Source organism: Rutilus rutilus (assembly GCF_951802725.1).
Source record: "Rutilus rutilus genome assembly, chromosome: 23".
Classification (NCBI taxonomy): Eukaryota; Metazoa; Chordata; class Actinopteri; order Cypriniformes; family Leuciscidae; genus Rutilus; species Rutilus rutilus.
This window is the reverse complement of record NC_140233.1, coordinates 1,598,374-1,670,462: the sequence shown is the minus strand read 5'-3', so window position 1 is coordinate 1,670,462 and position 72,089 is coordinate 1,598,374. Positions and strand designations below refer to the sequence as shown.

General features: G+C 39.7%; 2 protein-coding genes across 3 annotated transcripts in view; one reads left to right on the top strand and one right to left on the bottom strand.

The window, feature by feature from the left end:
- Window positions 1-17,005: 17,005 nt before the first annotated feature.
- On the top strand, window positions 17,006-34,881 carry gxylt1a (glucoside xylosyltransferase 1a). 2 transcript variants are annotated; one of them, XM_084397979.1, is made up of 8 exons: window positions 17,007-17,671; window positions 18,437-18,523; window positions 18,833-18,989; window positions 20,814-20,945; window positions 22,786-23,037; window positions 23,810-23,933; window positions 27,476-27,648; window positions 33,682-34,881. In XM_084397979.1, the coding sequence occupies exons 1-8, from the start codon at window positions 17,502-17,504 to the stop codon at window positions 33,826-33,828; spliced, it is 1,242 nt and encodes a 413-aa protein (XP_084254105.1). In that variant the 5' UTR covers window positions 17,007-17,501; the 3' UTR covers window positions 33,829-34,881. The 2 variants fall into 2 exon arrangements, with proteins under 2 accessions (XP_084254106.1, XP_084254105.1); XM_084397980.1 differs by lacking the exon at window positions 18,437-18,523 and having other exon boundaries at window positions 17,006-17,671.
- Window positions 34,882-62,294: 27,413 nt separating this feature from the next.
- LOC311283020 (PDZ domain-containing RING finger protein 4) overlaps window positions 62,295-72,089 on the bottom strand; it is a 47,636-nt gene continuing 37,841 nt past the window's right edge. Inside the window, exons 5-8 of the mRNA XM_084397175.1 lie at window positions 71,470-71,532; window positions 68,934-69,035; window positions 67,373-67,468; window positions 62,295-64,055 (exon numbers count right to left, since the gene is read on the bottom strand). Coding sequence (XP_084253301.1) covers window positions 62,886-64,055; window positions 67,373-67,468; window positions 68,934-69,035; window positions 71,470-71,532 — 1,431 coding nt within the window. The 3' untranslated portion in view covers window positions 62,295-62,885. The remainder of the gene's footprint in view (window positions 64,056-67,372; window positions 67,469-68,933; window positions 69,036-71,469; window positions 71,533-72,089) is intronic.

Genomic DNA, 72,089 nt, shown 5'->3' with positions numbered 1-72,089 from the left:
GTACGATGACAGTTTTGAGATAAGACGGCTATGGTTTACTGTATCGAATGCCCTCTTTAAGTCCAGGAATACCACACCCACGATGTTTCCTCTATCAAGCGGCTGCACAACATTTTCCAATAATGCGCAGATGGCTGATTCAGTAGAATGGTTCTGTCTGAAACCATACTGTTGAGGGTGTATATATTGATGTATTTCTAAATATTGTGTTAGCTGTTCTGATACAATTTTTTCTAGTATTTTTGACATTACCGGAACTAGACTTATTGGTCGATAGTTACTAACGTCTGTGGTATTCCCGGACTTAAAAATGGGTTTAACCAATGCCTTTTTCCACACATCTGGAAATATTCCAGTTTTAATAGAAACATTTATAATGTGGGTCAAAGGTTGAATGATAATTTGAGAATATTTTTTGAGGAAAGTTGCATCTATGTTGTAGTTGTCTTTGGATAAATTAGTATTCAGGTCTGAAATAGCTTTCAATACCACTGCCTGATCCACTTCTCTAATTTTAAAGGAATTCTCATTTGCTGATGACAATATGTTTAAGTTGCCACTATTGAGCTTATCATCTAAAAAATTAGAAGCAAGATCTTGTACTGATTTAATAAAAAATTGATTAAAAGCATTAGCAACTTGGACAGGATCCGATATGTTTTTTTCTTCACATTTTAGTTCATATGAATTATTTATATTTGCATTAGGTTTAATTAAACTGTTAATTTGTTTCCACATTGCTTTACAATTTCCTTTAGCTTCAGTTAGAATTTTCAAATAATAGTTTGCTTTTAAGTTGCGCAATTCTTTTACTACTCGATTTCGTAAACCTTTAAATAACATCAGATCTGTGTCATATCTGGTTTTAAGATAGGTTTTTAAAACAAAATCTCTTTTTTTTATTAACTGTCGTACTGCATCACTTACCCATGGAAGCTGTACTTTTCTTTGTGGCCTTTTACATTGTTTTAAGAACTTATTCAATATGTTACTCATTGTAGAAGTAAATATATCACAACACTCGTTCACTTGACTATGTTGTGAGACTTCATCCCAATTAGTGTTTGCTAACTCATTCTCAAATTTAATAACATCTTTGCGGGGGATTATAAACTTGGTTGCCTTTCTGTCATATTTATATTCATTTAGACGTTTCTTTGAGAGTTTTCTTGAAATTAATATCATGTTATGATCTGATAAGCCACACACCAGATTGTATGTTTTTAAGACTCTTTCCGGCTTATTTGAGAAAGCTAAATCTATTGCTGTCTGTGATGTTTTTGTCAAGCGAGTGGGTCCATTTACAAATTGATGAAAATCATATTTTGATGTTAGTTCTTTGAGTTGTTTCCTACTAGATTTATTTAACCAATTAACATTAGTATCTCCATAAAGAAGCACCTCGCTGTTCGATTTAAAAGATTTAAGAATTTTTTCCAAATTTTGATAAAAAGTTTGTAGGCAGCTAGATGGTGGATTATACACTACAAGGATATTAAACATCATGCGTGGGGATAGAACCACATTTACACATAGACTTTCAATTGATAGAGATTCATCTAATTGAACTTCCTTGGTCTTAAAGGAGTCTTTAATGTAAACCAGAACTCCTCCTCCTCTACCAGTAACCCTGTCCTTTCTATAGCACTTATATCCAGGCACATCTATCATTGAGGTGGGAATTTTATCATGCATCCATGTTTCACCTATGCACAAATAATCAAGATTGGAACCAATTAGCAAAATTCTAATTTCATCACATTTTGGATACAGACTTCTAATATTTAAATGCCCTCCCAAAATACCCTTAGGCTTTACTGTAGGATCCCAGATTATTTTCGCATGATTTACTGTCTGAAAAAATAAATATTGTCTCTGCTTTATTATTGCTTGTGACTGCAAAGTTTTTATATTATCAATAGTGTCTCTGTTTGTGCGTTTATACTTAACTTTATGGGTTGTATTGACGTTACTCTTCTTAGTAAAATCAGTCTTACGGTTAGAAGCGTCTGTGGATCCTTGCACACATAATGATTTTAAATCAGTGTCCAGTATGGCCTCCTCCGCCTCGTTGACAGAAGAATCCGCAGAAAGAAGGGTGCAACTCTGGGCCAGGTCGCTCCAGCAGTCTGCCGGGCCATCCGCGGGCGCAACCCCCGCCACAGTCTGGTCGACGTGGGCACACGGCTCCGCCACTGCCTCCGGGTCCTCCAGTGCCGGCACCCGAACAGTCGTCCGCACAGAGCACCCACAGCTGTCTCCCGCTGGAAATCCGCCAACCACCTCCAGGTCCGCCGGCCGCCGCAGATGACGCACTAACTCCGTCGCGGAGGCTCCCGCCCGCACGCCAATCCAGCCTACCGCTCCCCGCTCTGCTTCCGCACCGGGGCCCGGCCCCACGCCGGCAGCATGGACCCGCGGCGCACACTCAGCATGTGGGCCGGGATTAAGCTGGATGTCTCCCGCCAGCAGGACCAGAAAGGAGAGATACATTATAGCACGCCCACTATCTTTCTTCCTGCCACCGAGCTCCACTTTGGTGCGCAAGCCTATTACGCGTGCGTTTCCAAACTTCAAGAGGGAATAGTAGATGGTGAAACGGCCATATCCAACGTTGTTCAGGTATGGCGTGTGGCACAGTAGACTGTCAGGCTCGTTTTGCGGAATCCTTAGGACAAGTGATCCAAGTATTAGCAGCAGAAGAAGCCACACCAAACAGGTGAACGGAAGGTCTGAACGCTGACACTGTTTGTTTGCTCCACGGCAACATTTAATTTGTTGATGTTGTTTATCCTTCTTACTTATGGCTTCAGGTTTATTGGTATATTCACGTATTTGCTGCTTATTAATCTTGGTGTCAGTAGAAAGTCTATCAGAGTGCATGAAATTGCAAATTTTAAAAGGCAAAAGCAAGAGGAGCACGGAGCTCAACCAACCGTGCGCCATCTTGCTGATGTTTATGTTTGTTGCTGTTTTTAAACGACTCGCTACCGTGTGCCTGTTCACACCACAAGGACTATATGAATCGGCATCAAACGCACAATATCTGGAATTTAAAACTGTGAAGAAACAAATGATCAATAAACTGTTGGACAGATATACACTAGGATTTGTGCGCTCGACTTTTCTTCGCTTTGTGCCGTGAACTTTTAAATGCACACTTGTGCAGCACACTGTGACTCCACGTTGCTTTGAGCACATCATGCTGCACCCGCGATGCGCTTTGTGCGCTCTGTTTTGAAGCGTTTCATATTATCATGTTTTTTCCTATATTTTTTATACCTAGCCTGCACAATACATTTAAAATAAGCATAATTTAATTGTATATTATATTGTATGCACTAAAGCTGGTGAAAACTTATCTCAGGTCCACAATGTCAGATGACAGATTAACCAATTTAGGTGTTCTAAGTATTGAGTCAAGGAGGGCAAAGGCCTTAAATCTAGATGAATTTGCTGATCTTTTTGCAAAAAAAAACACAAAAATCGTAGAATACAGTTAATGTGACTGATTCTGAATATGTAATGCAAATGTAAAAAATATAATGGAAATGCAAATACATTGTTGAATGATTGTAAACATGGTATTTTGCCTGTTAATGCCTACAGTGCAGTGCAGAAAATGATATGACAACAATAAGGTCTAAATGTAACTGACCCCTCTAACAGTACAACTGGCCCCAGTTTGGCCCCCCCCAGTTGAAATGGTCTAGAACCGCCACTGCATCAAACACTGCGGGATTATGGCATAACACATGATTCTACACTGCATAAGGTTTTAACCCATTCAGACCCTGCGTCCATTACAATGGACATCACATGTCAACCCCCCTTTTTTTTACTTCTGGAGCATTTCACCTAGTTTAAAGCCTGCAGTCCATTAGATTGGACGCTTGTCATCCAATCAAATGGTAGTAAAGCTTTGCATGTAGTAATTATAGAAAAAAACACTACTTTGAAGAGAAGCATGTCAGCACTTCACTCCAAACACAGAAGCAAGCAACATTTTCTGTGGTTTTATTTACATTTTTTGATATGTTTGCCAGTATTTCATAGTTTGTATGTAAAATAGAAAGATTGAACTTATTAATTAAAGTTAAAAATCGATTGTAGAATTTCACATTTTAAATCAGGATTTTTTCAAATGTGTCTGTCCATTAGAATGGACAGTGGGTTCAAAAGCCTGTTACTGAAATCACATTCCAGTAACTGAAGTCCAGTAATGCTGATTGAAATTTCTTATATAAAAATCTATATCACAGTACCGATACATTTTTTTTTTTACTTTTTCATATGCAGAATATATAGTTCTTGAAGTGCTTGAACATATAGCTGATGGAAGTATCTCAGATGTTGACTTTATGTGGAGTGATGATGAGGAAGATGGAAATGTAAGAAAAATATCCGTATTTAAAACTTTATAAAGTAAAATGACTAGCTTCCGGCCAAACGAAACATAGGATTTGACATAAATCGAAAGCGTAACTTGAAAATGAATTATTTTTTCTTACACGAACGCATCGCTTCGCTTCAATAGGCCTTTATTAACCCCAAGAGCCATGGAGCACTTTTATCATGGATGGATGCACTTTTATGGACTTTCAAAACAGAAACAACCATTCACTGCCATTATAAAGCTTGGAAGCCAGGACATTTTTTAATATAACTACAATTGTATTCGTCTGAAAGAAGAACGATGTCATATACACCTAGGATGACTTGAGGGTGAGTAAATCATGGGCCAATTTAAATTTTTGGGTGAACTATCCCTTTATGGGTATAGTACACCCAAAAATGATATTTGTCATCACTTACTCATCCTCATGTTGTTCCAAATCTGTATGTACTGAATGCTGGTCAAAACTTAGATTTGTTTGCACTTTTACTGTTGTTTTATTCTTCATAATTGTGTTATTGGTGAGTTTCTCTGACTGATTAACACATATAGTGTAATAACATGCTCTCTATGATGCTGTATGATTGACATTTCTCTTCTTATGAACATTAACAGTGGAAAAGTGCACAAGTTTAGTTTGTGATGAAAACTTCACAGTTTGTGTCTATACAACAATGCACAGAAATGAACAATTATCCCACATATCCTCTACATAATATACATGTGAACTTTATTATGATGAGTGTAAAACATGTTGAATTATTGATCCTTCATACAATTAAAGTTAAAGGTACAGATTGACAGATTCATGACATGATATTATTCAGTTTCTGACGGATGTTTTGTTGTTCTGCTCCACAGCAGCTCTCACAGGTTCAATTCCACCAAGAGGATTTATGGAAATACAACCTCTTCCTGAAGATGAAAATAAAGTACTTCCCAGGACTGAATCTATGGAAGTACTGTATTCTCCTCCAATGCAGCAGCCAGAATCCAGTGGAGGAGCATACAGTAAATAAATATGAATACATATACGTATCTGATCAGGTAAAGTGTGATATGATTCAAATGTACCACCATATATATTATCTTCTGATGTCGGCCTCTGGAAGTGAAATATTTCAGTGAAGTGAATTTATAATGGAGCTCATATGATCAACTAGCCTGGTTAAAACTAGACCATTCTCAGTAGTAACTGAGTTATGGTCTGGCAAAGCTCCTTTAATAACTCATTTCCAAAGGGGCGTCACCAACGGACGTCGCTCAAATGCCTCTGGGCGTAATTGGATAGACCTAAAACTCCTAAAACCAATCAGAGCGATCGTCATCGTGTAAAGCCATATGCTGCGTCCCAAATCGCCTGTGTTACACTACGCCATATCTGTACTCTTTTTGTGAAGAAAATGTATTTACTTTTGAATGTGTAGCAAAAAAGTAGGCAACTTTGGGACATACTACTATGGAAGTAGAATAATGTCAAATGTTTTTGAAATAAAAAGCCTGTTGAATTGCACTACTTGAAAAAAATAGGCATTGCATTAACCATGCTTGCATTTTAACGCATTGTATTTTTAGGGCTTGCATTTTTATAGGCTGAAATTCAACATGTTTGAATATTTAAGCTGTGAATATGTCAATTAGAAACATTTCAAACACATTTTCATTATTAAAAAATCACTAATCCATTTTCACCTTTCATATTTCACTTCCAAAATATTCAAACTGTTTAAAAATACAACCTATAATATTCAACAGGCAATTTTCGGTCACTTTTATTTCGCTTTGCAAATTCTCTTCCACAAATTCAGTGGTTCAAATTCGACAGTAAATTCAACGTAACTGCAGGAAAAGCAGTAGATTACCGAGATACTCTCCATCTGCTGTTAGTCGACCTCACCAGCAGGTGGTGCAAAAGCGCATGTTGTTGATGAAGACCAGCAACAGTTAGAGCAAGCCATTCATTCATAAAACTCATTTACAGCAATGTAAGTGTATTTGTGATTATTATGACGGCGGTTTATGTTAAATTCAGTGTCTTCACGGTTACTTTCCCTGTGTAGCCTACATGCATCTTTCTCTACCGTGAACAAGATTATAATGTTATTCCCCGATGCGGATGTACAGATCCAATGTTACATTTTTGAGGTTTACATATATTTCTCTTGGTTGTTTAGTTGCCTTAACATTATATTGTGGTGATGTGCTGCATGCAAGCTATTAGGGTTTCCCTAAATACAGGATTCCCCTGCTGGACATATAAAACGCTTAACGTGGCTTAATGGACTACAGTGATGTAAAAGACCAAACTCGCAGGCCAGCAGATGGACTCAGAATAACGCGCAAAGCTCAATGCTGAGCGTTTCCCAGTGATAGACTGGCATAAAGATGGCTTGATGTTGGACATTCGCACATTTAGGGACCGTCTCTAAAGTGTATACGACTTTGGTATACACGTTTCTAACTTCAATAGCATTTGAATAGAACGACTTACAGTCATAAAACCAACTGTAAAGTGTTTATGTAGTGTCAGGCATAATGCGCACCCTTTGGATTTTTGATATTTATTCAAATAAATTAAAGTTTGCTATTGAAGTTAGAAACGTGTATGCCAATGTTGTATACAACTTTTGAGACGGTCCCTAAATGTGCGAATGTCCAATGTCAAGCCAATTTTACATTTATCAGGCTACATTTAGTCATTTATTTAGCAGACGCTTTTATCCAAAGCGATTTACAGTTAAACTAACAATAGGAGGACAACAATATTCAAGTGCTATGACTCTTCCCAGTTTAAGCTAATGCAATACACGTAGGCATAGCCTACTATACTATACTATATATAAAGAGAGAGAGAAAAGAGAAGAGAAAGTGTTAGTATTAATTGATCAAGTGTTGATTTTATGCCAGTATATCACGAAATGCTCTGCATGAAACTTTGCGCGTTACGTTCATATTCTGAGTCCACCTGCTTGCCTGTAGCCTATATAGTAGCCTACAGCCTACATCCCCAATAAGGTGTGAGTTTGGTCTTTTATATCACTGTATTAGTCCATTAAGCTACATTAAGCGTTTTGTCCCGACGGAAGGGGAATCCTCGAGTGTGAGGTATTGAGGGAAACCAATTATAATCCTGTTCATAGAGAAAGCTGATGACATGTAGGCTACACAGGGAAAGTAACAATGAAGTTATTGAATGAAACATAAACACAGCTTTTGTGTGTTTATCATCTTTTCCACATATATACTGACACAGGTAATCATTTTCATTTTATGAATGATGGCTTGCTCTAACTGTTGCTGGTCTTCATCAACAACACGCGCTTTTGCACCCCCTGCTGGTGAGGTTGACTAACAGCAGATGGAGAGTGTGCTCGGCAATCTACTGCTTTTCCTGCAGTTCCTGGATGTCAATGTTGAATCAGAGCCCGTCTACGGAGAGCCTGTCCACTCCCTATTAAGCCCTATTGTACCGAATTTTGGTTGTAGTACCACCAGAGTTCCACTGGGGGCGCTCGCCATGAGTGCAAAATGAATGGGAGTCAATGGGGCTATACGGCTAAATGTGTCTCTTTCACCCGATTGCCATTGAGAAATCTCAGATGTGATTGTAGATTTTGCAAGTTCAACATGGGTTTTAGGTCGAAAGTTGAATGAACGAGTACTTATGTCGTTTTGATTTCTTACAGGTTGAGTTGTTGTTGCCCATAACACGCTAGCATTCTGCTAATGACGTCAGCATTCTGACGTCATTGACATTTTGAAAGACTTTTTTAAAGCAAATAAGTGACTCTAAAAAATCTAACACCCAGCAATATGTAATTTCTTTGCATCTCCTTTCGAATACAACATTCAAATTACTAGACAAAAAATTATATCCTGAGAAAAGTGGATTTTGAGGGGTATTCACCTTATTCCGCCCCGCCCACTTTTACTTCTGTCCAGTACTTCCGTTGTAAACCAACTTCCGGTTTAGCGGACCCTCATTCAATTTCGATGAGAACTGCAGAGAAGTCTCACTGATAAAATGTCACATAAGATAAGCTAATTTGTGCCAAATGTGCTATGTACGTGTGTACCAACAGCACAGCAATGCACTGTTTCTCGGGGTAATTTTTAAACGACTTTTAGGTGTTTATATGACCCGTCTGCCTGTCTGATCGCAGCCCGGCCGATGTGTAGTGTTTAGCCTACATTAGCCACACACATCTAATGTTGTAATAGTCTCACTACAGGACACATACACATGCTATACCTTGTTTGAAAGCTATGGTCCTCTAGAATTCAGTCGCTGGATTTATTTTACAGCCATTACTTGTGTTAGAGATCAAACAATAAGAAATTGCAGCTAGCAGTTAGCTAAGCTAACGTTACCCTCTTGTTCATCTAGTTGAGGCTCTACTTTCTTTCTACACCAGTTCGTGGCTATTTTTTTCTCATCTGTTGGCTATACACTGCAAATGTATCTGGTGATTAAGCAAACAAACTGTGGTGTAATAATGTTTCAAACTTTACATGTAGTAGTGTTTGTGCACATCTTCATAACTAAGTAATAGCTATTAGAAAGACACAGCTTACAACAGCATACAAAACGCTTTTCTCACTTTTATTAAATACGCAACGTCCACAATGAATAGGCCTAATTACATGATGAATTTTGAATTTAAACTGCATATTTCAAAAAGGCTGCATGTATAGCTGGTTTAAATAATTTGATTGTGGCATTGTTTCAAAAGCTTCAAGTGAAATGTACTTTAGTACGTTGCAGCAGTTGTTAATAACCATAGGCCAACGCATTTGGCTATAATATTATAGTCTATCTACTTATATCAAGACAGATAACAGATTGGACCAGGGCAAACAAAGCGCTAAGTAGCTAAACCAGGAAGTGAGATTACGCAGATGGCGCCACCCAGTGCTACTTCCGGAATAAGGTGAATACCGCCATTGACCTCCATTCATTCTGCACTCGTCCTGTGAGCGCCCTCATATGGAATCAGAGAGGAACTGCAACCAGTTCAGAAGCCGGAAGTGTAGTGAGAGTGAAACTTCTCGCCATATTAGACATTCTCTGGTTGAATTTACTGTCGAATTTGAACCACCGAATTTGCAAAGCGAAATAAAAGTGACCGAAAATTGCCTGTTGAATATTATAGGTTGTATTTTTAAACAGTTTGAATATTTTGGAAGTGAAATATGAAAGGTGAATATGGATTATTGAATTTTTAAAAATGAAAATGTGTTTGAAATGTTTTTAATTGAAATATTCACAGTTTAAATATTCAACCATGTTGAATTTCAGCCTATAAAAATGCAAGCCCTAAAAATACAATGCATTAAAATGCAAGCATGGTTAATGCAATGCCTATTTTTTTTTTCCAAGTAGTGCAATTCAACAGGCTTTTTGTTTCAAAAACATTTGACATTATTTTACTTCCATATACTACTTCGTCATCTTTATCGGACGGATCTGTCGCGTGCGTCCTGTCACGTAAACTGCCCTGTCAATCATCTTGTCACAGTTAAAATCCTCTATTAAATCTAATTTAACTTCCTACCGTACAATCAAATCTAATAATCAAATTAATGGACACATCTATCTTATGACTTATACAACAAACAAATGTTTTGTGCGGGACACAGTAAGAGAAGGAGGCAGCGCAGTGTCAGCGAACCGACAGTCACTCCTTCAAAATGCGCAAACGCGCACAGACAGCCACACACACACTATTGGTCAGGTGACGGCGCACCAGGATTTGAATAGGCTACAGTCAGAAAACATTGTGTCAGCAGTACAGCTTTAAAGCAGGGCTCAGTAACTTCGGGATTTCTTCGCTGTATTCTCGCTTTTTGCTCGCAGGTTTCTCTCTAGAGCTCCCCCCACAGCTTCGGAAAAGATATTTGACAACACTGTTGTAAAAACTCGTTGGTGATTCTCAGACACCAGAGGCTAGCAGATCAACGACATCAAAGCAGATGGGATATTCTTTAAAACGTCTTCTTCATTCGGGTTCGAACAGCGTGAGGGAGCGCAATAATGACGGCATTTTAGCAGATTTCTTTTGGCCGTAAAGCAATTGTTTACATCGCGAGACCTGATATCACGCGAGACTTCCTGACGCGGCGGCCGGCGGTCCGCCACCCCAAAGTTGCAAGTGCGGATTTTCCGCTCACGGGCACCAGGGGGGTGCAAAACGACCACCATTCAACCTGAAATAAGTAATATAACCATTCCAATGACTCCGAAGCTGTTCAGTTAAGGTAAAAAAAGTTACTTAGTTCACCTTTAAAGTACAAAAACAGCTTATTCGCTCCTACAAACTGCGCTAGGCGCACACACCGACACGCAGTTGTCATGGTGAAACATCCAATCATTTGGTAACTTATCTCTGAAAAGCCCTGAATGTGCTCTGTACAGGACATGTAATGTCTCAGAGAAATCGCTAAAACATAATGTCGTCTACAGAGGACAAAACACTAGCAGATAGTCAGGAGTTTTACTAATCACAACTAGGTAAGCAAGATGATACGCACCTTTGTACGAACAACAGTGTTTTCACAACTCGGCGGTTTGTAGGCTTCCAAGTCATGAACCCAGCCATTTGTGAACTGAACGTGGGCTTCCATAGATTTATAATTACGAAACTGAGCCTCGGAATAAGCACTCACACCACAGACTAAATAAACAAAAATATCTGGAAATGTCAGAGGAGGTAAATCGTCGGGGTCTCGAGTAACGTATATTCTCTTGCAGGCACCTCATACGGATCCATATTTCCGATCAATGACATCTTTTCCATGTACCGTTTTCTTGCGTCAGATAGAAGTTTGTCTCTGTATAGTACATTTCGTTCTTTTAATCGACTTTTCAACATTGTTTTGTGTAGTAAGTGGCTGTTTTAAATCTCGCCCGATGTGGCCTCACAAAATGGCGGCGCACTCTTGTTTACGTCCCAAAATGCACTGCGCAGTGACGTCGGTTGCCAAGCCCGAGAGCGAGTGGGTCACGTGACATGAAGCAAGCTCGGTCTCTGCCTCAATGTTGATAATTCAAGACAGCATGAGAACTGACTGCGCATGCGCAAATCTACATAAACTACGTTCTATGGACCAAAGAGGCACTGCTAACCTCTGCCTCAATGGCCATTGCCTTGAATTTCCTGCATGAAACAATGTTTTTTAGGAGCAAACAATGACAAAATGAGTACATTATATGTGTATTCCTGAAAATTTTTGTTACAAAAATGTATATTTGGAATAAAATAAATGCAATTAATAATGTGGTGAATTAATAAAGCTCTTGGAATTAATAAATGTAATGTCAACATTTCCTTTGGTGAGGCACTGCCTACCCTGCCTACCCTGACCGCACGTCCCTGACTCACACTCACACACACACACACACACACACACACACACACACACTCACTCACTCACTCACTCACTCACGCACTCTCTCACTCACTCACTCACACACACACACTCACTCACTCACTCACTCACTCACTCACTCACTCACTCACACACACACACTCTCACTCACTCACTCACTCTCTCTCACACACACACACACACACACACACTCTCACTCACTCAATCACTCTCTCTCACACACACACACACACACACACACACTCACTCACTCACTCACTCACTCACTCTCACACACACACACTCTCACTCACTTACACACTCACTCTCTCTCTCACACACACACACACACACAAAGATTATGAGATAAACATTGTGTTTCTCTATAATAACATGCACTGATGGCTCGATATCAATAAGAGGAACATTTCCTTCATATTTCCATGAGGTAAATTTATTTGTATGATGAAATATTTTATTTTTTTAGGCTGAAATCAGAAGAGAATATAATAGTGAATTATATGGTAGTAAATTTGAACGATATCACACTTTGTGATGATTAAGTGAGACTGTATAGTTGGTGAAGTGTGTTATTGTAGTTTAAAATGATTTAAAGGATCTGTTTATAATCTTAAATGTGACTCTTTTAAAGGGGTGTATAATGTCCCCTTTCACAAGATGTAAAATCTCTGATGTCCCCTGTGTGTGTGTGTGTGTGTGTGTGTGTGTGTGTGTGTGTGTGTGTGTGTGTGTGTGTGTGTGTGTGTGTGTGTGTGTGTGTGTGTGTGTGTGTGTGTGTGTGTGTGTGTGTGTGTGTGTGTGTGTGTGTGTGTGTGAAGGTTTAGCTCAAAATACCTCACAGATATTTTTATAGCATGTTAAAGTTGTCCCTTTTTGTGTGTGGGCTCTTTAAATGCAAATGAGCTGCTGCTCCCGGCGCAGGGGGCGGAGCTTCGAGAGCAGAGCCATATAGAGCCCTTTGATGAGAGGCGGGTTTATGTAAATTGTAGGGTTGGTGATGTCACTTACCCGGGAGGAAGCTCGTGTAGTTCCTGCCAGCCGTTTGTTGTAGTCCTTAAACAGCGATTTCTTGATATATTTTATGCCGTTTTTATATCTATTACACGATAAAAGCCCACAGAGGAACAGCAGACAGTTTTAGCCAGTATTATAATCCCAGATAACAGGGAACGTTCAGTCAAGGTCCTCAAAGTTATGATCAAACGTTCTTCCAGAAACACTAATAGAACATTTGTTTAATGTTATCTTCCCTTTAATAATGTTCTCAAAACATTAACGGTGTTTTATGGCGACTGGCCGTTATCATCATATGCTTTACTGTACATGTGATTTACTGAATGCTGGTCGAAACTTTGATTTGTTTGCATTTTTACTGTTGTTTTATTCTTCATAATTGTGTTATTGTTGAGTTTCTCTGACTGATGAACACATATAGTGTAATAACAGGCTCTCTATGATGCTGTATGATTGACATTTCACTTCTTATGAGCATTAACAGTGGAAAAGTGCACAAGTTTAGTTTGTGATGAAAACTTCACAGTTTGTGTCTATAATGCACAGAAATGAGCTTTATTATTATTAAACTGAATACAAATGACTAGCACTTTAGACAAATATACTTTAAGCATATTCCTCGCCAACGATTGATGTATAAAAATGATTTGTACCTGATCTTAGATCAGTTTAATTAATTTGTACACATTTTGTGACACATTTATATAATAAAAAGGAAGAGTTGTATCTAAAAGTCTCTTATTCTTCTGATTAATCAAGCTGTCTATAAAACGAACGAAACAAACCCTACAATTTAATAAAATAACACATATTATAAAGCTAGACAAAGTTAAATGCATTAAATTGATTAAAGCTTCAATTAAACATTAGCAGTTGTTTGTAAAATGTGTTTTAATGCGTGTTTCTGCTTGTAGTTACACTGTTCTGACCAGCAGGAGTCGCCAGAGTGGCGCTGAGAATCAGAGAATCAGTTCATGAAGCAAGTGATTCAGTTGATTCAAAGCATCATAAAGCTTTTTTTTCTCCAATTGCCAGAGCTGTCATCCATAACAGTGATTTAAAATCAGCGATTTTTTTTAAACATACATTTTTTTTATGTTTGACTTGTGCTGGATGTAAGTTTTTTGCTCTACTAAAGCATAAAAATACCATAATATGTTTGCAGATACAGATATTTATGAAACATGCTAAATTCACATAATACTCGTTTCTCTGAAAAAGACTTCAACAGCGAGTTATTCTACTTATTATTTTACATGTTCCGTGTGGTCAGTCGGTTGTTGTTGTGGTCTGTGTGACTCCGCCCACTTCCAGTTCAGCCAATAGTGTTTCGACACCCGGGTTGCCAGTTGATGGAAAACACAGCGTATTGTAGCCTTGGAAACGAGCAAACAAACTGGGTCAGAGATCGCAGATTCCACACAATCTATAAAAAGCCTCGATATCCATCTATAAATCTCTATGAACGAGAGCATATTAAAACGTGGATAAATTAACTCATCATCTTACTGACGAGTAACTTACTCACTCAGTGTGTAAATCTCCTCAGCTTTCGTTGTCAGTTGCGCCTGTTTCTGTTGCATGTCCTCAATCTGGCAACCTGTGTGAGCGTCGAGTCTGAGGAGGCGGGAAACAGCGATTGAATTGAATCTGGACTGCAGTACCGATGTCTACCACTAGTTCGTACTCATACAGACTGCACCTTTAAGCCAATGTAATCTATCTCTTCTAAATTATGCATTTTAATATCTGGTTCTGTGGATCAGAAGGTCGGTGTGCTCAGTCGTAACAGAGGATGCACATTTCACGCACACACGTGATCAAACCAATCATCACATTGTCAGAACCAGAAGGATCAGTGAGTGAAAGGACATTGATTTGTTCCTATTCAAGCTACAGGCTTTCTGTGCGCTGGTTACAAACTAAAGTCTCTGCTTTTCTTTTAACATTTGCTGCATATTGTCATATATCAGTGATATAAGTTAGTTTCTCTATATGTAATGATAGTAGTGTAGATATGAACATATAATGCAGAGTTAGCGAGTATTTAATCATATTCATGAGAGGAGCATGCTGGGAACTTTTCAAAGTTGAAAATATACCAACATTTACTCTTCATCGGTCCATAAATAAAATGATATTTGCGTAACAGAAAGGCTATAAATTACACACCTTCTTCTACTGTACGCTCTTTTTAAATGGCAGGTTTATTAAAAAAATAATAATTGTATATGAAAAAATATAAATATATTCATACTTGGGTTGATCTAATTTACTTCATTAACTGTCATACTTCAAAACCTTTTGAGCTTTTTGCGTATGAAAGTTTATTGGCGGAAAACAAGCGATTTTGCGAGCGAACGCAAAGTTTCTCGGGGAACGCAAACATTTTTCGAGAGCATTGACATTATTTTTCCTCTCATTTCATATGTTTTATTCCTTTAGTATGAAGGTAATATGATGCCATAAAGAGTCGCATGCGCAGGGTGAGATCTGTGGAAGTGTACGTAAGTTTGCAAGCGTAAATTAAAGGGAAATGTCTAACCCATGTACGTGTAAACGGGGCTCGGGGGCGGGGCCACCTTCATCATGTAGCCAATCAGATGAGCTCCTCGCTGACTCTCGGTTTACTCTTATCTGATTGGTTCAATAAACACGCCAGTCGCCAGAACACATCTTTATCTTCATTTGGCTCAGCGTCGTTCTCGTTGCCGAAATGGTACTTTTAATGCACACTATTGCATATTATTTTAATTATGTTAAATAAATAAATAAATAAATCATGATTGCTTAATAAGCTGTGCACCATTAGGCTGACTATATCAGTTCATGGTGAATTTCGAGCTGGTGTGTTAATAAAGAAAATGTCTGTGTATTCAGTGTATGTCTCTTCCTCCTCCTCCTCCTCATGATATCAGTGTGTACTGCTGATGCTGCTGAATGGAGGTCTAGTATCTGCACTACTGCATGCAGAATTTCACCTGTCAATTAATCACAGGTGATTCCAGAATTATTATTTTACTAAAATGAGTTAATATTTTTTCCTATTCAGAGAATACTGCATCATGGAAAAATTAACAATAACAATAAGGTTAGGGTTAGCTACGCGCTTCAACCCCTAATAAAATGTTAATAATAATGTACATATCTGATAAGGTCTGCTATGGTCACACAGGTTTGTTTACGTGTTAAACTCATGGTTGACGATCATGTCCCTTCCCACTCACCGTACATGCTAACTTTAGATATCCATCATTTTTTTCTCATGTTGAATTGAAGAGAGAGAGAAACATTTGTGCTGCCTTCACGTGCTATGGAAAAGATGATATTTTCCACTTGTGAACTGGTATTTACCAGTGTGTTGTGTTCAAGTGCTTTTGTTGTCGTAATGTAGTACCCGCAAGGTCTGTGTCAGTAGAGTATCTTTTTTATCTTTACAAAAAGAAAAAAAAACGTAAGTGTGGTGCTTTCTGATGATTAAAACATAATTAATTATAAAAAAAAATTAAAACATATCATAAAATGATTAAATATGAACCAAGGAAATTGCGGCGAAGTTGAAAATTGAGTGTTACGCATTATATTACAATCGTTAATGACACACCATTGTGTAGGCTACAAAAACTATCCGCTAACAGTATTCACGACTCTTGCATTGCTCTCCGCCATTTTGAAAAGGTCAAAGGTTATCTCATCTCGGCAACTCGTGCATCAAAATATTCTACGAGTTGCCCAGTTGAAAATACCACATGAGGGGGTGTTCATGTGCATTTTCCATGTCGGCTTTTGGTATTTACCATAATTACCATAGCACGTGAAGGCACCATTGGAGATGGTCCTCACTGCAGAACACGGAATCCAGGGGGAGGAGTTGGATCCAGATCCAACTCCACCCACCTTGCATATCTCCGCCCCCTGGGGAAAAACGTTTTTGAAGATTAATAAGTTAGAAGACGAAGAAAAAAAACTAAGACAGTAAAAATCTAAACAAATTGTTTATAATGAGGAAGAGTTTGAAGAGAGAACATACTTATAGGATAAGTGTTATAAGAAAAATAAGTTCAAAAAAACTTAAAAGAAGTTGAACTTCACGAAAGAAAAACTAACGAGTATTGCAGTTTTACGAATATTAAGATATACTTATAACATTGATGGTATTAACTATAATCACTTTGATCTAGTTCTTTGGATCAGAAGGTCGATGTGCTCAGTCGTAACAGAGGCTGCACATTTCACGTACACACGTGATCAGACCAATCATCACATTGTAAGAACCAGAAGGATCAGTGATTGGTCGTACATTGATTTGTTACTATTGAAGCTACAGGCTTTCTGTGCGCTGGTTACAAATTAAAGTCTCTGCTTTTCTTTTAACATTTGATGAATATTATCATATATCAGTGATATAAGTTAGTTTTTACTATATGTAATGACTGTGGTGTGTTTATATTAACATATAATGCAGAGTTAGCGAGTATTTAATCATATTCATGAGAGGAGCAATCTGGGAACTTTTCATTGGTCGGCTCCTCAACCCTTTACCCTTTACTGGACAAAACGTGGTCACGTGACTAAAGCTCCAGGAAGTTTTCGAAGCAGCTCATTAATATTCATGAGCACGCCTCCGCCATAGTAGGCTAGTCGAGGGCGCTGAACGACGCAGCGTGATTTACATCTCCATGGCTGCTCTTTTAGTTAGAAAATGCTGCGGAATCTTCGTGTGTTGTTCGTCTGCGCGCTATTAGTCTTCTTCTCGGTGCTCTACATATTTAATCAGCTGGTGTCGTCACTGGAGAGCGCGAATCAACAGGCTCGAGCGCAGCGGACACGCGCAGCGGATCCAGGCCTGAGTGAGCGCGCGCACGATGACAGGTATGTAAACAAAACAACCTCACAACAACACTACACACATTTACTGCACTAACTACCTCACGACAATACAGAATTCAGCTCATAAATACTGGACTCGTTATGTGAAATCTTTAAAATATATAAAAATGACTGGGCAGTCGTTATAAATAAGGGAATTCTCAACGAAAGCAGCCTTTAAGAGTAATTTAGCCCGGCTATTGCTTATTTCAGGCTGTTTTGTCAATTTTAACAATTATTTGTGATGGATTTCTGGTCATTTAGCCTTATTGTGTGCTGATGGATATGAATTTGGTCCCGCTGACGTTTATTCTGCTTAACTTCGGCTAATATCTACTTAATATTCATAAGCTTCGTTCATAATAGTAGACGTTAATTCGCCCGCTGGCTAACGCCCGCCCACCGGTCCGCCAATCAGTGACGCCTACTGGGTGAACGTCATGTTACGTAATTAATAATATTTGCGAGTCAGGTCATCTTGAGTTCAATTTCACAGTGGTGTGAAACAGTCCCCCTTAAAGACAGTTTAAGAGTTTATTATTATTATCCTCATTATTTGTGGTGTATTCACTGCTGAATGTCAATGAGTTAACAGTGATTTTGATCTTCTTTCTGTTGTTAGTACTAGTGTATTAATTAGTTTAGATGCCCTCCACATATGATGGGTGAACAGGATCATTATTGGTCTGTCAGGTTACAGGCCGGTTGTTAATGCGTCTCTGATTGAACCCCGTCTCTGATCACGAAGAGCCTGTTTGTGTGCCTCAGGTGTGACTCGGGCTCGGCCTCTCGCTGGGAGCCGTACGGGACTCTCCCCGTGTGCCGAAGACACTGCGTTACGGACCCGGCTCTTAGGTAGGGTCTCGATGGGTCTGAGGGGTTGTGTGTGTGTGTGTGTGTGTGTGTGTGTGTGTGTGTGTGTGTGTGTGTGTGTGTGTGTGTGTGTGTGTAGCTGGACGGGGTTTGCAGAACCAGATCCATGTGAACGTACATCATTCCCAGCGGGTGCTGACCTGTGTGCTGACCTCTGACCTGTGCTGTTGGCCTGTGTGCTGCTGACCTCTGGCCTGTGTGCTGACCTCTGGCCTGTGCTGTTGGCCTGTGAGCTGACCTCTGACCTGTGCTGTTGGCCTGTGTGATGACCTCTGACCTCTGGCTGTGCAGGTCCGGCTGGGATCCGGTCGGGCTGGCGGTGGTGGCCTGTGGCTCTCGTCTGGAGGAGACGCTGACGATGCTGAAGTCCGCTGTGCTCTTCAGCCGCAGAGATCTGCACTTCCACATCTTCGCAGAGGACGAGCTGCATGCCGGCTTCACACACGCCGTGAGCTCCTCTAACACCAACACACACAAACACACACACACACACACACACACACACACACACACACACACACACACACACACACACACACACACACACTCTGGCTCTTCATACGCAGAGTTTGAAATGAACACACGCCGAATGCGGGTAAAGATCAGCTGTGGCGGGTCAGGCTGTCAGCCAGCCGGGCCTGTTACTGGCTCTGTTTCCTCACTGTGCTGAACGAATCGGTTGAGTCAAAGATTCAGTGACCCATTCATAAACTGCCTCATTCTGAATAAATCAGCCGTTTGAACGAATCGTTTGAATGAATGACTCAATGACTCAATGACTCGCTCATTAAGACGGTCGCCTGCCGCCTCCTACTGGCGGGTTAGTTTCATAAAGTATCATTCTCTTCAACATTCCTTATTTGTATATTCAAAAATATAAAAAATAATCTCATTTAATACAGTCATAATTTTTTCAATGTAAATTATTTAATTTGATTGGTAACAGCCTAGTGTCTTATTATTTTAATAGAATATATTGATCAAATTTAAGAATTTGAAATGAAAGATGGAGCATACAGTTAATAAAATTAGGGGAAAAATGCCCTTTATAAAGGTAACAAAAAATATTCTGAGTGTTTTCAAACAGTGATGTAATGAAACATTAACAACTTAAGTTTGAAGGGAGTAAAGCCTCTGTTTAGGCTATTAAGGAAATGTAATTTTGCCAAAAGAAGAACTTTTATTTTAAATAAATGTCCATTTTAAATCAGCCTACTTCAGTGTGATGTCACCATATTATCATGCTTAACACTGAGAATTTGAATAATTGTAATGTGATGATCAGATGCAGATATCTAAATCAAAGAATATGGGCGTTTTGCGGGTTATTTATTTTTAACAGTGGATTCGGGGTGACTCAAAGTGCACCAGATTAATGAATTTATCTTTAAAATGTAAAAAAAATTCTTCCGGGGGGGCATGACCATTCTGTGAGAGTGAGGGCGGAGCGCTGATTTCGCGGCTTTACTTCCTGCTCACGACTGCGCAGGTCTGGTCCCGAGATCGCTACTGCGCAGACTCAAGTTCCAATATGTCAGCGCCATATCGGGACTCTGGCGGCTTCAGTTCTCATCAATGGAAGAGAGCGAAGGGGCATCGTCCATATTTTTTTACAGTCTATGACTTGAACACACACGTCACTGCGCAACACATAACGGTGCGCTTGTTCATTTGCATTGAAGCCACAGCGAAGATTAAAAAGCAGTTGGTGAGCAGAAAACACACTGATATCCAGCATTAGTGGAGACGCTGCTGTCGTGTGTCTGAGAGCATCAGCTCAGAGATCATCTCACACTCATGTGTCTCATTTACACTTAAAGCAACACTATGTAACATTTTTTACCTTAAAATAATGTTTCCAAAATGGTCTCAGTGGTTCATCAAGTCGTGACGGGGTGAGTCGTGACGGGGTGAGTCCTGCCTCCGCTCTGCAGCCCTATATCTGCTGTAACCTCACTCTGGAAGATTGCCACACCGGGTCGTGTTTCTGTAGTTCCAATGAGACAGAAGAAAACTACAAACTTGACTTGCTTTACGGCAAGCGTTACAATAGTCATTATTTAGCTTTTCTTCGTTTCTGATGTCGCAATACATCATACTTTCATGAAATCATGACAACAAAATGAACATTACTTCTCTGACCCCATTGTCAGATCATTTTTCTTGTTTTAAGCAAAAACTCACTCACTTTTTCTCCCAGAAAACATATTACATATTACTACTACTATCTTGATTTGAGAATTGTGTGTGTGTGTGTGTGTGTGTGTTGCAGCTGGACTCGTGGCCTCGCAGGTTTCGCTCCAGGTTCCTCTACAGTGTGTATCCCGTCAGCTTCCCCAGTGAGAACGCCAGAGAGTGGAGGAGACTCTTCAAGCCCTGCGCTGCTCAGAGACTCTTCATCCCTGTGAGAACACACACACACACACACACACACACACACACACACACACACACACACACACTTCATAAGGCTCTTCAAGCCCTGCGCTGCTCAGAGACTCTTCATCCCTGTGAGAACACACACACACACACACACACACTTCATCAGATCAGGCCTGTAATGCACTGAAGACCTGTTAAACACCAAACACTGTTGTCGTGCGAATGAACGGTCAGAACACATTAAAGTTTTCTGTTTCCTGTAAAGCGGTGTTGTGTTAGCGGCCCCTAATAGTTAAAGCTACACTGTGTGATATTTTCCCCCATCTAGCGGTGAAATTGTATATGACTACCCAGTGAATATTAGTTTCTGTTCCTTTCAATTCCGAGGGCGTTTTAACTCCTACGGTGGCCGTATTACTCCTAGATTAACACGGCTTCTAGTTCGACTTCGTCCAATTGCGCCTTTAAAACTATCACCTGTGATCCGTCGCAGCACAGATTTATGTTACAAGGTAAACAATACTTTTTCACCATTGACGCGAGGAAAAGTAACTTGAGTTATACTAGAGGTCGTTCTGGCGTTATGCACAGCCATGCTATGGTTTGACAAGTAACTATAAAACTTGGAGTTTACACAAATAGGCTGAATTACCTGTCGAGAAGAAAGCAGAAGACTTCGGTGTCTGTTTTAACATCTTTGCTCCTCATGAGCTCTTTCCATCTGGGAAAAGTTACTCCAGTATTGACTTTGGTCTTGCTGATTTGCCCAAATGATTTGTAGCAGGAGTGCTTTCAGGCTCAGAGTGTAAAACAGGCTTCAGGTCTGAGAGGAATAAACTTTACTCTACCTCCTGGAGAACTTTACTCTACCTCCTGGAGAACTTTACTCTACCTCCTGGATAACTTTACTCTACCTCCTGGATAACTTTACTCTACCTCCTGGAGAACTTTACTCTACCTCCTGGAGAACTTTACTCTACCTCCTGGAGAACTTTACTCTACCTCCTGAATAACTTTACTCTACCTCCTGGAGAACTTTACTCTACCTCCTGGAGAACTTTACTCTACCTCCTGGAGAACTTTACTCTACCTCCTGGATAACTTTACTCTCAGCTGGAGATGTGTGGCTTCACCCGATGTAAGTGTCCTGATGATTGAGGTTTGATGTCGACTCCTCAGCTTGAGCTGAGACTGAAACTGATTGAATCCAGAGCAGAACATTTTCCTCCTGAGCGTCTGTGAAGTGACCGGCCTGCTTTACCAGCAGATTCTATCAGATTTTATTTTTTTTAATTATTTATTATATATATAATTATTATTATATTTTTTATTATTATATCTTTTTTTCAGCTGATTTTTTAAATTATTTTTTATTTTAATTATTTATTTCAGCTGATGTTTTTTATTGTTATTTTGTTATAATTTCTCAGCTGATTTTTCTATTATTATTTTCTATTCATTTCTCAGCTGATTTAAAAAAAATAAAATAATAATAATTCTCAGCTTTTTTTTTTTTTAATCATTTCTCAGCTCATTTTTATTATTATAATATTTTTCTCAGCTCATTTTTTTTTTTTTTTTTTTGGGGGGTGTCCCTGACTATGGATTTTCATAGTCGAATCAGAATCGTCAAGTCTTGCCTATAGTCGACTAATGGTCGAATCATGTGTATGGGGGTGTGGCTGGGGGCGGGGCTTTAACATTTCAAAGCCGCGATGTACAGAAAATCAGAAAAGATATAGAAGAAAATTTATAAAAACATTTTGGATCAATAAAACTAAGAAATTAATATTTTTATTTCTCAGCTGATTTAAAAAAAATGATTGTACTTCTTCTTCTGCTGATTGTGTGTTGTGTCTCAGCTGATTCTGCAGCACGTGGACTCTGTGCTGTACGTGGACACGGATGTGCTGTTCCTGCGCGCGGTGGAGGACGTGTGGCGGCTCCTGGAGGGCTTCAACCAGACCCATGTGGCGGCGATGGCCCCCGAACACGAGGAGCCGCGCATCGGCTGGTACAACCGCTTCTCCCGACACCCGTACCACGGCCACACCGGCCTCAACTCCGGCGTCATGCTCATGAACATGACTCGCATCAGACACACACACTTCAAGGTCAGAGACTCCTGTGATGAACATGACTCGCATCAGACACACACACACTTCAAGGTCAGAGACTCCTGTGATGAACAAGACTCGCATCAGTCACACACACTTCAAGGTCAGGGACAACAGTGATGAACACGACTCGCATCAGACACACACACATACACACACACACACACACACTTCAAGGTCAGGGACAACCATGATGAACACGACTCGCATCAAACACACACACACATACACAGATACACACACACACACACTTCAAGGTCAGGGACAACCGTGATGAACACGACTCGCATCAGACACACACACACATACACACACACACTTCAAGGTCAGAGACTCCTGTGTCATCAAATTAGTTTATATAAATATACTTTTTAAACGTTGAATGTTGATGTTGATAAAACGTGTGTGTGTGTGTGTGTGAGAGGATGTCCAGCAGATGGCGCTGTTGCTCTTCTGTTGCTCAGATTGAATGATGTGTTTTCTCATTACAGAAGTGGTTTATTCATTCATTTATTTGTCACACATGAGACTGAGCAAGAGTGATTATTATCACCATTATACATACATGCACTCAGATGACTGATCTGCTGGACTGAACACAGGAGGAAAAGGAGAGTCATTCACAGTGTGTGTGTGTGTGTGTGTGTGTGTGTGTGTGTGTGTGTGTGTGTGTGTGTGTGTGTGTGTGTGTGTGTGTGTGTTGCGCGTGTGTGTGTCTGTGTCTGTGTCTGTGTGATTCTGTGTGTGTGTGTGTGTGTGTGTGTCACAGAATGACGTGGCAGCAGTGAGTCTGAAGTGGGCTGATCTACTGATGCCACTGCTCAACAAATACAAGCTCAACATCACCTGGGGAGACCAAGACCTGCTCAACATCATATTCCACTATAACCCAGGTACACAGGTCACATGACCACCGCATCATCACCAGGTACACAGGTCACATGATCACCGCATCATCATCATCAGGTACACAGGTCACATGATCACCGCATCATCATCACCAGGTGCACAGGTCACATGATCACCGCATCACCACCAGTATAGTGAGGTCATGCAGCAACAGTAGTACGGCAAAGCAAGTTTATCTATATTGCACATTTTATACATGAATCATATTATTTGCCTTCTGAAATTTGAAATATTTATTGCATGCATATTGTGAAAGAGAATGCTTATTGCTGGAATATATAATATAACTGTATATTGTATAACTCAGAATAACATGCTCCCATAGTACTCTCAACACTGTTCACAGTAGCTTTCTGTGTGCATGACATACACAGGTGTGTTTCTGAGTGTTAACTGCTCATGACTCACTGAGGTCAAGCAGTGTGACATCATTATTAATGCTCATTAGCAGACTGACTTCATTATATTAATGCGGTATATACTCTCCCAGTATACAGTTTTAAGGTGGTCTCCCAGTAGGATCTAGTTTTAAGGCGGTATATCTTAAGGCGGTATTGGTATTATGGGGGATATATCTTAAGGCGGTACTATATCCCAGTAGGATCTAGTTTTAAGGCGGTATAAACTCTCCCAGTAGGATCTAGTTTTAAGGCGGTATAAACTCTCCCAGTAGGATCTAGTTTTAAGGCGGTAATACGGGGATATATCTTAAGGCGGTATATCCCAGTTGGATCTAGTTTTAAGGTGATATAAACTAGTGCTGCACGATTAATCGTATCGCAATCGCAATCGCGATGTCAAGCCTACGCGATTATATGACACAAAATGCTGCGATTTTATATTAAATAAACAAATAAGCCTATAAATGCACCATCTGTTAATTTTTGGCATCCTTTGGTCCCGCTCTTATTCATGCAAATGCTTTTAAACCATTCATGCGCGATAAGACAAAAAAGAACGCGCTGTCAGTCAGTGAATGTCCTCCTGACACACACACACACACACACACGACCACTGATAGACGCGCGCCAGTATCAAGTTCTCTTTCGCGGTAGAACGAACAACACACATGTAGCCTATGCCAAAATGAACGCGCTGCCTGTGACACACAGAAAGACTCGCAATAATATCGTGCGTGCGCACAAAACAGCATGCCAGAATACAGTTCTCTTTCGAGCTTGAACTTACAATAACACACAATTATGCCAAAATGTCTTTTTGTCGAGTATCTTCATAACATAAGATTAGTCTTATGATGAACGTTAAGAGTTCTGACTCGCGAGAGAATGAGGTGCGTATGAGATCCGCGTCTCTGACAGCAGCTGGTCTTAAAGGGACAGTACACAGTAGCTACTAATTATATCTGTCGCTAAAGTTAATCAAGGAAAAACAAGGAACAGAGAAAAACACTCACTGCTCTTGTCACAAACATCAGCGTACACTCTGAAACCAGTCACTTCTCTATATAAACAGGCAATTAAGATATTTGACAAGAAACCGAGATGGCATCATTGTGATATCATACAAAAGCACAAGCTTTTTACTTTTGAAAATTTTAGTATTTTGAAATTGACTTTTAAAAGCCCCCTATGGACAGGTGTTGAAAATTAGCACATGTGCTATAACACTTTAAACAATGCACCTGGTTCGTCCAATGTTATTGCTTTTTCCATATTTAATCAATATTAAATAAATAATAAAAAATAAAGACTAAAGAACTTTTTTCTTTAGGCAGATTATCACTAATCTGTGTGTGCATTTATTTTCCTTGAGAACCAAGCAAGTTGACTCATGAAACCATTTGTTTATTATATCGCATATCGCAATCGCAATATTGACCTCTATTATCGCAATATGACATTTTCCCCAAATCGTGCAGCCCTAATATAAACTCTCCCAGTAGGATCTAGTTTTAAGGCGGTATATCTTAAGGCGGTAATACGGGGATATATCTTAAGGCGGTATATCCCAGTTGGATCTAGTTTTAAGGCGGTATGTACTCTCCCAGTAGGATCTAGTTTAAAGGTGGTATATACTCTCCCAGTAGTATACAGCAGAGGTGGGAGTAAGTCACACATGTGCAAGTCACAAGTAAGTCTCAAGTCTTAACCTTCAAGTCTCAAGCAAGTCCAAGTCAATTTTGTGAAAAGCAATTCAAGTCAAGTCGTAGCTTGGGTTAAGCAAGTCACTGGCAAGTCATACAAATGTTTGACGATTTAACTGAATTTATATATTAAAATAAGTTAAAACTGTAGTAGTTACGGACTATGGGATTTTTATTTGCAACAAAAAAATTGCAATATGCATTTCTACTCAAAAGGACTCCACATACAGCTGAGTTGTTAATACAATAAAAATCTAAAAATAAATAAAATGTAAACCTACAGTACATAGCCTAAAATGTAACTGAAATTAGGCCAACATAAAAGCATGTAAAATATTGAAACAGCTGCTGTACCTAAATATGCCTCAAACATTGCAGAAGACCATTAAAAAGTCTTAATCAATGCAAGTATAATGGTTTCTATGCCACCAAATGGCATTCTTCAAACAAGCATCCCCTTCATGGAACATGAACATCTATATCCTCAAGTTAGATATTTCCTTTTTTTTCTTTCTTTTTTTTTTAAAGGAAAGAGCAAGAGAGGTTATTTGATTTAGTATGATGAAAGTGAGTGAATGTGTGTGCATCTGTATGAGTGAAGAGTGTATTGTTTGCATGTGCGTGGTTGTGCTTGCAAGTTCGAGGTTTTTATACATTTTTTGTTTGTTTTGTTTATTTGTGGATGCATGGTTGGGTTCACAAGTCTGTATGAATATTTTTATTTGTGTGTGTGAAGGTGTACACAATCTTTTATGTGCATCCCCAAAAACTATCCATAGGCTTTTCACTCAAAGTCTAACACTGAAGACCAATTATTAGACAGTGTACGATTGCAAAAACAAAGTTTACAGTTTGACAAAAGCACAAGGTTGTGTTTTATTGCGAGTTTACACAAATATAAGTAAACACTTTGCAGTTTGAATGATGTCCTGTACTATGAACTAAATGACAGAGTATGTTTTTATGTTTCCACTGTTCGATCGCGCCCGCGCCTCTCTCTCACCCCCCCGTTAGCACTCTCTGCTTGCCTGCTGCGTCACGTGGTTAGGTTGCGGTGCGTTCTAAAACAGATATCTATTCAACAGAATACAAGTTATTTCGAGTCATTTAACTCAAGTCCGAGTCAAGTCTCAAGTCATGAATATAAAGTCAAAGTCAAGTCAAGTCTTTTATAAATATTTGTCAAGCAAGTCTCAAGTCTTAAAATTTGCGACTTAAGTCCGTCTCGAGTCAAGTCATGTGACTCGAGTCCCCCACCTCTGGTATACAGTATTAAGGCAGTATATACTCTTCCAGTAGGATCCAGTTTTAAGGCGGTATATACTCTTCCAGTAGGATCCAGTTTTAAGGCGGTATATACTCTCCCAGTATGCAGTATGAAGCGCAGTGTCCCGCTCTGAATCCCTCTCTCTGGATCCGCAGAGACTCTGCTGGTGTTCCCGTGCCACTGGAACTACCGGCCCGATCACTGCATCTATGGAAGCAACTGCCCCCCCGCCGAACACCACGGCGCTTACATTCTCCACGGCAACCGCGGCGCTTACCATGACGACCGGCAGCCGGCATTCAGAGCCGTTTATGAGGTCATCCAGCAGGTATGATCGGGTTATCATCGTTCACTAACTAATGCCAAATGTCTAATGTTAAAGTACTGAATACCTTAAAGCGCTCAACACCCCCAGAGGACATATATCAAATTATAAGGTCTTTCTTTTCTTTTCTTTTCTTTTCTTTTCTTTTCTTTTCTTTTCTCTTTACCTTTTTTTTTTGCTCGTCTATTCTTCTATTGTTGTTTTTCTGTTTTGTTTCCGTGTTTTGTTTTTGCTCCATTTTTGTGTATTTTGTAAATTTTTTGTATGTAAATAATTTTTTTTTTATATATATATCTATACAATTCTGTAAAAAAAAAAAGTAATGATGCTGAACATTCAGCTTTGACCACAGGAATCCATAGGAATCCAACCCTAATACTCTTTACTGTATATTCACATAGAAAACAGATGATCTACACTGGAATAATATTTCACAATATTACTGTATTTTTCATCAAACTTCTTTTAAAAATATAAAACATTTTCTATAAATGATGGTATTTTTACTGTATTGTTGATTAAATAAATGCAGCCTTTTATTTAAAAAATTTAAAAATCTTAATTATTCCAAACATTTGACTGGTAATGTTTAAAAAAATACACATTTATTTATTAATATTTAAAATATTTATAAAAAGGAATAATAATAAAATAAAGAAAAAAACACACAACAAAATAACTTAAATATTAGCTAAAATTAAAATGTAAACAGAAAAGAAAAACTAGTTCAAAATATTTGTAAATAATTAAATACCTGGCTATGATCCATGGGCTTAATATTTCACTATTAGTCGTCAGAACTGTTCATTTATATTATCCAGATTATTCTGTGGTTATTTCCAGTTCTCGTCTCCCGCCGAGAGTTTAATATCCCGATGGAGTGATTACATCAGGCACTTGTGTAACACATAAAACATAATTAGCCGCTGTTAATGTGGGAGGGTCCTGACACACACTGTCCCTCTGCTGTGTGTGTGTGTGTGTGTGTGTGTGTGTGTATCACACCTGCTCAGGTGATCAGACGGTCCCGACACACACTCTCCCTCTGCTGTGTGTGTGTGTGTGTGTGTGTGTGTATCACACCTGCTCAGGTGATCAGACGGTCCCGACACACACTCTCCCTCTGCTGTGTGTGTGTGTGTGTGTGTGTGTATCACACCTGCTCAGGTGATCAGACGGTCCCGACACACACTCTCCCTCTGCTTGGACCGGCCTCTGTTTGCGCTCGCTGGCACTCCTCAGTGTGTGTGTGTGTGTGTGTGTGTGTGTGTGTGTCCTCGTCTGGACTGCTTCAGGTGCCAGGGATTTTCCCGAATCCAACTGGCAATGTTGGAATATCAGGATGTGTTTGCACTGCAGGGTTTGTGGAGTCTTTTCACACACAGTTGGGAATGCGACTAGAAAATTGCCTAGAAAAGTATGTGTTGGTTCTCTAGTTAGTGTGTGTGTGTGTGTGTGTGTGTGTGTGTGTGTGTGTGTGTGTGTGTGGTCATTATGGTCAGTGTCGCTGCTATCACAGGAAGTCTCGTACACCATTAGCTAATGTGAGCATCCATTAGCGGCGGCTCATGATTCAGTTGCTGATGCGTCTCTGCGTTTCTGCGAGTTCATGTCCAGATCAACAGATCAACAGCCCAGAGACACACACACACACACACACACACTCTCACACACACACATACACACAGGAGGAGCTGTCCATCAGGAGTGTGTCACACACACATTCAGTGTTCGCTATTCCCTACAGAAACATCACATTTATGTTGCTTGCTTTACATTTCTTGTTTTCACTCTTTCCCTCACACACACACACACACACACACACAGTAGTGGCGTAACCGAGAACTGTCCCGTCCGTAACCGAGAACTGTCCAGTCCGTAACCGAGAACTGTCCAGTCCGTAACCGAGAACTGTCCCGTCCGTAACCGAGAACTGTCCAGTCCGTAACCGAGAACTGTCCAGTCCGTAACCGAGAACTGTCCCGTCCGTAACCGAGAACTGTCCCGTCCGTAACCGAGAACTGTCCAGTCCGTAACCGAGAACTGTCCAGTCCGTAACCGAGAACTGTCCCGTGCGTAACCGAGAACTGTCCAGTCCGTAACCGAGAACTGTCCAGTCCGTAACCGAGAACTGTCCCGTGCGTAACCGAGAACTGTCCAGTCCGTAACCGAGAACTGTCCAGTCCGTAACCGAGAACTGTCCAGTCCGTAACCGAGAACTGTCCCGTCCGTAACCGAGAACTGTCCCGTCCGTAACCGAGAACTGTCCAGTCCGTAACCGAGAACTGTCCAGTCCGTAACCGAGAACTGTCCCGTGCGTAACCGAGAACTGTCCCGTCCGTAACCGAGAACTGTCCAGTCCGTAACCGAGAACTGTCCAGTCCGTAACCGAGAACTGTCCAGTCCGTAACCGAGAACTGTCCCGTCCGTAACCGAGAACTGTCCAGTCCGTAACCGAGAACTGTCCCGTGCGTAACCGAGAACTGTCCAGTCCGTAACCGAGAACTGTCCAGTCCGTAACCGAGAACTGTCCCGTGCGTAACCGAGAACTGTCCCGTGCGTAACCGAGAACTGTCCAGTCCGTAACCGAGAACTGTCCCGTGCGTAACCGAGAACTGTCCAGTCCGTAACCGAGAACTGTCCCGTGCGTAACCGAGAACTGTCCCGTGCGTAACCGAGAACTGTCCAGTCCGTAACCGAGAACTGTCCCGTGCGTAACCGAGAACTGTCCAGTCCGTAACCGAGAACTGTCCAGTCCGTAACCGAGAACTGTCCCGTGCGTAACCGAGAACTGTCCCGTGCGTAACCGAGAACTGTCCCGTGCGTAACCGAGAACTGTCCCGTCCGTAACCGAGAACTGTCCAGTCCGTAACCGAGAACTGTCCCGTCCGTAACCGAGAACTGTCCCGTCCGTAACCGAGAACTGTCCAGTCCGTAACCGAGAACTGTCCAGTCCGTAACCGAGAACTGTCCAGTCCGTAACCGAGAACTGTCCAGTCCGTAACCGAGAACTGTCCCGTCCGTAACCGAGAACTGTCCAGTCCGTAACCGAGAACTGTCCAGTCCGTAACCGAGAACTGTCCCGTCCGTAACCGAGAACTGTCCCGTCCGTAACCGAGAACTGTCCCGTCCGTAACCGAGAACTGTCCAGTCCGTAACCGAGAACTGTCCAGTCCGTAACCGAGAACTGTCCCGTCCGTAACCGAGAACTGTCCCGTCCGTAACCGAGAACTGTCCAGTCCGTAACCGAGAACTGTCCCGTCCGTAACCGAGAACTGTCCAGTCCGTAACCGAGAACTGTCCCGTCCGTAACCGAGAACTGTCCCGTCCGTAACCGAGAACTGTCCAGTCCGTAACCGAGAACTGTCCAGTCCGTAACCGAGAACTGTCCCGTGTGTAACCGAGAACTGTCCAGTCCGTAACCGCGAACTGTCCAGTCCGTAACCGAGAACTGTCCCGTCCGTAACCGAGAACTGTCCCGTTCGTAACCGAGAACTGTCCCGTTCGTAACCGAGAACTGTCCCGTCCGTAACCGAGAACTGTCCCGTGCGTAACCGAGAACTGTCCCGTCCGTAACCGAGAACTGTCCCGTGCGTAACCGAGAACTGTCCCGTCCGTAACCGAGAACTGTCCCGTCCGTAACCGAGAACTGTCCCGTCCGTAACCGAGAACTGTCCCGTGCGTAACCGAGAACTGTCCCGTGCGTAACCGAGAACTGTAACCGAGAACTGTCCCGTCCGTAACCGAGAACTGTCCCGTCCGTAACCGAGAACTGTCCCGTGTGTAACCGAGAACTGTCCCGTCCGTAACCGAGAACTGTCCCGTCCGTAACCGAGAACTGTCCCGTGTGTAACCGAGAACTGTCCCGTCCGTAACCGAGAACTGTCCCGTGTGTAACCGAGAACTGTCCCGTCCGTAACCGAGAACTGTCCCGTCCGTAACCGAGAACTGTCCCGTCCGTAACCGAGAACTGTCCCGTCCGTAACCGAGAACTGTCCCGTCCGTAACCGAGAACTGTCCCGTCCGTAACCGAGAACTGTCCCGTGCGTAACCGAGAACTGTCCCGTGTGTAACCGAGAACTGTCCCGTCCGTAACCGAGAACTGTCCCGTGCGTAACCGAGAACTGTCCCGTCCGTAACCGAGAACTGTCCAGTCCGTAACCGAGAACTGTCCCGTCCGTAACCGAGAACTGTCCCGTCCGTAACCGAGAACTGTCCCGTGCGTAACCGAGAACTGTCCCGTGTGTAACCGAGAACTGTCCCGTCCGTAACCGAGAACTGTCCCGTGTGTAACCGAGAACTGTCCCGTCCGTAACCGAGAACTGTCCAGTCCGTAACCGAGAACTGTCCAGTCCGTAACCGAGAACTGTCCCGTCCGTAACCGAGAACTGTCCCGTGAGTAACCGAGAACTGTCCCGTCCGTAACCGAGAACTGTCCCGTGCGTAACCGAGAACTGTCCCGTGCGTAACCGAGAACTGTCCCGTGCGTAACCGAGAACTGTCCCGTGCGTAACCGAGAACTGTCCCGTGCGTAACCGAGAACTGTCCCGTGCGTAACCGAGAACTGTCCCGTCCGTAACCGAGAACTGTCCCGTGTGTAACCGAGAACTGTCCCGTCCGTAACCGAGAACTGTCCAGTCCGTAACCGAGAACTGTCCCGTGCGTAACCGAGAACTGTCCCGTGCGTAACCGAGAACTGTCCCGTGCGTAACCGAGAACTGTCCCGTCCGTAACCGAGAACTGTCCCGTCCGTAACCGAGAACTGTCCCGTGCGTAACCGAGAACTGTCCCGTGCGTAACCGAGAACTGTCCCGTGCGTAACCGAGAACTGTCCCGTGCGTAACCGAGAACTGTCCCGTCCGTAACATTAAAGGGATAGTTCACTTTGAAATTAATTTTTGATATGTTTTAGCTTACCTCAAGGGCATCCAAGATGTAGGTGTCTTTGTTTCCGCAGTAGTTTCAATTTTGATATTTTTAGGTCAAACCGTTCTTGTCTGTCAGTCATATAATGCAGGTCGATGGTCACTGGCTCAAAACACAAGCACAGAGTCCAAATTAAAACAATTCCCCATCGTCCAAATTAAACAATTCCCCATCATAAGTACACATTGATGGCCTAAGACACAAAACGAGCGGTTTGTGTGAGAAAACGAACAGTATTTATATTGTTGTTATCTCTTGAACACAGCACACGTCCAAATGATCTGACGGCGCGGGCGGGTATAGATATATACATAGATGTCGCCTTGGCTACGGTTTCGTTCCAATGAACTGTTCAGTTCAGTGTTGATTCAGTTCAGTTCAATGTCGATTCAGTTCAGTTCAGTGTCGATTCAGTTCAGTTCAGTGTTGATTCAGTTCAGTTCAATGTCGATTCAGTTCAGTTCAGTGTCGATTCAGTTCAGTTCAGTGTTGATTCAGTTCAGTTCAATGTCGATTCAGTTCAGTTCAGTGTTGATTCAGTTCAGTTCAGTGTTGATTCAGTTCAGTTCAATGTCGATTCAGTTCAGTGTCGATTCAGTTCAGTTCAGTGTTGATTCAGTTCAGTGTTGATTCAGTTCAGTTCAGTGTTGATTCAGTTCAGTTCAATGTCGATTCAGTTCAGTGTTGATTCAGTTCAGTTCAGTGTTGATTCAGTTCAGTTCAATGTCGATTCAGTTCAGTTCAGTGTCGATTCAGTTCAGTGTTGATTCAGTTCAGTTCAATGTCGATTCAGTTCAGTGTTGCGTTAGTTCAGTTCGATGTTGATTCAGTTCAGTTTAATGTTGATTCAGTTCAATTACAGTATCAGTGCTGCAAATAATTGTATTATCATTATTGACGGGTTTGTTCTTTTGAAGAGGCTTTGGATTATTCACCGTGACACTGACTCTGATCTGATGATGTTAATGAACATCTGAGAGTGTGTGTGACTCTCACACCTGACTCTGTTCTGTTTGATGAAGACCCTGAGCTCGTCTGATGAGTGTGTGTGTGTGTGTGTGTGTGTGTGTGTGTGTGTAACACATGTAACTGTGTTGTGTTTATCCTCAGTTTGTGTTTGATGAAGACCCTGAGCGTGGTCTCCTCGTCCCGCTGGAGGAGAAGCTGAGGAGCGCTGAACACACGTACTGTGGCAGAGTCCCTCACGTCTTCACCAAACGCCTGCGCCAGAGCATCCGAGAGCTGCACACACACTGAACACACACACACTCCAGGCTTCAACACACACACTCTCCAGGCTTGAGCTTCGTTATCACTGTAGATCGGAGCGATCAGACTCACATCTCTCTGATGAATCACAGATATTATCCAGACCATCAGCTGCTGACAATCACACACACACACACACACACACACACACACACTTCTTGATCTGAGAGTCTTTGTGCTGGGAAACAGGACAGAAACACAGAGTAAATGTGAATAAGCAGAGCGTGACGGAGCTCATATTAGTGTTGGTACATCAGCTCTTCTCGAGTCTCACGGGAGATGAACTGATCCCAGATCAGCACTCAATTATAAGATATTCTTATTATTATTATTTGACTTCTTCATAACCTTCACACACAACACGCCCTCGCTCATCTGTGTGTCCAGTTCTCCGTGATACTGAGGGTTTCTGAATACTAAAGCTATAATGAATGTAAAAATCAATTCAAAAATCAAAGGTTGGTACATTTGTATTATAATTGTCCTTTATGACGCATGTCTGAAATCATAAATGGGGGATTTTATATTCCATTTGGAAATGATTTTATATTTTATATTATTATTTCAGGTTATTTCTTGACAACTTTGGGAATTTAGTCAGATTGAGGCAGCATCTGTGCCATGGTACGAGTTTAACCCTGAAACTACAGATGTGTGTCTTTGGGTCACACTTCACCCACAGATAAATACATTAATTAATTAAAATCAAGTTTTTTCATCTCCTGCCCTTTAATATTACAATAAAAATACTGCTATATATATATGAGTATTTTTTAATCAGTATAAATGAAATGATTTGAATCAGTAGAAATGAAAGGTTTAGTTGGATGTGTGTGTTTGATCATGCAGGTCGTGTGTGATATGAATGTGCTCTGGTGTGTTAATGAGAGTTTTACTGATTAATTTAAATGTAGAAGTGTGTAAGAACTATATTTAAGTTGAAGATATATTTGTAAATCTGTCAGAGCGTGTGTGTGCGTCTTCAATCCCGACGTCTGAATGAAACACTATATTTTTGTAATAAAAGTGATTTCTCTCTGAGTTGTGTTGAGGTGTGTGTTCATTAGTGGACGTCGATCACACTGAGGAGCTTAGCAGAAGAGGTCAGGGGTCACGATGATGTGGAGCTGAAGGTCAGGTGACACAGGGACCAGAACTGAGGAGTTCAGCTTTATTCGGGAGAAACTGCACTCTTCTTTATGACTGTGTGTGACAGGCTTGCTGGTGTTTATTAAAATACCACAAAAATATTCAAATTAAAGTTGATCAAATGCAGTTAGACAGACAGACAGATGTATGGACAGATAGACAGACAGATAGATAGACAGATAGACGAGTGTCTGGTGCTGAACTGAGTGTGTAAACACCAGCGAGTCCAAGTGTTCTCCTGGATCTGGACAGAAGTGTGTTTGAGAAGTGATGAGGTTTTTAAGCGAGGCCATCGATGAATTACAGCAATGAACAGGAAATGACCCGGACACTGAAACCCAGGAGCTGTTTGGGTAATGGTGTGTGTGTGTGTGTGTGTGTGTGTGTGTGTGTGTGTGTGTGTGTGTGTGTGTGTGTGTGTGTGTGTGTGTGTGTGTGTGTGTGTGTGTGTGTGTGTGTGTGTGTGTGTGTGTGTGTGTGATGAATGAGCTGCCAGAATCTGAGCAGAAACTGGGAAGCAAGCAGGCAGAAATAAGCTCGAGCTCCCAGGATTGATCACAGGCGTCTCGCTTGATTGGACGAGAGAAATTATGTCACCAGTTTGGAGCGTTTCCATTGGTTGTTCCCAGAAAGATGCAATTGCACACTCAGGGCCCTATCTCGCACCCAAAGCATTTGACTTTGTACACGACGCATGTGTCATTCCTATTTCTCACCCGACGCACAGCGGACTTTTCCCTCCACAGACGCACGTCTGTAAATTAGGGAATGAACTTGCGCTCCCGGGGGCGGTTCAGGGAAAAGAGGAGGCGTGTTCCGGCGCAAACGTTCCCTGGTGCTATTTTGCAGTTTCAGAAAACAATTCCGCCACTGACCAGGAGAAACCTCGTCTAAAGTCAGTGGCGCGTTCAGATGCTATTTTAAGGGCGCATTCTTGGCCATAATGTAGCGTGTGCACAACACACACACACTTTGCTTCTCTCATCTACACACAGACGCAGCAGTTCACATTTTTGTAAATCACACATTATTACCAGGAAAAATATTCCACACGAGGGAAATCATTGTGGTGTCCATGAAAATGTGAAATAATAGGCATAAATCTAGCTTACACATTTACCCAAATGATCATACGCCTGTTTAACCGAAGCTAATTTGTGTGTGTTTCTCCATCCCCAATGTCACTTCTCTGTGTTTTACGGCCCTGACGAGAACGTCGGTCTCCTCGGCTGTGAACCGCTCCTGGCAAATCCGCCGTTATAATAGCAATCCGCCATGGAACAAGCACACCTGCTCTTAAAGGGAATGTGAGATGTCGCTCTGATTGGTTTATTTCACGTTACCCCCAAACCACACCTATGAGTAATGAAGCTTCAGACCAACACATTTTAGATTTGCGTCGAGATCCGCCCACAAAGTGACTTGCGTTTCAGATCGTTAAAATAGGGCCCATAGACTTTTATAGAATCTAGCTGTGAGTTCAGGCTGACTGGGACACTTTCTGCCATTGAGATGACTTGTGAGATGAAAGTGTCCCAATCATCCTGAACTCACTCATATTTATTTTATCTATGCGATTTGTATTATTGGAAATAATTTTTATTACTAAAAATAATCCTGGGTTGAGCCTTTTGTGTAATTTTTTGGGTTCTTTTTCAGTGTTTGGGTAATTTTCTTGTGTTACCCAGATCCTGGGTCAGATGTAATAACCCAGCGGTTGAGTTATTTCTCGCGGGCTATTTGCGCCCTCTTCAGGAGAGAGCAGATCTCAGCGCCATCTTGCTGCGTGTCTTCGGTAAAATACAGGTTTGTGTACATTTTATCTTATCTAAAAATTCGTTATTTTGCTGTATATAGTTTAATTTGATGCAAATCAACATTCGTGCGCTGTGAGTCACTATAGTGTCACGTCTGTCTTTACACGTGATGAACGCCTGACGCCTGCATACATTTATTAAAAAGACACAGAACCGTGGAAACGGGACGACTGGTCGATTACACTTGAATTACTTCTAAACGTTTAATTTTGACCTCTAATATTTGCAGCTTAAAGGTTGGCAATATGTATTACAAATTATATAAACTATACTATACTGTATGTTTAGAATATGTTTAAAAATAAAGGAATATTAATGTAAGCCAGTGGTTACAGAGTATTTTTAAAACATTTAGAGGATTTAAGTTCATCCATAGACACTAATTCATGTATGAAGTAAAAAATAAAATAAAAATAAATAAAAGCTAGTATAGTAAAAATGAATCAGCTAGGCTGGGTTAAATGAACAACACATTTTGCTGGGTAAAATTAACCCAACATGTGTTTTGTCCTTTATTTAACCAGCCCTCGGGTTGAAAACAACCCAACCCTGTGTTTATTAGAGTGAGACTGAAACATGGCTTGACATTTCTGATATTTTAAGGTTGCTATTAAACTCTTGTCCGTCATATTAATGAACACAGATCTGCTTTATATTCAGAACATGATCAGTTCAACATCTCAATCCACTATTTTTTATAGATCCTCAGGTCAAGTCTTCCTGCATTACGCCGACAGTGAGATGCTGGTTTCCACAGGCCGGTTTACTCGTTTTCTGATTCTGTCCTGCAGTTTTCATCCGCTGGGATCTCGTGTTCTTCCCGTAATTGGACTGAGATGACTTTCATGTTGAGCTTTATGGCTCATTTGAGGTAAAAATCATGTTGTGGAGTAACTGTAGTTATATAATAGACCATCAATCATTTCAATTGAGCTTCTGTTGCTGGAAGACGCCACTCGAGCTGCTGGGAGAGCGAGCTCTGGCTGTAATCAATGAGCCGTTCTTCAGGACTCTCTGTTAGTGAGACACTGGTGAGTTATGGATGAGGAGCTCTGATCGGGAATCGGGACCTTTACAGTCAAACCAAAAATAATGTAATTTTTGATATTGTTTCACTAGAGTGTGCAGGACACTATAGCTCATTTCTGTAAGTGAGGAGAGCAGAATAAAGTAAACTGTGACATATTATACCCAAATATTCTCCAAATATTGACTACCAGTGACATTTATAATACAAACATGATTGGGACACTTTGAGCTGATCATGTTTTGCTGAAGTGTGTTTTCTTTAATTGCTAATGCTCTTTTTACACACAGACTGAACACAATGAAGCATTGCTTGGTGATTGGTTGAGCTAAACTGGTATTATCTAATTGTGTTAATTGAGTTAAATTTAACAGCTGACAGATATTCACCATAATTCATGTGTGAGACAGTCTAACAGAAGGACGGACAAAACCAGTCAAATATCAGCTGAGCTCTGCTCATATTTTCTAAACTATAGCAAATAAACTGAGATAATGTGAGAAATGTTGAAGGAATCTGAGTAAAGTTTGGTCTGACTGTATATGGATGAGTCTGAAATGTTCTCAGTGGTTTTTGTCTTGTTTCCCAGAATGCACTGCACTGAGATGAAGGACTCGAACACACACTGATCCTGCCAGACGAGCAGCTGGTGTTTCTGAGGAGCGTGTGAATGTGTGTATTGTCGCTTTTGACACAGTGAACCAGTTACAACTGGCAGATTCTCACATGATCTGACCTCGTTACTCTCAAAATACTTTATCTTACACTATAACTTACAGCAGGCGTTCTCAACCCTGGTCCTCGAGGGCCACTTTCCTGCAGAGTTTAGCTCCAACCTTGATCAAACTCACCTGTCTGTAGCTCTCTCGTAATCCTGAAGAGCTTAATTAGCTGGTTCAGGTGTGTTTGATTAGGGTTGGAGCTAAACTCTGCAGGAAAGTGGCCCTCGAGGACCAGGGTTGAGAACGCCTGACTTACAGTATACCTTACAGTATATCTTACAGTATATCTTACACTACTGGAGTTAGAGTTCAGCCAAGCATGTAATATCTCCAGGTAATGTTCAGGGAGTTACACTGCTGGAGTACTGACAGGTTATAGGTTCATTTCCAGAGCTCTTCTTACGGTTCAGATCATCTGATTGATTAATGCTAATTATGAGTTTAATATCTTCATTCATAGCATTAGTTCTGCTTCACAGAAACATGAATCTGACTGTAATATGATTACAGTGATGGGTGTCAGTTTGACGACGGCGTATATAAACGAAACGAGTGTTTGAGGGATAATCTCCAGGAGAGTTCAGTAGTTGAGGCTGATCTGGTGATAGTGTTAGCTCTGTGATCCGCATGTTCTCCTCATCAGATCGTCATGTGTCGGCCTGAGGCCTGAGCTAATGAAGCCATCGCTCATCTCTTTCACCTGATCTTCTGTGTTTAACTGTTCTCCAGTGAATCTGAAGACATGATGGACGAGACGCCTCGAGGGAAGCTTGCTCTCCAATCACTGCTTCACATCTGTGAAATATCTCGTGTTCCCATCGATACCTGTGAAGATTCTCCCAGCGGATTCGACTCTCGAGCCTCGGACACACAGACGTGAGCTCATCTTAATAAGCTGTGAATATGATTTGAGTTCGAGAGCGCGTGACTGTAAGAGGACAGCAATCACTGATTCTCAGCGTTCAGGCGTTTCAACAGTTTCAAGATGAGGCGCTTTATATATCAGTATTATCATTAAAACATTTTAGTTACTTGAAATAAAATTAAATAAAATATAAAACATGTACATTTATTTTAATTTAGTTTAAAAACTACATACATACAGTTAAATACAATATAGACATATTTTTAAATAAAAAATTACCAAAACACAAAACTTACAAAAAAAACCCTAAAACTTCAACTAAAATTCATATGGAAAATATAAATATACATTTTACCAAAACAGCCCAAAAAAGTAATAAAAACAACAAAACAAAACTTTTGAAAAAATCTAATCAAATTGAACTAACATTAAAATATGAATAGAAAAATAAAGATGTATTATGTAAATATACGTACAAATATTACTAAAACAAAAAACTAATAAAACTGACAAAAATACTAAAACTTTAATTAAAATCTTAATATAAATAGAAAATACAATTAAACATTTTTAAAAAATTACTTAAAAGAAACTTTATATTTAAGTTTTATATATACACTTTTTTAAGTTTATATATATATATATATTTAAGTTTAATTTTTGCTTATATATATATATATATGCAAAATATAAATAAACATGTTAAATGACTAAAACAAACAATAAAACTATTAAAAATGAAAAAAACACAAAAATAAAAAATGCTAAAACTTAAATTGTAAATATAAATAAATACTTTTTTTAAAATACTAAAACAAAAACTAATAAAAACGTCAAAACACAAAACTAAAAAAAAAAAACCAATGACTAAAACTAAATTTAAATATTAGAAAATATAAATTAAAATGAGAAAATATAAATATAAAAAATACCAAAAAAAAACTAATGGAAATGACAAAAAATTGAAATACTAAAACTTTAACTAAAATGAAAATATAAATGAAACATAGAAATATGTATTTTGAAAAATGACTAAAACAAACAAACTTTGTGAAACGCTGTGTGTCTGTGATGAAGCGTCGCCGCAGGAGAGTCGTTAGTCAAACAGCCTTTTCATTTTAGAGACGTTTCTCAGCTAATTTCAGCTCGCCGTCCGTCCTCACACACACACACACACACACATCAGCGTTATTTATGTGCGCTGCAGGACTCGTCTGTGAGATGGGGAACGTGTGATGGAGGCTTGGGGAAATAAAGGCCTGTATTTCCAGCAGTCCACTGTGACTGTAGATCTTTGATTGATTTTGATTGTCTCAAACTAATAGTGTGAGTTTGGGCTGCGATCGTCAGTGTGATGTCAGTGATATTAACATTCATTTAGCAGAAACGACATCCTTTAGAAATCGCCTTTGTAAAGATCTCTCAGTGAAGGAGCACATCTGATCTGAGGAGTCATTCATCACAATATATCGCGTCACTATATCACAATACAGCAGTGTTTCTCGTGGATAGGGACAGTAAGTGTGTAGTTCACCCAAAATGAAAATATCTGTGTGAAAAAAAATGCACGTTTTCAGAGTTTTAGTGTCAGTTCTACATTAAACTACTATATATAATGTTGAATATAATGTATAATAATGTAATGGGGGATATTAGTGTGTCCTGATAATGCCGAATGTCTGATGTTACCAGTAAAAAGTGGAGTATATTATTTTAAATATATCTAGTCAGTGACAGTGCAAGTATTCGTCTACAATAATTCTGTGTTTGCAGCTTCAGAATCATGAATATTGTTATTCTGGTGTCTCTATTGTCCTGTGCTTTGGGTTTCAAGTCCAAGCCTCTTCATTTACACACACAGTGTAATATAAAATTTAGCATTTTAATCAACAATACATTTTTTGTTAACCTTTTATCATATATCTGGGAGTATCGCAATAATATTATGGTATGGTGATATGTTTCGAATCGTGACATGAGGGTATCGTTACAGCCCTATTCATGACACAACCGCTGCAGGACGACACACACACACACACACACACACACACACACTGATGTTCACTATGACGTGTTCATTCCCTCTGGCTGCCGATACGATCTCCAGTTTTAATTGAAACCTGTTCTCTGGTGATGGACAGCTCTGGAAGATGGTGTGTGAAGAGTGTGTGAGGGCCGAGACACACGCCCGCGAGCGTTTGAGGGAATCAGGGCGTAATTGATTCATTCAGTCAAGTTAGAAATATTAAAGGAACACTCCACCGTTTATTGAAATAGGGCTTATTCACCGTCTTTCCTACATTTAGATCGGTGGGCAAACGCATTTTTGTCTCAGTGCATGCATTGTTTTAGCTTGACTTGGTCAGCGCTAGCTTAGCTTAGCATAATGAATGGAATCCTTTGTTGCCAGCTAGCATGTCCTGAGTAAAAGTGATAAAAAATTAAAAAAACGGATGACTTCTTGTGGCCTGCGTATTCACAACGAGTACAAATAGCGATGCAGATTAACACTAGGCGATTTCCTAGGCAGATATTGACTTGGGACTATATTGGGGTGAAGCACAGGCGAAGCACTGCTACTGGGGCGCAGAGATATCACACTCACCACCAGTTCGTGTTGGCTCTCATCCTCACGTCCTCAGTTTTTTTTATCACTTTTACTCAGACATGCTAGCTGGCAACAAAGGATTCCATTCATTATGCTAAGCTAAGCTAGCGGCGGCGCTGCCAAACTAAAACAATGCATGCACTGAGACAAAAATGCGTTTGCCCACCGATCTAAATGTAGGAAAGACGGTGAATAAGCCCTATTTCAAAAAACGGTGGAGTGTTCCTTTAATGACAGGTGATATTTGACATGTTAGTTAATGAGAAACACCAGCTTTACTGGTAAAACACCTGCGGTTTCCTGGAATCAACACATGCATTCACACAAACCTAAACCAGACACTGTTAGTTCATGCATTAACTGATGCTAACAAATGAGGCCTTACCGTCTCAGCTGGACACCAAACTGGTTCCACTGGTTAGACTGGTTTTGGTGCATTTTTTGGGCACTTGTCAACCAGCTAAACCAGCCGTGAGACAAACTAAACCAGTATAAACCAGCTAAACCAGTATAAACCAGCCGTGAGACAAACTAAACTAGTATAAACCAGCCGTGAGACAAACTAAACCAGTATAAACCAGCTAAACCAGTATAAACCAGCCGTGAGACAAACTAAACCAGTATAAACCAGCTAAACCAGTATAAACCAGCCATGAGACAAACTAAACCAGTATAAACCAGCTAAACCAGTATAAACCAGCCCAGCCGTGAGACAAACTAAACCAGTATAAACCAGCTAAACCAGTATAAACCAGCCGTGAGACAAACTAAACCAGTATAAACCAGCTGTGAGACAAAGTAAACCAGTATAAACCAGCCGTGAGACAAACTAAACCAGTATAAACCAGCTGTGAGACAAAGTAAACCAGTATAAACCAGCTTTGAGACAAACTAAACCAGTATAAACCAGCTAAACCAGTATAAACCAGCTAAACCAGTATAAACCAGCCGTGAGACAATCTAAACCAGTATAAACCAGCCGTGAGACAAAGTGAACCATTACTATTGCTGCTTTAATTCACAAGTGTTTCTGAAGTTCAGAATCATCTCATCGGGGCGTTTTGTGAGTCACACTATGAAATAAAATTAACAGGGTTCATTTGACGAAAAGTCTTCAGGGACGTAAAATAACTTGTCAAGGCCGTTAGCAAATCAAAGTGAAATTAAAGTTGTCAGCGCTCTGAAATCAAGCCCTTTCTCTCAAGACATCCGCTTCATCTCTGATTTAATGAACATCTGAGACGCTCTGACATTCTCCACATCACTGACATTTCCCAGCGTATGATCGTTACACAACTGAGAGCCGGAGCCGGACGAGTCGAGAGAGAGAGAGTTACATCTCACTGGATCCTGTGATCGGCAGATAAAGGCCCGTTCACACCAACAACCACAACTTTCAGGATCTACATGGAAACTTATTTCCATCACGGAATAAATAAAACGTAGTTGGCGCTTTTTATCTCGCAATTTACCAGAATTGCAAGAAATAAACACTTAATTCTACGAAAAAAAGTCTGAATTCAATTCTGAGATGTAAACTGAGAATACAGAGAAAGTTAGAATTGCAAGATTTAAATTGCGAGGGAAATCGCAATTACTTTTCATAATTTAATTATTTTATTTCAAGGTAAAAAAAAAATATGAGAAAAAACAGAATTGCGAGATATAAACTTTAAGTTGCGCGAGATATATACAAATTCGGAGAAAAAAAGTCTGAATTGTGAGATATAAACTCACGACTGCAAGGAAAAAAGTCGCAACTTTTTTATTTTTTATTTTGTGGTGGAAACAAAAAAAAACACAGAATTACCAGAAAAAATGAATTGTGAAATGTAAACTCGCAATTGCAAGTTTATAACTATATATAAACACACAGTATATAAACACACAATCGTACAAACAAACAAAATCTGAACTGTAAAATAAAAAATTACAATTACCTTTTAAATTTTATTTTTAAGTTAAAAAAAGTTATAACTATTAAGTTTAATAATTCACTTTCAGAGCGAATCTTTTTTTTTTTTTTTTTGTTGATGAACGATAAAAATATTGACAGCCAATCAGAATCCATCCTGCTTTCAAAGCTCGAGTACTTAAAGCGACAGACGACATAATATAGTTATGGATGCTAATATAGTTATCGTTATCTTTACAGTTATCATTCTTCTGTCATGTCTGTGTCTCTCCTGAATGCAGTGAGATTAAACTCAGAGACTTCAGAGATATGGCCTCGGGTCAGGCTATGTCTTGTCCAGGTTTAGTTGATGATATCAGAGAGCTTGAAGAACATCAGCATCATCAGCGCGAGACAAACGAAGTTATGAACGGAGAGCACATCCGCAATTAATATATTCACAATCGAGTTATGACCGAGACACAAACATGTCTCTTCCTCTCAGACATGAAGTATTCAGACTCTCATCTCCAGATCGCGCTCAGGCTCTCTCCCATAAGGCTCTGCATCATGTTTATTTAAGCGATCTGTCAGATGCTCACTGAATATTCATGAGAGATGTAAGCGACCCGAATACCGCTCCACAAACCACACAGACCATCAGAACCGCCGCGACACGATCATAATGAACATCCGCTCTGCCTTGTATTGCTTACAGTGTCTGAAATGTCAGTGTAAAGAAGAATGTTTAGGCCTAAATTGCATATAAATTTTCATCCATCCAGTTGACAAATAACCTCAGTGTTAAACTGTCATTCGCACATCAACACAACAGGTCAGATTTACTAATGAACTGTGTTTTAAACACAATAACCACCTTTATATATTCATCATCAATAAACTAAATCTGTGTTAATCTGATTGTAACTGACTGAATATTGCTTGTTCCACAGCTAGTCATATTTTAACCATGTTCATGCTTTTATATTTGGCATGTTTGTGTGCCACTGTGCGTCGTCCCTGTGTGTGTAATAAGCAGAGTGTGTGTGTGTGTGTGTGTGTGTGTGTGTGTGTGTGTGTAATAAGCAGAGTTTGTGTGTGTGTAATAAGCAGAGTGTATGCGCGTTGTGGACCCGCCTATACCGCACATTACCGCACATTACCGCCTATAACGCGCTCTTTAAATAACCAAAAATATATGGCTCAGTCTATTTCTATTGCCTCAGAATAGTAACACGCAAACAATGCGCCAGAACACACCTCGTTCTCATCCAGAAGCCCATGGGCGCAAATGCATTTGCTATTTAAACAACGTGGCGTAGGACATGAAAATGATAACTGCGTCGGGCTGAAACTAGCAGAAAACACTTCGTCGCGCCTGGCGCTGCACTGCGGCGAGTGTAAGATAGGGCGCTTATTGTACAAAAGTCTTCACCCCCTCAATGAAAGTCTACAGGACATTGTAGGTTTGATCATGTGTTTAACAGAAATCGTACGTCGGATCAGCTAGAAAAGACACAGCATCTCGAGTCAGACCAGTCTGAAGGTCTGAGCCCAGTTTAGTTTGTTTATGATAAAAGTCTGTAATCCATTTCAACTATATAAATCTTGACTTTAGGGCTGAATATAGTGTGTGTGGAGATCTTATAAATGTTAGGAACACAATCTGCCCTCAGGCGTTTCACCTCAAACTGAAGTCTTGTCTCTGTTATTTACCCGGTTTATAAAGTGAGCGTGGAATAAAGCCTCTGACCTGCGAGAGAAACTATCATCAGAGAGCGTCTCTGGAGAAATCTGCACAGTTCACACACACACACACACACACACGTTCACTGTGTTTACTCCAGGAACATCTCATAATCTCACTGCGGTTTCATTTCTGACAGAGAGTTTGAGTTCCGTCGGGAACGGGAACATGTTTCCTCAGCGCTGGAACACTGACGGCTTCAGGAACTCGACGCTTGAGCGCTTCGTCTTCAAACACTCTCGCTGAACCCATGACCTCGAGACTGAGGAACACACACATCAGCTTCTTCCTCAGGGTTTCTGTCTCCATTTACAGCACAAACATCTCAACATTCTTACATCAACACACATTTACTGGAGAGGAACAACGACTGAAGATATTAAGCCTGAAAAATGTATCAAAATGAAGTGAGTTTGTGCTTAAAATAAGAACAGATATCAGCCGATGGAGGAAAACAAAAATTTTTCTTCAGTAATTTTGCTTCTTCTCCAGTAAATGTATCAACGATGTAAGAATGTTGAGATATTTGCTGGAAAACGAGACAGAAACACTGAGGAAGAACATGATATTGAGTGATGTCACTAATGATTCATTGTATCAAAATTTTGAATTGATTCTTTGAAGTGAACATGATTCAGTGAAGCGAATCAATTAACTACGACCACTAAAGTTTCAACCAGATATGCTAAATAATCACAATGTTGCTTAATCTTGCACTTACTGTGTGAATATTCATTTAATGCGATAACTTTTTCTGCTGAATGAACAGATTTGTTCTTTTGTCCAGAGGCTCATGGATCTGAAACTTTAATCATGCATTTAAACATTCATAAGCACACAATCTCTCTCTGAAAAACAGAGTAAAAGCTGATGAATCTTATGTGAAGAATCATTCTTGTGTTTCACAGTTTTCTTACTAATGCTCCTCTTGAATGGTCACGTGACTTTGCTGTTTGCAGAGGTCAAAGGTCAGTCGTGTCCGGAGGATAATTACACTAGCAAACGATCTGTCATATTGCAGAGATATATCTGGTTAACGATCTTGATCTTGATATCTGCCGGATCGTTTGCTCTCGATGACGAACGGCCAATTATTCCTGAAGTGCAGCGTGAACAATAACCACAGAGAGGACTGATGATCTGTGTTTGTTCATATTCATCCAGTGGATTCAGTGTTCAATACAAGCTCGTTTCATTTGATGAGAAATGAGTTCGGTTTGGGATTTCTGAGTTTGGGATCTTTGAGTTTGGGATCTCTGAGTTTGGGATCTCTGAGTTTGGGATCTCTGAGTTTGGGATCTCTGAGTTTGGGATCTCTGAGTTTGGGATCTCTGAGTTTGGGATCTTTGAGTTTGAGATCTCTGAGTTTGAGATCTCTGAGCAAATCAGAGAAATAATTGAAATCTCTTCTGAAGCTTCTGAGACGAGTGTGAGATGTTCTTCCTCAGTGTTTTACAGCACAGATATCTAAACGTTCTGAACCCTCATTTTGCATTCGGGTCGTCTTTGACCCAAAACAAGAAAAAAAAATCTTGATGTTTGAATGTTGAGATGTTTGTGCTGTAAACGAGACAGAAACACTGAGGAAGAACATCATGTTTTGCAATGTGTGTTTATTCTTTATTGGCCGAATGAAATGAAATAATTGATGCATTGATATTCATCAGAGGAGTGTATCGAAGCTCCTGCAGCTGTGTGTGTGTTTGAGTGTGTGTGTGTGTGTGTGTGTGTGTGTGTGTGTGTGTGTGTGTGTGTGTGTGTGTGCGTGTTTTTGAGGAGCGTTTGAGCTGGAGGTCAGAGGTCAAACACATATCGATCATCAGAGTAATGAACTAATGAACTACTGAGAGCTTAGAGAGAGTCTTTAATGAACAGCACACAAACAGAGAGAGAGACACTCTGTGTGTGTGTTGTGTGTGTGTGTGTGTGTGTGTGTGTGTGTGTGTGTGTGTGTGTGTGTAATAGCAGAGAGACACAGCATCAGTGTATCAGATGTTAGAGAGAGAGAACTGGAACTCTCTCCACTGATTCTCAACTTCTGTTCTCATATTTTCCCTCTTCATTTCTCCTCCGTCAGATGAAGATGTGTGAGATGTGTGAGATGTTTGTTCTCTGTTCTCCGTCAGACTCTGAATCTGTGTGTGTTTAAACACTGAAGTAAGAACACACACACTGTGATTCTTCGGCTCCCGGATGAGCTGATGGTTTTATTTGATCCATTTTGCTTTTATCCAAAGGAACATACACTCACCTAAAGGATTATTAGGAACACCTGTTCAATTTCTCATTAATGCAATTATCTAATCAACCAATCACATGGCAGTTGCTTCAATGCATTTAGGGGTGTGGTCCTGGTCAAGACAATCTCCTGAACTCCAAACTGAATGTCAGAATGGGAAAGAAAGGTGATTTAAGCAATTTTGAGCGTGGGATGGTTGTTGGTGCCAGACGGGCCGGTCTGAGTATTTCACAATCTGCTCAGTTACTGGGATTTTCACGCACAACCATTTCTAGGGTTTACAAAGAATGGTGTGAAAAGGGAAAAACATCCAGTATGCGGCAGTCCTGTGGGCGAAAATGTCTTGTTGATGCTAGAGGTCAGAGGAGAATGGGCCGACTGATTCAAGCTGATAGAAGAGCAACTTTGACTAAAATAACCACTCGTTACAACCGAGGTATGCAGCAAAGCATTTGTGAAGCCACAACACGCACAACCTTGAGGCGGATGGGCTACAACAGCAGAAGACCCCACCGGGTACCACTCATCTCCACTACAAATAGGAAAAAGAGGCTACAATTTGCACAAGCTCACCAAAATTGGACAGTTGAAGACTGGAAAAATGTTGCCTGGTCTGATGAGTCTCGATTTCTGTTGAGACATTCAGATGGTCGAGTCAGAATTTGGCGTAAACAGAATGAGAACATGGATCCATCATGCCTTGTTACCACTGTGCAGGCTGGTGGTGGTGGTGTAATGGTGTGGGGGATGTTTTCTTGGCACACTTTAGGCCCCTTAGTGCCAATTGGGCATGGTTTAAATGCCACAGCCTACCTGAGCATTGTTTCTGACCATGTCCATCCTTTATGACCACCATGTACCCATCCTCTGATGGCTACTTCCAGCAGGATAATGCACCATGTCACAAAGCTCGAATCATTTCAAATTGGTTTCTTGAACATGACAATGAGTTCACTGTACTAAAATGGCCCCCACAGTCACCAGATCTCAACCCAATAGAGCATCTTTGGGATGTGGTGGAACGGGAGCTTCGTGCCCTGGATGTGCATCCCACAAATCTCCATCAACTGCAAGATGCTATCCTATCAATATGGGCCAACATTTCTAAAGAATGCTTTCAGCACCTTGTTGAATCAATGCCACGTAGAATTAAGGCAGTTCTGAAGGCGAAAGGGGGTCAAACACAGTATTAGTATGGTGTTCCTAATATTTTATAAATTTTATTTATTTATTTATATTTATTTATTTTATTATGTTTTTATGTTTTTTAGCAACTTGTATTGCATTCAAGATTCTTCTCTTCTCTTCTCTTCTCTTCTCCTCTTTTCTCTTCTCTTCTCTTCTCTTCTCTTCTCTTCTCCTCTTTTCTCCGCAGACGTCACAGTTGACTGATGCTGATGCTAATGCTGATGCTGTATTTTAAGTGTATGCGGATGCTCCCATCATGCATTGCAGCGCCTCACACTGGGATGGGGTTTCGGCTTTAGGCAAATCTGCAGCTTTGTTATAATGCCATTTCAAATGATTTGATCAGGGTTCATCATTATCCAATAACGCAGCTAACGCCAGCTCGTGTGCGGCAGTGACGCCCCAGGACCGGCTGCGGGACGAGACCGGGATAACTGCATTTGCATATAGATTATGCGTGAGTGCTAAACCTGCGCAGATTCCTCGTACATGCTTCTGTCAGAACGGAGAAATCCTATAATTGGATGATGCCATGTTCCCTGTCAGGTCCTGTAGGATGTGGAGGACACATGGGAATATTCCCTGCGGCTCCAGAGGATCAGACTCGTTCTCATGACCCCATCAACAAAGTGGAGATGCATAACATGTAGACCAGTATCAGTCTGAGGCTTTAGCATAAGAGAAAATATGTGTTCTCTCTGTGGCATTTGCAGATTCATCCAGTAGCATGATTGCACTTTCAATACAAATAATAACATGTCAACAAAGAAGGATAAAAAAAAAAAACACTATTTTTTTATTAACCTTTATTATTTGATCTCCGTTTTACCACATCTTTTACAAATCTCTTCCTTAGATTCCAGTGTTCTCACATCACTGCTCTTTCAGACGCATGTTTCTATTTTATTTTAATGCATTTGGCTGATGCTTTTATCCAAAGTGACTTATATTGCATTACAATGTTATTTGTGACATTGTTATTTCGGTGGCATTGATAGTTTTAGTTTATTAGTTTTAGTTATTTTAGTACTTCAACTTAAACTAAACAAAAATGAGAAATGTTGCCTTGGCAACTAGCTGAAATTGTTTTTGTTATGACTTATGTTATTTCAGGGAATGTTTACTTTAGTAATAAAAAGTGTGTGTGTGTGTGTGGTTTGAGTTAACAATATTAAGTTGTGTTCTCCATTATGAAGTTCTCGCGTTAGACTCATGAACTGAACCAGTTAAAGCTCTCAGACTCTTCGAGACTCGTCATTATTCTGCAGTGGATCTGAGATGAACATCGAGGAATTGAAGCTTCAGCCCATCTCAGACATGAAGCTTTGCTCAGCTGTACTCGGGCCGTTCCTCAGGGTTTACTCTGTTGTTACCGCGGTAAAAGCTGTCTCAGTCAGGACACGTGTCTTTCCCTTCAGGCTCTTGTGCTTTAGGGCTTCACTGAGATCTGATGAACCTGTCGAGTTCCTTCACGGTTGAGCTTCAGAGACTGTGTGTTTGCACTCATTTCATTATACAGAGGCTATCGCGAACATGTGAGACTCAAAGGTTCAGGATTCGTTTTTGGTGTGAATTTCGCTGTTGTGTCTGTCTTTTGTAGTTCATAGATTAATGCAAAGCTCAATGAGCCAATGATGTGAATCAAAATGAGATTCGTGATTCCCACTTGAACTCATCAGTTTGAATCAATCTAATGATTCAACACACTTTAACACATTCAAATGCTTAAAATGTATTGGTTTTGTTTAATATCTTTATATTTAGTGTATAATCAGGACTAATACTGCTTTATCTTTCAAATCATCTTCAAAAGAATCATTAAGGAACCAGAATCGGAATCATGACCTTTCAGTTCTTTGTGATTCACTCAAACGCGACTCTTTCTTCAACCATTGAATCTTCCTTCTCGCGCATCAGCTTCTCTCTCTCTAATTTTCCTCTAATTTCTCATCAAAAACTCCTCACGTCTCTTTATCACTCGCTTTTAATGTTCCTGTTTGAGTCGTTATTAAAACCAGCCTGCGCTCGGCTCTCTGTCCTGACTCGACTGATTCCGGGTCAGTTTGTCGGTGTGTGTGAGCCACTGAAGTGTGTTAATGTGGTCATAACTCTGATGGATTTCCCTCATCCAGTTTTCTATCGCTGAAACAGACGTCTGTGAAATACGAAGCGATTATGTCAGAATTCCTCCATTCCTGATGGATTTTCAAGGCCGTTCGAGTCGATTGAAGAATCGCTCCAGCTCAGAGAAAGACTCATTCATCCGTCGTTTGCTGACTCGCATTTCTTCTCTGATATGAGTCAAATTCATCTTCATATTGCAGCGTTCGAGCTCCAGTATTTCAGAGGTTTGTGGAGACTGTTATCCTGAAGTCTGTCTTTATCGATGCTTTGAGCGCTTGATGATTATCTAATGCACTGATAAAAGTGATTCTGTGGTGAAGTAAATGCTACAGAAAAAACTAATGTCATCTCTACATGAAAAAGGTAGTTTAGACAAGAATTAAACAAAAATTAAGTAGATCCTATATTAGTACTTAACTCAAGCATGTAGAAATATAAAATTAAGTAAAAACTTTTCTAATAGCCTACTGGTGTTCCCATCATGCATGAATAATTAATAAGGTTGATTTTCACTGTTTTCCAGCTGTATTTACACCGTTTTATCATTACTTTTGCTGTTAGGTTTGGTAACTTGCCATTTTGTGACATCTGGATTCATTTTCTACTCAAAATACACATTCATAAACGATCTTTCGAATGTTAGCGTTATTATTTATTGTGTGCCAAGTATTGCGGTCTCTGTGTTCATGTTACATCTATTAGTAGATACAGTGTGGAATACAATATCTATTGTATTATTTACTAAGATGTTTCAAAATAAAGCATACACTTTAAAAGTGTGGTTAAATTCGATATTATATTAGTAAAAAGTTATTTTGTTATATTAACTTAACTTATTTAAGTAGATGTTACTTCATTTTATTTATGAAATTAAATAAATTAAATATATTTAAGTAAAATTAACTTAATTAAATATAATGTCAAATGAATGGTAAATTCAATAGTAAGTAGATTTCACTTGATAATAACAGGTAAGTTGTACAGAGCAGTAATAAATGTTCTTAAAATGTGTTTTGAGGATTTTATCAAGTAAATCCTACAAGTAATTTTTTATAGCGTGATTAAACTGCTCTGTTTTCATGGTTTTAGGAGTCCATCTTACGCAGGTTTACGTGATATTTTATATTCTTGCGTCTGTTCCTGTAAATCATGTGTTTTTGATGTTTACTGAGATTAGTTTGGTTCAGTGTGAGAGTCTCAATAGACGTTTGATTCTCCTCTGAAAGTTGTTCCTGATTTCGTATGGTAATTCCTGATTGTGTGGAGATTCGGAACCTGTTCCCGCTGAGATCGAACGCATTAGACACGGCGAGTGAGATCCTGCAGGAGTGACATTTCTGTTCTGCCGGATTAATAATGGAAAAAGATTACAGACACCTCGAAGGGACAAACAAGACAAAACACAGGAAGGTTATTAAAAGAGCGACGACATGTCAAATAACGGCACAGAGACAGCTGGGAATAACATATCAATATTTGATGGGCCTCCGTCAAAGTGTGCATGAACAGCCTGGCACGCTTAACGTGTGTGTGTGTGTGTGTGTGTGTGTTAGGCATACGTAACCTGTTTTAATGAGCTGTGTTATGATGGCCTCCCATGGAGAATATGAGCATGAGTATTGATCTATGATTCAGGAGCCTGTAACATCTCTCTCTCTGTCACAGGGAAGACTGAAGGATCTGATCTGACAGACGGAGGAGATGATCGAGACAATAACATCAGGATGAGGAGAATCTCCTCCGTCAGCGCTTTTATATACGCCACACATGCTGGAAAACATGTACGACCCATTTACTGCACGATTGGGCAGGTTAACCCGCAACACCGGGCGAATAGTGTGTTTACAGCATGAGTAAAGTGTAAATGCTGCACAACTTTGTTGAAAAAAGGTGGTTATAGCTGGTCTACCAACTGGTCTAGGTTTATGGGAACATTTGGGACCAGCAAACCATCTTAGACTGGTTTAGGTTTATGTCGTCGGCCCAGATCCGGCCCTGCTGTCTGGGAAATCAGTCCAAGACGGTTTGCTGGTCTCAGATGTGACCAAAAACCATAATACAGACCAGTAATCGAGCTGGTAGACCAACATATCATTTTATGTAACATAATATTTTCCAGATGTTTGGGTTTGCATAGCTGGTATCTCATTAAACATTAAAACACAAGACACTTTCACAAAACTTGATGACAAACACACAACTTAAACCAGTCTAAGATGGTTTGCTGGTCCCAAATGAGCCCAAAAACCATAAAAACTGTCCAGACCAGCTAACCACATTAGGCTGGTTTAAGATGGGTTTTAAACATTAACACAACACATATGAGAACATACAACATTTAGTTGTGTTTTTGTCGCTCAGGAATGGTTTAATTACTGGTTAAACTGTTGTTCTCATATGTTTTGTGTGATATAAAGTGAGCAATTGTAACTTGCACACAATTTTGTTGTAAAACCAGCTTAATCCAGCCTAATGTGGGTAACTGGTCTGGCAGAATACACAGGTCAGGTTTGATGTTTTGTTTGGACTGGGAAGAGATATATTTGTGTTTAGTTTATTCATCAGGATACAGTTAAAACTGTCAGAATGTTTTCACATGTGTTGTGTTTGTTTCAAAGCACGAAACACAGAAATGTGTTTTCTGACATGAAAGCGGATCCAGAGACATCTCCTCCTCTATTGCTGCGCTCGAGGCGTTTGACCCGGTTTAATCTCACCGCTCGTGAACAGCCTCCGCTGCGAGCAGACCTGAAGCTGTCAGTAACTAGCATGATAACGTGTTTGTGTTCATGTTCCCGTGGGGTTTCCACACACTCTGAGATATAACCTCTAGAAAAGCACCGCATGCAAATGACCGCTGACGTCCAGCAGAACAGCAGAGCTCAGGAGGTCAGCAGATCTGTGTGTGTGTGTGTGTGTTCATAAACGCCGCCGCGTGATTTGACTGTAATATTTTCAGTGTGATCCCTCTGTACGCCTTGATCTGACTAACCGTTGCCTTAAAGCTTTATTTTCATTCATACTTTTTTGATAGTGGCTTACTCTCCGTTTGAACAAAACCAATATTTACATTTCTTAGTGGAACAAACCGACCGAAATTTAAATCTCGTAATGGAACAAAAGCGACCGATATTTAAATATTTGAATCTCGTAATGGAACAAAAGCGACCGACATTTAAATATTTAAATCTCTTAATGGAACATAAGCGACCGACATTTAAATCTCGTAATGGTACAAAAGCGACCGACATTTAAATATTTAAATCTCGTAATGGCACAAAAGCGACCGACATTTAAATATTTAAATCTCTTAATGGAACATAAGCGACCGACATTTAAATCTCGTAATGGTACAAAAGCGACCGACATTTAAATATTTAAATCTCGTAATGGCACAAAAGCGACCGACATTTAAATATTTAAATCTCGTAATGGCACAAAAGCGACCGACATTTAAATCTCGTAATGGAATCTAAGCGACCGACATTTAAATCTCGTAATGGAACAAAAGCGACCAACATTAAAATATTTAAATCTCTTAATGGAACATAAGCGACCGACATTTAAATATCGTAATGGTACAAAAGCGACCGACATTTAAATATTTAAATCTCGCAATGGCACAAAAGCGACCGACATTTAAATATTTAAATCTCGTAATGGCACAAAAGCGACCGACATTTAAATATTTAAATCTCGTAATGGCACAAAAGCGACCGACATTTAAATCTCGTAATGGAATCTAAGCGACCGACATTTAAATCTCGTAATGGAACAAAAGCGACTGATATTTAAATATTTAAATCTCGTAATGGCACAAAAGCGACCGACATTTAAATATTTAAATCTCGTAATGGCACAAAAGCGACCGACATTTAAATCTCGTAATGGAATCTAAGCGACCGACATTTAAATCTCGTAATGGCACAAAAGCGACCGACATTTAAATCTCGTAATGGAATCTAAGCGACCGACATTTGAATCTCGTAATGGAACAAAAGCGACCGATATTTAAATATTTAAATCTCGCAATGGAACAAAAGCGACCGACATTTAAATGTCGTAATGGAACATAAGTGACCGACATTTAAATATTTAAATCTTGTAATGGAACAGAAGCGACCGACATTTAAATGTCGTAATGGAACATAAGTGACCGACATTTAAATATTTAAATCTCGTAATGGAACATAAGTGACCGACATTTAAATATTTAAATCTTGTAATGGAACAAAAGTGATTGACATTTAAATCTCTTAACGGATCAAAGAGATCAAAGACCAAAAGAGATGCGTTAACGAACCGACATTTAAATCTCTAAATGGAACTAAACTGACCGATACAAAACTACAATATCTAGATCTAAATCATTTTATCATCCAGCACTAAATCTATGAAATGGCTCTGTGGTAAAGTACCAGGGAATTATAGACATAACAGTGTGATTTACTTTGAAGCTGTATGTAAATCGTATGTATTGTGAAAATTGCTATAGAAAAACATTTGACTGTATATTTTGTGTTTTGCTCAGGATTTCTGAGGACGCCTGTCCACGTGAGAGACGTATCTGCATCACGATACCATGAGTAAAATATCATGTTTATGATGCTTTGTGTGTAAGAGAGGCCTGAGGAGAAATGCATCTCTGTCATGAATGACAATAGAGACGGAAATGAGAGGAACGAAACAGCATTACAGATCCCAGATCAGTCATAACACATGAAGAACATCTGAGCTTCGGTAACTCTCCTGCTCAATATTCTCATGAAAGGAAAGGAAATGAAATAATAAAACAGATCAGTTGTATTGCAGAGAGATAAAAAAGAGAAAATGTGAACAATACTTCCATAAAAATAATAATAATGTTATATAAGAATTAAAAGGAGCCTTCTTTGCAGACGCAGACAGTGATAATAACTGCATATGAATGTCCAGATCATGCTGATATTATCACAGCATGTTTCATCACTCTTTACTTTCACTGCATGGAGAAACATCAATGAAAGTGGATGTTCATGTTTAATATTCTGCTAAACATCTGTCTTTGTGTTCGACAGAAGAGAGAAAGTCACACGGGTTTGCAGCGACACGAGGGCGAGTCAATTTCATTTTCAGGGAAATTATTCCTTTAATGAGATTAATACAGTGTGTGACCCATCTGCTCGTTCATCTATGTTCAGATCATGGAGTTTTGGGCTTTTATGGTCCGTAAAGAAGTATTAAATGTTTCAGTTTGAGTTCAGTATACAGTTGAATTTATGACATACTAAGTTAAAATGATGAGATAAAAAGTCAAAATTATGAAAAAAAAATCAATTTATGACATAAAAAGTCTAAATTATGACAAAAAGTCGAAACTGAGATATGTAATTATGAAAATAAAATTCTAAGTTGACAAAAAGTCAAAACTATGAGGTAAAAAGTCTTTTTAATCTCAAAATTATGACTCAGAATTTTTACTTTTTGTCTCATATTTGTTACCTTTTGTCAACTTAGAATTTTTATTGTCAAAATTATGATTTTGTTACAATTTCGGCATATCTAAGTTTCAACTTTTTATGTCATAACTTCACTTTTTTTAAATCATAATTTCAACTTTTTTAATCTCTTAGTTTTGCCTTTGTCAGCTTACAAACTGACATATTTTGTCAATTATGATTTTGTTACAATTTCGGCAACTTTTTGTTGAAAATGAATCATAGTTTCGACTTCTTAATCTCTTAATCATCACTGTCATGTCATAATTTTGCTTCATTTTCATTATGTCGTGTTATAGATTATGATTTACTTCATGATTGTTTTCTCTGATGTGGCAGAGATGGGCTTCCGTAGGAAAGCGCTGGTTAGTGAGACTGAGTTAGTTTGATTTGCAGTGAGAGTTATGAACATTAATACTCATGTGCTGTTTTCCTGAGCTCACACTGAGAGTGTAATTATGGTAAATCAGTAAAGTGTTTACCTCGGTACAGGGTTTAGATGTGATGAGATCATTCTATCACTTAGTGAAATGACTTTAATCCTGTAGAGAGACAAACGTTCACCATCCTTCTGCCTCATTTACATGCTTTAATATCCAGAGGATCTCTGTGAGCGCGAGCGCAGCGTGCTGTGGGCTGAATACATCACTCTCTAATGTATTAGAGCATTAGAACCCAGAGCTGATAATGCTGAACACAAACCTTCAGTTTACAGACACACACGTTCCTCATGCGTTCCCATGATGATCCCAGCACACCTGCAGTTCTCCTGGGAAACTCAGAGCAAGGGCTGTCTGCTTCTCACGGGCCTGTTGTGGTCCTCCATGCTACTTTAATTTCACTTTTTTTTTTTTTCATTGAACTGTCTTTGTATGAAAAAGAGCATTTTGCTGAACATCTGTTAGTATGGAAGCCCATTTGTGCCATACACAAAAACAAAAATGCTTTTGTTAATCAGAATTAGGACATAAAGAGTCGAAATCATGAGATGAAAAGTCAAAATTATGAATCAGAAACGTATTATAATTAATTATAATTTAAGTTATAATTTCAACTAAGTCAAAATTGACATATAAAGTTGAAATTGATAAAAGGTGGAAATTATGACAAAAGGTCGTAATTGTGACGTTACAATTTTGACAAAAGTTGTAATTATGACTCCTAAATATGACAGAAAGTCATAATTTCACATTTTTATCTCACAATTTAAACTATTTAACCTTGTAATTAATATACTTAGTATGTCATAATTTTGATTTGTCATAATTGATTTTCTGTAATAATTTCCATTTTTTACATAATAATTTTGTCCTTTCATAATTTACTTTTTGTCATAATTAGAATTTTTTGTCATAATTTCCACTTTTTGTCATATTTTGACTCATATTTATGACTAATAATTTCCACTTTTCAGTAATATTTTCCACTTTTTATGTCGTAATTTGACTTATGTCATAATTATAACTATGTAACAATGTTCATATTTTTATGTAGTAATTTCACTTTTTGTCACAATTTCATAATTTTGACATATATAATTTTTATGACTTTGTAATAATTTAACAATTTCCACTTTTTATGTAAGAATTTTATCTTTTTATATCATAATTTTCTCTTATGTAATAATTTCCATTTTTTACATCATAATTTTTTACTTTCAAAATTAACTTTTTGTCATAATTAGAATTTTTTTGTCACAATTTCCACATTTTGTCATAATTTTGACTCATTTATGACTATGTGATAATTTCCACTTTTCAGTAATATTTTCCACTTTTTGTCGTAATTTGACTTATGTCATAATTATAACTATGTAACAATGTTCATATTTTTATGTAGTAATTTCACGTTTTATGTTACAATTTCATCATTTTGACTTATATGTAATAATTTTCATCATAATTATGACTATGTAATAATTTAATAATTTAACATAAGAATTGTATCTTTTTATATCATAATTTTCACTTTTTATGTAAGAATTTTCTCTTTTTATATAATATTTTTCATTTATATGTACTAATTTCCACTTTTTATGTGAGTTTGTATATGACTTCCAAAGCATCTTTTTCTTGTGTTCTGTTGTGAAAACAGCGAGAGAGAGAGAACATGATGACAGATTCTTCACTTTTGTATGAACTCTTGATGTGAAACAGCTGCTGTATTGGTTTATGTAGTCCATTAATCTGTGCTCAGAGCTCCAGATAATACATCTAGATGTTCCTGTGCTTGGCTTGATGAAGACATCAGATAATCTGCCAAGATAATGTGGCGTCCGGCCTCACGGAGAGCCATTAACACACACTTCAATTAGCATATCAAAGATCATCTGCTCCATAAATATATGAAGTGACATCGCCGGACTCATTATACAGACAGGCCTATTAAAGATGCGAGTCTCCTCCACAGTGTGTAATGAGCGGAGCTGTGTGCGCTCCGGAGCCCTAAAGGTTATGGATGAGGCGGCGTGATGGACTGAGGATGAGGTGAGCTCGAGTGGCGTTATCTGGATGATATTTCTGATGCTGGTGACGAATGCCAGCGCTGTCACTGAAACGCTTTAATCACACCCCAGCGACTCGCCGGCTGACCCATGCAGAGATCATCCTGATGGATGTGAATGGAGTGATAGTGCTGGGAAGTGGAGGAATGAAGCTGATGAACTGGAGGTCACTGGAGTGAATGGAGATGAACTCGTTAACCTTCATTTCATCATGTGTTTGAGCCTCTGAATAATAAAAACTACCAAATGGACTGGAGTGTTTGTGGAAGTGCGTTACCAGCGGTGAGGTCAGTCTAACAAACCCTTCCGGCTCATATTTCACCACAAAATCAAGCGAGAAGAAAGCAGATGAATCCTTTTTTTGGACCATAATTATTTTCATGACTAATACAGCCTCAATACTGAATTCAAATATATGATTGAAATAACTACTTTTATTTTTTGGAGCTTTTTAAAATCTCAGTAAAAGAAAATAATGTTTTGTTTTATTTTATTTGTTCTTTGCTGAAATCAAATGAAATCTTTCTTTTTTTTTTTTTGGACCAACAATATATGTAGATTTTTTTTTTGTGATTATTTTCATGACTAATAAACACATTTTCATCACAAAATCTTGTTACTGTAATGCACACACAAAAAATGTATAATTCTCAATAAAATGTATGAATGTTGCATTGTGACTAACATTTTTTTGTGCTCTTTTCTGAGAACACTAGCCAGGTTAAAGCAAGACTAGAAACATGAACTAAAATGCACTAAATGTTGTTGTCCTGGAAGAGTGAGTGTGTGCAAGATGAACAACAGAAGATCTGAAGAAAAGATTTATTCAGTGTCAAACTTCCACAATGACCACACATTCACCTGGCCAAGAGAGACGACTACAGCTTATCCAAATCAGACTAAGAACACTGAGCCAGAACAAGCACAGAAAGTTACAATTCAAATGTACATCCGTTGCTCCAAATATGAATAAAACCAGACTGACAAAAGCTGAATCCACTGGTTCCTCATACAGACTCCTGTGGGAAATGCATCTGAAAAAGCTCTTAGAATGGCTTGTGGACATTAGCTTTAGTTAACCCGAGTCCACTGAGCAGGACTAGATCATAATTGTTATTTTTGGTTTTCTGTAAACCAGTACCTCTCATAGAACAAATCATAATCCACACATGGATTCAACCAGACACCTTTAAAACTACATCGCCAACAGGTTTCCTTTCTGTACTGTGATAACCTAGAAACTTGTCCAGTTGCTGGTCATATAATCAAGATTGGGCAGCAGAAGTGAAAACAGTAAAGTCTGTTGGCTGGTTTAATGGACTTCAGGAGGTGTGTGTGTGTGTGTGTGAGGTAGAGGTAGAGCTGGCCCGGAGTCAGAGAGCTGGTTTGGTGCAGAGAGTTGAAAAATCAAACAATTAAAATCCTACAACATCTGAAACACAGACTCAGCAAGGCTGACTAAAGGCAGGAGATTACACAATAATTCACATTTTGCTGAAATGTAAACATTATTTGAAAAATACTTCAGATCCTGTGAGGAATGACAAATAAATAAAACATTATGGGAATAATTCACTTAAAAATAAATTAAAAAACTTCTCCTGATGTTGTTACTGAAAGTTGCCCATATGATGCGTCAGGTTTCATTTCATTGGTCAAATGTCATTAATGTCAAAGCTGATGCGATGCTTCTTTATGGATAAGAGGAAGGGATACACTTTAATAATTCACTTTTTGTCTTCAACATGAGAAAGTTAAAAAGGGACTTGGAAAAAAATATGAGATGAAAGAAAATATATATATATTTTGCGTTCTCTTGCAAAATGTTGCATTACCTCAAGAAATGTTGCGTTCACTTGCAAAACTTTCGCTTTTTTTCGAGCAAACAGTGACTTGGGAGGAATTCAAAATTTAAAAAAATTGTATTAGATGAAAGCAAACCTTTGGTGAGCAAACGGGCTAATGCAAAATTTTGTAAATTATGCAAAGAAAAAAAAAAAAAAATGTAGCAACATTTTATTGAGTGTAAGCAAAACGTTAGTGAGCAAATGGGTGAATGCAAAGCTCAAATACAATTTTTTGAAAAACTTTATTGGGTGAAAGAAAAACGTAAAGGTATAGCGGAGGATTTTATTTTTCCGGGTGGATCATCAAGACTATTGGTCCTCCTAAGTGTCAATCATTCTGGTGATATGTTTACGTAAGGCCGTCCTACGTGCTCGTGCACACGATTCACACGATGGCGTGCGCTCAAAACACAGGTTGGGCTTCCCACTGATGCCTCAGTCGCGAAGTTTCTACGTGACAGGTAAAGTTTGGCATGCTATTTGGAGAAATCCATTTAAAATCACTGCTAGTAAAAGTTAATGTAAGCTATGATTAGCTCGTGCATGCTCTCTCGTGCACACGTTTAATAGGCGTTCCCTCTCGGGAGCAGGTAGAGTGTTGCGCATGTGCATTTTTTCAAAAAGTGGAGAGGGCGGTTCTTTTCTAAAATTCGGGAAAATCCTCCGCTATACCTTTAAGTGAGCAAACAGGCTAATGTAAAGTTCAAATTCAAAATAAAATAAAAAAACATTTGGGGTGCGAAAGCAAAACTTCAGTGAGTTAACAGGTGAATGCTAAAATAAAAAAAAAAAATCAATTTTATTGGACGAAAGCAAAACTTTAGTGAGCAGATCGACTAATTCAAAGTTCAAAATAAAACATTTGGAAACATTTTATTGAATAAAAGCAAAAAAAATACGCAAATGGGTGAACGCAAAGTTCAAATAAAAAAAAATTTAAACCTTTATTGGGCGAAATAAAAATGTAAGTGAGCAAACAGGCTAATGTAAAGTTAAAAAAAAAAAAAAAAAAAACACATTTGGGGTGCAAAAGCAAACCTTGAGTTAACAGGTGAATGCAAAGTTCAAATTCAAAATTTTGTAACATTTTGTTGGACAAAAGCAAAAGTTTAGTGAGCAAACGGGCAAATGCAAAGTTCAAATTCAAAATAAAAATAAATAAAAAAATAGACTAAAGCAAAACTTTTGTGAGCAAATGGATGAATGCAATGTTAAATTTTTTTACAATTTAACAATTGGACGAAAGCAAAACTTTAGTAAGTTAATGGGTCGAATATTTTCATATTTTTTACATTTTCATATTCAAAATGTAAAAAAAAACTGAACGAAAAGCAAAACTTTAGTGAGCAAACAGGCTAATGCAAAGTTCAAATGAAACATTTTGAAAAAAATTTATTGGATGAAAAATAATTCTTGGGCAAAAGCAAAAATGTATTAAGCAAACGAGTAAATGTGAATAATTTTTTTTGAAAAGTTTCTCAAACTATTGTGAGCAAAAAAAACAAAAACAAATAGTTTTTCCTCCAATATCATGTTTTTTTTCCCATCATATCCAACTAGAGGCTTAGAAAGGCAAACAGGTTTGTGTTGAACATGTGACTTATGACAGCAATCTTTGAGTGAAATATTCCTTTTGGTACCTTCCTTGAAATATTACAGTAACAAAAACTGTAAAAAAAAAAATGCAAATGTAACTTGTTTAATTGCTTAGAAAACATTAACAAAGTGTGAAAAATATTCATCTGGTCTCTTCTCATAAAAATTGCCACATTGAACGAGGCAAACGTAGATCGTACCACATGGGTAAATGGGTAAAGTTTGAGAACTTGCATGTGAATCTACACAGTTGTTACCGACAGGAAGGCGTTATGCACTTTGGATCCCTCTGGTGCTTTCTCCCCGTGCGTCATCAACTCCTGAATCGTCATCCAGTTGTCCAGAATTTTCTTGTTCCGCTTCTTCATCATCTTGCGCTGGCTGAGCTGGATGATGCTCACCTCTCCGCTGCTGAGTGGAGTCTCCCGCAGACTCTCCAGCCGGCTCCGCTGCATGTACTCCCTCCGCCGCCGCTGCTCTTTAGCCCGTAGCAGATGCTGTTTACGCTCCTCTTTGCTCCAGTAACGGCCCATCTTCATCTCGCTCATGGCGTCGTCATCGGTCGTCATCCCGCCGCTGCGCTCCTCCTTGATTTTAAGGGCTCGCTCCCGGAGTAGACGATCTCGGACTGGACGTTTGGTGATGTATCTGGTTCCGTCGCTCCTGACTTTCACTTTCCACTCCATTTTAGGTTCGGATGGCTGGACGACCTGTGGATCGCTCATGCCTAGCAGACCGTGGGCTAACTCCATGTAGCTCTGGTAGTGTCGCGTATCTGATGCTCTTGATAAAGCGGCAATTCGAGTCCTCAAAGATCGCTCGTCTTCCGCGGGAGACTCTGACGGGTTGCTGTGATCGGGACTCCCGCTCCTGACGGACGATCCACGAAAGTTCCTATGATTAGTGAGGCTGACTATCCTGTGGTCGGGCGATCGGTCCATCGCTAGCGGCGTGCTACGCGAGCTCTCTGCCGTGTTGTACGCACTCGAACTGTCCTTATCCGACTTCTCCGGATGCTCGCTGATGTCCGCGAGCTTCTTCCCCGGCTCTTTCCGGTGATGCGCCCGCATGATGTTCTGGCACTCGATCTCGATGCTACGCAGCTCCTCGTTGAGCATGCGGAGCTCATGCTGGACGCCGCTACACTCGATGGTGCTGCTGCGCGTGTAGAAGAGGTCGAACTCGCCGCTGTTGCGGATCTGACACTTGAGCTCCAGCAGCTGCTGATATCGGTCTCCTTCGGGAAGCTCCTTCTCCGGGCCGTCTCTTTGGCCGGAAGCCTCCCGCAGACATCGTGATAATCTCTTCTGGATCTGAGCGAGCACGTTCTTCTCCGACCCGTCTGGAGGACTGATCTTCTGCTGGTTGTAGGAGCAGGACGCTGTGATGTTTTCTTCAGCGGCTCCTCTCGTCTGCAGGAAAAAAATATATTCTTTTTTAAGGCCAATTTTTACATTTTAAGGCCAGACAAGTAATTTGGTGAGGTCAATTTGTAAAGAAAGATTACACGCCTGCATGTAGATATGCATGTGCACGCCGTCAGCGTTTTCACAGAGTCACGTTTTTGAAGTTTACGTGGAGATGATAACGTTTTTCTAAATGTTTCACCGCTTGCACCTTGGAATCTATGTCATGGATTGCGTTCTCGAGCCCCAGACACTGTTGTTGTGCGAATGAGCGGCCGGAGCGCATTAAGGGTTTTCTGTTAGAGCGGTGTCGTGTTATGCCTAGTTCACACTACATGATTTTAAGCCCGATTTAAGCCCGATTTGCAAGTTAACGAGCTCGCCGACAGGTCAGGCTGTAATCGTGTGCAAATCTGCGGGTGATCCGCGCTCGCCAATCTTTGAGTGTGAAATACTTAACGACGCATCAAAACCCCTCGCTGACACATCGCCGACACGTCGCCGACGCCAGAAAAATATCTAGCATGCCAAATATCTGGAATTGTCGGCCGACTCGATAGCCTGTGGTGTCACGTGTCGCGGCGAGCAACAGCCAATGATCATCTTGTTATGATATTACAAAAGCCCTTTGTATTTGTAACCATCGTTGCCAAACCACAACAGGCAGCTGCTTTTTCATTATAATGTTTTACTCACTTCCAAATCTCTATCTGACAGACAATCCCTGCTGCCCGCGTGTGCTTATCCATCCGTTCACCCATATTCTTTTTTTTTTTTCTTTTTTTTCTTTCGGGGTTCTAAACAGATCATTGCACAAACAATATAGGCCTATATATAGGCCTATATATATATATATATATATATATATATGGGGTGTGCGTGTGCCGGTTTCAGAATTGGTGTGACGGTTATGACGTGAGTCAAATGACATAACTCATCGGTTATTATATTGCCTATTTCCTTTTTATTTTATAAATAGGCCTACATGCAATTGGTTGATGAAACATTTATTAAAATTAAGATACAATTTGTACAAAACGAAATTCGTTTTAAATAAATTATTTCTACAAAGCAAAGTGGTAAAAATCATGTCTCACGATTTACAAAACAAAACTTCATTAAGTGGTAAAAACCCAATATAGCATCTTATGATCCTATCTTTTATTACAATTGTTTTTGAGCTAAAATGTAATACACATCATATATACACACTGTATATGTTTCTTTTATCAAACATGTTTGGGGCCAGTCAAGGGGTAATTAAACTGCACGATCAGTTATCGGTAATGATATTGTTTATTATTGCAAATGTTTATTGCTAATGTTTATTATTGGAAATGTTTTTCATTTGTTTAATAAATCTCATAATGATGGCACATCACTATATCATAGTCATAGCTTTTATTTCTATCTCAAATGATTGAAAGAATCAATTACAGTTGGAAACGTATAGACCAATAATAACACAGACTGTCAACAATTGTTTTTAATTAGTATTTAAACATTCTCTATAATAGAAAAGATAGAAATTTAAAAATATTTTAATAACACGTTTTTTTGCGGTTATAGAGTTGTAATGACGGTGCTCAACTATATATATATATATATATATATATATATATATATATACCAACAATTTTGTCCCGCCGTCCATTTGCCATTGGAATGCGCCAAGACTTGTTGTCAGCTCCTGTAGTGTGTAAGCCCCTGTTGCAGAAGATTTACGTAGTGTCACATAGTCTGAACACCACAACGACTTCAAGACTCCAGAGCAAGTCATGTAGTCTGAACAGCACAGCGATCTGCCGACGTTTAAAGTTGTGTAGTGTGAACTAGGCATTAGCGGCCCTAAGAACAACTGATGATCTTTGCAACGGAAGTGAATCAATCAAAACTAACTTCAGCTGCTGTAAAGCCTAAATAATCTCTGTTACTGTAATCTCCTATTATCGCTGTAAAGCTGCTTTGAAACAATCTATATTGTTAAAAGCGCAGTATAAAAGAAGATGACTTGAATTGACATGAGGTTTTTCAAGAGAAACCAGAATCTACTGAATTTTTGTGCTCATTTGGGAGATGGTATGAATGGATTAGAACAATACATGTTTATCAGCTTTTGTTTGAATGGTAAAACTGCCGCATATGGAACTAGAAATTATTTAGCATTCTTTATTTACTAACACAAATAATGCAAAAAATTATGTTCTTACTCTGTCTTTTTTCCCAGTAAAGGTCGTTGCACACTGAGTCCAACATGTTTGTATGTGTTTTCTTGTATTCGTCATCATAAAAATTCGTCACCAACAGAAACCTTGCACACTGAGTCCGAAGCCTATTAATAAGTCCGTTGCGTAAAAATTCACAAAACAATTCAAATTGGAGTCTTCAAGCAGTGAGCATGATTTTTGTGTCCTCTCTCTGCTTAAAAAGAGAAAAGGAAATATTGGGTCCAATCCTGAGATTGTGTAGAGAGGAAGGAGAGTTAATTTCGGGATTATCCCGAACGATTCAAAGTTTACTTCAGGATATCAGTGGCTCAGTTTGATGAGTCTTTGTATTCCGCACTTTGTTTGTCACACAATGCTTTGTGCAGCGAGACGAAGCGGATCAACATGTCGGACCCCATTCTGGATTCTGGCTAGGGCTGCACAATTAATCGCTATGAAACCGCACGCGATTTGGCAAAGGCTGTGATTATTTTAGGCTCAACTGTCCTCATGAAGTGAGCTTGGAGGAAAAGCATGTTATTAAATGTCTTTTGTTGGACAAGAGGTTCATAAATGCGTCTCATGTTTGGAAAGATGTTTGACGCGTGTTGCTTTTTCAAAAGCACGTTATAAGCGACTCGAACTCAGTGCTTTAGATGCAGTGTTTACTGAGCCGTACGTCACTGACACGCTGCACATAACTAATCATCTCAGCCTTTGTGATTTCATAATCGCGATAAGCCAAAACGGTTAAATTGCGATTACATGGAAACTGCGATTAATCGCGCAGCCCTAATTTTGGCGTTCGCTTGTACGGTGGCTCTGAAGTGTCAAAACACCTCTTCAAATGCTTGCTACGGATGCGGAAAACGCATAAAATCGAACCCGATCCGAATTGTTTTATGATGGCGGTGTGTAAACGTGATTGATACAACGTGAGGTCGTATTTTATTTTTTAACTTGCGAACGCGAATTTCGGACTCAGTGTGCAAGGACCTTTAGTCTTAACATCTTCAGTCATTGTTCCACTCCAGTAAATGTATCTTGATTTAAGAACGTTTAGATATTTGTGCTGGAGAACCCATGAGGTGCGAGATGTCTTCTGGTTTCTCTCACCTCCTCCTCCTCCTCTTCTCTCCTCTGTTCCTCCAGCATCTCCATCTTCAGCTCCTCCAAGAACTCGCTGTGTTCATCATCCAGCCACGGCTCCTCCTGAAACCCACAGGAGATCGGGGTGAATCTCGACAAACCACCCACAGATCACGGATTTCACTCCAACAAAGTCTGGCTTAATTCAGCAACAAACTTGGACTCATGTTTTTGGATTTGTTTGCTGTTTTATAAACTGTAATTTATAAAAGTCCTTCTAGGGACAAGTGTTGCAGATTAGCTTTAGCTATGAAAATATGATACGTGCATTGGAAGGCTGTTGTCACAGTTTTATCCATGTTTTATTGTATCTGTCCCTACACAAATTAAACATTAAATAAATCAATACAAATCTGAGAAGTTTCATTCTGCGTAACGAAATTTACCATTACAGCACATTGTGACATCATGTGATGATATCTGCTTCTGTACAAGCTTTACGTCCGTGTGATTTCAACTTTACCTGAACAATTATATATAAACCACAAAAAATGATGTTCTTATCGAAACATTCTTAAATCAAGATACATTTACGGGAGACGCAAAATAACCTGAAACATGACGCTTATCAAGAGCAAATATCTGTCAGTGGGCTCAGGAAAATAACTTTACTTCACAGGAAAACAAGTGTATTTTTCGGACTCCATTGGTGGATATTTGTTCTTGTTTTAAGCAAAAACCTAATTTTGATATCTTAATATCTTCAGCCATTGTTCTTCTCCAGTAAATGTATGTTGATGTAAGAATCTTTAGATATTTGTGCTGGAAAACAAAACAGAAACACTGAGGAAGAACATCATGTTCAAGTGTAGACATAATGATTTTTTGGTCCTGTTTAACAAAAAGATGTCATTAAAATGAAGCACATTTCACACAAAATTCTCATAGCACTGTATTGAAAATGTATATATATATTTTTGCCTTAAAAATTCCTCAGAAAAATGGCAATAGTCTTAAAAATAGGCTACATTTCTGTCTTGTCAAATGAAATATGAGCTGGCCGTTTCTTCATTAAACCCACTCAGCTGTTCATTGTGCTTTTATGGCTCTGATGTGAGAAACGCATTACGTGTGTGTCACATTTTATGACGTCTGCATCACACACATTATTGGAGGTAATGTTCTCTGCAGATCTGCTGGCGTAATGAACTGGAGCGGTCAGCTTCACAACACACACACACACACACACACACAGCCTCAAACATCATCCATTCATCATGTGTTTAATTACAGCCGTTAATGTTCACACGAGCCGTCTGAACACACACACACACATACTCTCGTGTTATCAACATGCTGTTCGTTTTTATAGGCTACTGTTGGAAGTCGATTACACATGTGAAAATCAAACATGTTGATGTGAACGTGCTGGACATCTGACCATCTGAATCACAATCAGAGTAAATGTGAAGACAAATATGAGTGTATGAGTTACAGGAGGGTGTTATTCATGTTAATATAGTGCAAATTGAGTTTTCACTAAGTGTTTTTGCAAAGTGTGTGTGTGTGTGTGTGTGTGTGTGTGTACCTGCAATTCCGGCCTGGCGACCAGCAGAACAATGTTCCTGCTTTCTTCATTAGTGAGAACGGCCACAGCTTCCTCTCTGTCCTGAATGTCCCGCCCATTGATCTGTCAATCACACACACCAGCCAATGAGAAGCAGCGTACGCACACACCAGCCAATGAGAAGCAGCGTATAGTTCATTAGAAAAAATGCACTGCAAAAAATTATTTTCCGGCACAAATATCTAAACGTTCTTACATCAAGATACGTTTACTGGAGAAGAACAATGACTGAAGATATTAAGATTGTTTTCCTGAAAATGTATAAGAATTACATTAATTAAATTAATTAAATAATTCAAATAAGAGCAAATACAGTGGTGGCCAAAAGTGATGAAGCAAACATTGACTACAACAATATATTCAGTTATTAACGTTTCGTTGGTTGTCTCTTGTTTGCATGTGTTCATCATTTCTTTGAAGGACAGCCTTGACCAAAATTACGTCACACAATTTGGCATGTTTCATTGTATTATTATCACAAATAAAACAATCGAATCCAAGCGCAACTACGCAATATGATTACAAAATGTCTAATAATATTTTAACACAGGGTCCTAGGTCGGATGATAGTTTTGGACACTGCTGTATCTGACTACAAATAATCTTATTTCCCCTTTGAATTCAGTTTATTTGTCTGACTCAATCGGCTGATATTTGTTCTTGTTTTAAGCACAAACTCACTTCATTATTTAGTAAACCAGATATAATATCTTCAGCCATTGCTCTTCTCCAGTAAATGTGTCGTGATGTAAGAACGTTGAGATATTAGAGCTGGAAAACGATACAGAAACACTGAGGAGGAACATCATTATTTGCAGCGTCTCTCACTAGACTCTATTTAGTCTAGCGGTTTCTTCTGGTGCCGTTAGCGACGCAGAAACACCATCGCTTCTTCCTGAAGCCTGTGAGTTTGTGGATGATTGCATTAGGAAACACCTCCAGCATGTTCTCCTAAACGCGACAGACCACAGCTAAAAATACATCCCATCAGAGTAACGACCCAGACGGGCCCCTGCTCTCCTCCAGGTCCTGTAGCCGAGGCTCGGGTCATCAGCGGCTCGTTCCGAGGGCTAATGTGCCGCTGGTAAAGATTAATGAGCCGGTCGCTGCCAGAATAGAGATGGCCGTTTCACAACACTGCTTCATGAAGCTTCCAAACCTTTACGAATCGCTTGTTCTGAATCAGTGGTTCGGAGTGTGTATCACACTGACAGAGTCACGAGATCTCAGCAAACGAGGCTTCATTACGGCATAACCGTTTCAGTGGTTCACCACTGGGGGCGATGATCTCTGTCAACACATGATCATGAGGAGTCACTGAGAACCAGTGAACCAGTGTCTGTGGGTTTACCTGATATCTGATCAGTTTTATACCTTTGTAGATGTTTTAATTAGACATTAGTAGAACTAAGATGAATAATGGTAGTTAATAGTCTCTTATTGGCCTGTTTAGCTGAGCCGTTCACAGCACAAACCCTGACAATTGATAAAGGAACATATGTGACCCTGGACCAATAGGACAATATTTGTCCGAGATTTAAAAAATCTGGAATCTGAGGGTGCAAAAAAATCGAAACATTGAGAAAATCTCCTTTAAAGTTGTTCATTCGCGATTGTGTTGCATTCACACACATAAATAAATGTTTTATATATTTACGGTAGGAAATTTACTAAATATCTTCATGGAAAGTGATCTTTACTTAATATCCTCATGATTTTTGGCATAAAAGAAAAATCGATAATTTTGATATCGATAATTTGATACTTGATAATCTTATTAGATGATTAGATCATTGCATTTAAAAGATTTTACTTTCAAGAAAAAAAATTTGCAATAGATTTGTAAAAGGTGTTTGTATGCATGTTTGGGCCGGGTTAAGTTGCAGTTTCACTGTTCTGACCACTAGGGGGCAGCGTGGAGACGGTGCGGGAGTGTTTCGAAGCCTCGACTGTTTCAGTGTACGTTTACACGACAACGATATGCTTCAAACGGAGAAGGTTTTCCTTTGAGTTTTCCGTGCACAGACGACACCGTCAAACCGATCCCCGTTCACACGGATCTGCAAAAACGACTGAAAACGCTGTATTCTGCTAACAGGCCAGTAGATGGCGATGAAACACTATAGACTGAACACGTAATAAGCATGTGCGAGATGTAATCGTCTGCAGAAATGTGTGTTTTTGCTGTTTACACGAAGTCCGCTTTCAAAAACTTCCCCTTTGAAACCCGTATTCGAAACTTTGTGTTTTCAGGCGCCCAAAACGCCGCTGTCGTGTGAACGAACGGGCAAAACGCCGCTGTCGTGTAAACGAACGGCCAAAACGCCGCTGTCGTGTGAACGAACGGCCAAAACGCATAAATGTTTCACGTTTTTAGTTGAAGCGGTGTCGTATAAACGTGAACGTGTTTCATGAAGCCTCGACCTGCCCGACACTATACGAGACATCAGCCCATGTACAGAAACACAAGCGTTTAAGAGGTCAAAGGTCACGTTACCTGTAAGATACGGTCTCCTTCTCGGATCCGACCGTCTCGGGCCGCGATGCTGTTCGGCTCGATCTGAGAATGAAGGCAACAGTCTTCAGATTAGTGTCATTCAGAGTTCTGTCTGCTCAAGTCGAGTCTCCTTTATATATTTATATATATTTAAATAATCCAACAAAGTTTGTTTCCAGAAGAAAATAGCGTTACAGTCCAGCTGAAGTAAGCTCAGTGATGGCTCATTTTTGTTGTAAAAAAGTTATTAATTTAGTTCATATATATATATATATATCCGCTCTGATGTCATCGTCCAGCCCAGTTCAGTTCTCATATAATGGTGTCAATGCAGGAGATCAATAATATTGTTGAATATTAAATTAAATGTCCCCAAATAAGCAAGACAGAAGCCAAAGGAGACTTCAGAGAGTTTCAATGAACCAGAAGTCCATCAGTGACAGAATGGAGAACCCAGACTCAGTTCTCCTCTGGCCGACGAGCGACCAGCGTATGATTATGATTCAGGCATCACAGGTCAGAGGTCAGATTGAATTGGAGAATTCAGAATATTATTCAGAGAACTCAAGGTCTGATTGCTTTACGGATCTTATTTGTGGACTTCAGTTCGGCCTTCAATA

Bases quoted from the DNA above. Each gene is read 5' to 3' on its own strand.
- gxylt1a (XM_084397979.1), top strand. From the start codon at position 17,502: ATGCTGCGGAATCTTCGTGTGTTGTTCGTCTGCGCGCTATTAGTCTTC. The intron at 18,990-20,813 runs GTGAGCTCCTCT...TGTGTGTTGCAG, and splicing joins ATGCCGGCTTCACACACGCC to CTGGACTCGTGGCCTCGCAG. The intron at 27,649-33,681 runs GTATGATCGGGT...GTTTATCCTCAG, and splicing joins TTTATGAGGTCATCCAGCAG to TTTGTGTTTGATGAAGACCC.